The following is a 72,089-nucleotide window of genomic DNA, read 5'->3' on the forward strand; positions in this document are numbered from 1 at the left end:
AGTTAGGGGAAGCAGACTCCATTGTGATCAAAAGGGGTAAGAAGAAAGTTAGAATGCAAATGGATGCCAGAAAGGTAATCCCACCAAGTTTCAGGGCATTACATGCAGAAGGATTGAACATGGTAGAAGAAATTGGAGAAGATGTTGAAGAAGAATTTCTTAGAACCAATTCATCAGTGGTACCTATCTTTGAAGTAGATGTGCAAAAGATAGTCACTCAATATATTTTGCAGCATCAGGATGATGGGCTAAAGTCATTGACTCAAGAAGCTCTGATTACTCAGGGTAAGCAGTCAACAACAAAAATGGGTAATGAGTTGTTGAAAAATTTGCAAATTCAAAATAAATAAGAATTGGAAGCCATTGAAGCAGTAAAGCAGACAGAAAGAGCATTTGAACACCAAATAGAAAGGACTGCAAGAGTTACTCAGGATGAATTGCAGGAACTGAACCTGAATACTGAGGAGGAACCTCAAACAATAAAGGTTTCAGCAAAAATGGATGAGGAGTTTAAGCAAAAACTGAAGCAGTTATTGCTAGAATTCAAAGATGTTTTTGCATGGAAATATAATGATATGAAGGGAGTAGATGCTAGTTTTTGCCAACATAGAATTAACTTGAAGGCAGATGAGTTCCAGTTGTACAATAAAGGTACAAGATGAATCCTTACTATGCCAAAGAGATGAAAGAGGAAATTGACAAATTGTTAGGTGTGGATTTCATTTATCCATTGGATGAGGTTACTTGGTTGTCGCCAATTGTTCTTGTTCCAAAGAAGAATGGAAAGATCAGGGTTTGTGTAGACTATAAGAAACTGAATGCTGCTACAGTAGCTGATCCATTTCCTTTACCTTTTTGTGATACATTATTGGATGCAGTAGCACGACATGAGATTTATAGTTTCCTGGATGGTTTTAGTGGATATAACCAAATTTTAATGGCACTTGAAGATAGAGAAAAAAGAGCCTTTGTGACTGAATGGGGAGTTTATGCCAGTAATGTTATGACATTTGGTTTGAAGAATGCTCCACCAACATTTCAGAAAGCAGTTCAGCGTGTATTTGAAGAATATTTTACAACATTTATGAGGGTTTTCTTGGATGATTTTAGTGTCTTTGGAAAGAAACAGGATCATTTGGAGCACTTGAAGTTATGTTTTCAAAAACGCAGGGAGTTTAGATTGTCACTAAACCCAACCAAGTGTGCTTTTGCAGTTAAGAGAGAAATTCTCTTGGGACATGTGATTAATTGACCCAAATAAGGTGGAAGCAATTAATGAAGCACCAGAACCAAAGATATCAAGCGATTGGGTAGATTTTTGGGTCAAGTGAAGTGGCATAATAGATTTTTGAGATATTTAGCACATGTTTGTACACCACTAACCAAACTTACAAGGAAAGATGCCTTTGAATGGGCAGAAGAGAAGGGTAGAGCATTCAGGATACTGAAGAAGATGCTGACTGTAGCACCTATTTTGATTGTTCCTGATTGGAATTTACCATTTCATATCTTTGTAGATGCATCTCATGTGGCAGTGGGTGCAGCATTGATGCAAGAAACAAGAAGAGGTTGGTTTAGACCAATTTACTATGCCAGCAGGGTATTGACACCTACATAGAAGAATTATTCAATGACTGAGAGAGAATGTTTGGGGACGATCTATGCATTGCAAAAATTTAGACATTACCTTTTAGCCAATAGGGTAATTTTCCATGTGGATCATCAGGCTCTTATTTATTTGGTGAACAAATCACATTTGTCAGGAAGGTTGGCAAGATGGATACTGCTATTACAGGACTTTGATTATGTGGTTATCCATACTCCTGGAAGACTTCATGTTTTGGCTGATTATATCAGTAGATTGGAAACAGGTGAAGATGATTCTTTAGGAGTACTTGATCAATTACTTGATGCAAATTTATTTTTAGTACAGGTGACTGAAGAGTCAGGGGATTGGTATGAAGATATGCTTCATTTTTTTAATGAAGAAGTATTACCTGAAACAATGACCAAAGATCACAGGAAGAGGATAACATTGAGAAGTAAACCATTTACAGTTATTGCAGAACTTTTATATAAGAGAGGCATTGATCAGGTGATAAGGAGGTGTGTGCCACAGTTTGAGCAAAAAACAGTTTTGGCAGAAGCTCATGCAGGGAATGCAGGAGGTCACTTCTCAGGAGAGGTTACTACAAGGAAAGTTTTTCAAGCAGGACTTTGGTGGCCAACAGTGATCAGAGATGCTCAGGAATTCAGCAAAAATTGTTTGGTATGTCAAAGAGACGGTAGGCCATTGAATGTGAAAAGAATGCCATTGCAACCTATTTTGCCTCTGGAGCCATTTCAAAAATGGGGATTGGATTTTGTTGGTCCAATCAAACCACCTGCAAGATTTACACAAAACAGATATATTTTGGTTGCAACAGATTATTGTACAAAATGGATGGAAGCAGTGGCTTTGAGAGACAATAAAGCCAAAAGTGTAGCTAAGTTTTTGTACAGGAACATTATGACCAAGTTTGGTTGTCCCATAGAGCTAGTTTCTGATGAGGGAGGACATTTTATTAACAAAGTGATCAGTAAACTGACTGAACTGCATATGATTTTGCATAAGAAGTCAACAGTGTACTATCCCCAGGCCAATGGACAAGCTGAAAGTACCAACAAGATTTTGGTAAGGATTATCAAGAAGTTGGTCAATCAACAAAGGACAAATTGGGATAAAAAATTAGATTCTACACTGTGGGATTTTAGAACAGCTTACAAAGTAACTACTGGGATGACACCATTCAAGTTGGTGTATGGGTTGGAAGCAGTAGTACCCATGGAATTTTATAGTGCCAAGCCTCAGGGTTGCAGTTTAGGAAAAGTTATCTCCTAAAGACTCACTCAATTACAGGAGGGAGGCTCTACTGAAGTTGGAAGAGGATAGAATCCATAGCCAGTACATTGCTGACATTATCCAACAAAGGAGGCAAGCTTGGATTAATAGAAATATCAAATTTAAATTTTTTTCTCCAGGTGATTGGGTATTGGTCTACAATAGTAAATTGGGCTTGAGGCCAGGCAAATTGAAACTTAGGTATGTGGGGCCATTCCAAATTGAAAAAACAGTGGGACCCAATACTTTCTTACTGAGTGATGAGGAGGGTATAATTATTCCCAAACCCATCAACGGATTCCAACTTAAACCATTTTTTGGGCAAAAGGTCGGGAATCAAGAAGGATGTCCTATAAATTATGATCTTTTGACATTGACTAGTTACGCGTGTGAAAGAATAGCCCGTAATCACTTTGTGAGGTACAACCCACTCCTGCGTTTTACGAAAGGGCTAAGCATGTCTACAGTACGCAACTCCTCTGTGAGTTTTGGCTAGGAAGCAAGAGCCGATAATAAAATTCTCTCAGCTCTGAGAAGTTCTGCAAGAAGGACTCATTTTCAAGGCATCATGGTGCAAGACCCAAGCTCTGAGGATGAACCAGAGATGGTAACCCCTACCCGGTTGGTACAGCCCAAGGAGGAAGCTTTGTCAGACTATACGTTTTTGGATTTCAGGTACGACTTGAAAAACAATGAAGCAAACAATGCATGGCTAAAAAAAATAGGTCTTCTTGATTTTTCAAGACTTCCATGGGTAAGTTGGAGAAATAGCTAGATGGCAACAATTTACTTGAGGCAGTTGCAGTTGAATGATGGACAGGTTTTCAAGGATGATTATTTGACTGAAGAGATGGTAGGCAAAGTCTTTGATCTCTCTACTGCAAAGGATAATGAATTTAGCAAGGCAAGTGAGAAGGATATGACAAGGGCTTTTGGTCCACGTCAGGGTGAAAGGCACTTTTACCAACTTTCAGGAATGAAGAATGCGGTAAGACTGCACCAAATCAGGTGGTTCATTGAAAGGGTTTTTCTATTGGTAAAGTCTGAATACCTAAGCAGGGAAAATTATGGTATTCTATTAGCTGCAAAAAGTGGTAGACAAGTGGGGTGGGCTAATATTTTGTTTAACAAGATGAAGTTTGAAATTTACACGAAGCAAAGGAGGAAAGATAAAACTACTAAAGTTGGACCTTACCTTGCAACTGTTTTTCAATATGTCAACAACAAAACCATTTTGCAGGGGAAGCAGATGCAAACCTCACCACAGATCACTGAAGATTTGGGGTCTTCAGTAAGAAGAGAGAAAAGACAGAAATTGTTTTTGAATCATAAATCAGTGCAAATGGATAAAGAGATCCAAGATCTTGTCTCTGCAGATTACTCTCAACAAGAATCCTTGGATGCAGTGAAGAATAGAATGGACAAGGAGTTTGGAAATTTATTTTCTGACACTCCAACAGGTATAGCTGAAAAGCCTATAATACCTTCAACTGCCAAGACAGGTTTTAAGATCAAAAGACTGTGTAAGTTGTCAGAGAAGGAGCCTATAACTACAATTGAAGATCCTCTTGTGGAGAGGCCTGTAGTTTCCTGAAGTACAAACTGCACTCACCTTGGTGAAAGATTATGTAGAGCAACAGTCTCTAGACCTCACCTTTTTGACTAGGGAAAATGAAAGCCTTGAGACTGAACTAAAACAGGTCAAGGAAGGGGCTTTGAGAGACAAGAAAGTGAAGAATGACACAGAGCTTTTGGAGAAAAAATTACAGGACCTAAACAAAGCTCAAGAACTGATGAAGGAAGAGTTAGATGCTTATAAGCAGGTATTTTTGGTCAGAGAAAGAACTTCAACCAAAATTTCTGAGTGGAAAGAAGAATGGTTCCAGGTACTACAAGATCAGTTGACTGAAATGGCAAATGTTAATGCATCTTTGGAAAGCAGCAACAGAGTACTGTTAAGCAGGGTTGCAGCTTGTAGAAAAGTGGAAGAAAAGATTAGACAGATGTCAGAGGAAGAACTGGATGTGGAAGGCTGGTATGTCAGTTCAGGAGATATTGAGAAAATGAAAAATGAGGTCATGGACTATATGAAGGGAGTCTGGGAGAAAATTAAAAATAAGATGTATGATGTGGTGAGTAAACCCTACCAGGATTTTACAGAGGAGGAGTCCAAGCAAGAAATTTTCCTGTTACAGAAACAATTAGATGAGTTGAAGGAGCAAAATGCTCAATTGCAACAGAAGGTGCAAGCCGAGGTTGAGGTGAAAACTGCAGAAGCTGAGCCAGTGCAAGAAACAGTTGAAGTGAAGGATCAGGATACAGTTCAGTTGCCAGTTCAAGAAGTAGTTTAGGCATCAGTTTAGGAGGCAGGGTAGACTGCAGTTTCAGTTCCAGATAAACAAGTTGATGATACAGAAGATCAGGAGAACTTTGAAGAACTTTTGTTGAAAACTGTTGAGGCAATGTCTAAAGAACCAGGTATTGATGTGACATTGCTTGAAGCTACTCAGGACATGGAGGAACAGTCAAGAAATCCCGTTGGTACTGAGGATTCAGATCTTCAGGATTAGTTATCAGAAGAACTTCATTTTAGCTTGTTTTGTCAAGGGATGTTGTGGGTTCTTACAATGTTTTGTAAACATTGCTCATTGGATGTGCCAGGTGTTAGGACCTGAAGGCTCAGTCGTAGTTTAATTTTTACTTTTGCTTATAGTCAAGGTTAAAACCTTGGAACTCTAAGGGTGTTGTTTACACCTATGATGGTTGGGGATGTTTTGATTATGTTCTTGGCGCTGCATGGCACTTAAAAGGAGTTAGTTGTTGGTTGTTTCCAGAGTATGTGTGTATGTAGAGATGTTGAACTGTATTCAGCAGGGGCTGTAGCATGTTTTCCGGTGATGAATACTATGCAATAATACAGTTTTTAGTATCTTTTGTGTCGATGGCGATCTGTAGTTTTCAATTGTGAAGTAAACCTATGTGATAATGCATTTTACTGTGTATTTTATCTTAAATTACTGTTAGGGCAGTAAGCCCCTAAAAAAATCTCCAGGTAATCTTTCAAGTTTTGAGAGAGAATAAACTTTTCATTAATAAAAGGAAAAGTGAATTTTTCTTACAAGAGATTCAATACTTAGGTCACATTATCTCTCAAGATGGCATCCAAATGCATCCCACAAAGCTAGAGGTAATAAAAGGATGGCCTAATCCAAGGAATCTACACGAGCTACTACGAAGCTTTATTGGTATGTGTGCATACTATAGACGCTTCATAGAGAAATTTTCGCTAATAGCAGGACCATTACATGACTTAACAAAAACGGACATTAGATATTCATGGACTGCAAAAGAGCAAGATGTTTTTGACAAGCTCAAGGAGAAGCTTATCTCTCAACCTGTGCTTATATTGCCGGATCTCTCAACGCCATTTGAGATCCAATGTGATGCTTGTGGTGATTGCCTTGGAGCACTTTTGCTTCAAGAAGGGCATGCCATAGCATACGAGAGTCGAAGACTTAACTCCAATGAGCGAGTATTGGGTATATATGAAAAGGAACTACTAGTTGTTCTACATGCGGTAGACTCATGGAAGCACTATCTTCTAGGGACTCCATTCATCCTACACACGGATCACCAAAGCCTCAAGTATTTCATAACGCAAACCAAGCTCTCCAACAAACAAATGAGGTGGGCAAGTTTTCTTTTGTAATTTAATTTTCATATTGCTCACATTGTTGGCAAGCACAATCAAATGGCCGATGGCCAAGAGCAAATGTGGTATCTATAGCATCTCACAATGATCTATCTTTTATGATATATGAGTATGATACTGATCCCAATTTCAAGGATGTCATTTCAGCCCTTGCCTTAGGGAAGAAAGAGGAACCATTAACCTTGCAGGATGGTTATCTCCTCTATGGAATTAGGCTATGTGTTAGATGCTAGATGAATGCAAGGAACACAACTTAAGGATAATACGAACCTTGTCAATGCTTACAATGCTACAGTAAAGTAAGAAAACGTAAATAAATTTCAAATGAAAAATGTTTTGTCTTATAAGACTCTCTCTTTTTCTTTTATTGTGCACAAATTTAACAAGTATGCATGCTTAGGATCATGTTTGTGGTGATGACTCTCCCAAACACCAAGTAAAATTTGTCACTCTAGTTTGGAATTGTGATATGGACTAAAGAGCAGATATGCTTGCGGCAGCTAAGTCCTCAAGCACCAAATGGATTAGTAATCCATTCTGGAATAACGTCATAGGGTTTAAGAGATCCTTTACCCCCACTAGGAAACCATGGACTAATGACTAGGCTTTACCTTCTCTACCTCATAGTCAAGGACGACTATGATTTCAAGAGAGAGGTAATGTCATAAAATCTAATATCCACCTATCCCAAATGATTTTCTCATATTGAATTGATCATTTAATATGGGGAGATAAATGGGAACAAGTGTTAGGATACATAAATTTGTTGCTAGACCCATTCTCAATAGGGGACCAAGAGGAGAGATAAGCTCATCTCAATAAGGGTCCAAATGGAGAGAGGTCTCCCAAGGAGCAAAGTATAGCTAATGGAGCTTTAAGAGACCCGAGGTTAAGCTTCATTAAAGCCTCCAAAGGTGAGTGATAAAAAGTCCTTAGGCCTAGAAATTTTCGGTAAAACTTTGACCAACTTGAGGTGCTTGAGCCCAAAAGTCAACAACTAGTCCTACAAAGGAGGTGGCGAGCCCTACATGTAGGAGCATGAGAGAGAACACCCCCCCCCCCCCCCCCCCCCCCCCCCCCCCCAAGAGTTACCCTTCCACAAGAGGCATAAAGGATGCATGTCAGGCCCCTTTCCAAGTTACCCCTAATTAATATTCAATGCTATTGGATGGCATATGGAAAGGACCGATCAGAATTAAGCTTAAACTTTATGGAAAAGCCCTTAAAAGGGACCAATAAGAATACAAATCCCTTTAATTCCTATTGGGCAGTCTACCAAGAGGTCCAATGAGAATTGAGCAAACCGTGTGCAAGCTTAATTCCTATTGGCTAGTTGACCTAGAGAGCCATTAAGAATTTAGCTTCAATTATTTAATAAATCAAGCTCTCTCTCAAAAGGGGAAAGGAGGACACTTGTCTAAATGATACACCCCTTGCTTGATATGACCAAGGCCTTTCATTGGCTAACCCTAGGCTTGGGCCATAAGCTTGCAGCTAGTGCATTCTAGCTAGGTCGACCCATCTTGTTACCGTGTGGTAGTGATGTGTGTGAACACACTTAGGACCACAGGGCATTTTTCCTCTCACTAGGAGGTTTTTTTCCCCGTGCATTGTTTATACGCCGATCATTTCTAGGGTTATCTATCTTTCCATTGCACACTAAGTAATACACTCTCTGTTGTGTGCCTTGAGCTTCCTTCATCTTCTCCAAGTTGTGTGTGTTTTCCTACAACCCTAATTCTAACAATTGGTATCAAAGCAGGATGCGTTCTCTCGGGCTTAGTCGCCAGTAGCTTCAACACACGCCTGCTCACTTTCTTCGATTTCTGAGAGCTTTGGTGAGCAGACAAAAATTTTGGGTGGGCTCAAAGAGCTCAGTTTGCTCGTATTTTTTATTCGGGCTCATTTCGGCCTCCATTTCCACTACAAGCAATACTATGCAGGCTATTTCGTTTCAATGCCTTTTTTTGCATAACAGGTTTCTTACGGTCTTCTATGGTTTGTGCTATATAGCATGTGTTGTTTCCACTTTCCTACTCCTCTTTTTGGGCAGTTTTCACATCAGGCGCAGCATTTGCCATGGCTGACAACAACACATATGTGTTCAAGATGTTTATTGCCGAGGACATATTGGATTGGGACAATTACGCTATGTGGGCCTATATGATGCAACATGTTCTTGTGTCGAAGGGCGTTTGGAACATTTTGTAGGGCATTAATGTACGTCCTCGTTCTGAGGATACATGCGATGTTGAGGATGTTGTAGGTCTTTCTGCAAGGATTGCTGCTGTTATAGTTGTTTTTCCTACGACAAAACAAGCTCGTTGGGATGTAAAAGATGCGTAGGCTCATGCATTGATCGTGTTTTCTGTGAAGTGCACTATTACTCCTCACATTTGTTCATCAAAATCTACAAAACATGCTTGGGATATTCTCGCTGGTCTTTATGCAAGTCTCAATGAGGCCAAAATTACATTGTTGCGTAAAGAGCTGGAGTCGAAGATTATGCATGAGGAAATGACATGGACACTTTCCTTGCTAGTGTCAAGGATATCAATGAGCACCTTATTTATGCAGGTGAATTCATTTCAGATAGTTTCCTTGTGCAGACCGTTCTTAATGCCTTGCCAGATTCTTACCAGGCTTTTGCTAGTACTTGTAGACTTATGACCCAAGGAAATCGCACAGTTGTCAAGTTTGATGCATTGTGCACATTGTTGTTGCAAGAGTCACTTTCCAAAAAAATTAGGACTAGACAGCATGCAGTTGAACATGTCTTTATTGTTGCTCAAAGAAAAGGTGATAACAGCATTGTAGCCACTTCTCATGGCTCTTCTGCGAGTGGTAAATCACATGCTCCTAATGTTTCCGTTGGCAGCAATTCATTTGGGATTTTTGGTGATAAGGGCAAAAATAAGATGAGTTGCCATTATTGTAAATCTAATGATCACTTGCAGTTTCCTAAGTTGAAGGCCAAAGAGGCTAAGAAAGAAAGAGGGTGATTCCACTACAAATGCAGCCATTTTTGAGTCTTCTGTGAAAGGATATTGTGATGCTGATGTTGAATGTAGAGTGTACATATAATCCTGTTGTCCATGATGCATGCATGTCAGTTGCTGCAGATTCAAATGTGTGGTATTTTGACAGTGGTGCTACAAAGCACATTACCTCACATCGTGATTTGTTCACCTCTCTTGAGTCTATCCCTCATGGGAATTCAGTTACTTGTGCCAACAATGCCTCTTATCCGGTTCAGGGAGTTGGAAAGATTGTGCTTTCTACTGCAAATCGTAGTTCTTTCACACTTGTTGATGCACTTTATGTACCTGGGATCAAGAAGAATCTTTTGTCTGTATCTGCACTTGCTAGACTTGGTCTTGTAGTCAAATTTGTGGATGATAGATGTACAATTCATGATCTCACTTTCGGTGATAAAATTGTTGTATCTGGCATTTTATGCCATGGGCTGTATAAGCTCACTTTGAATGACAAGTATGGGTAGAATTTTGCAAATGCAGTTGTGGATTCTAAGGCTATTTCAGATGCAAAACTTTGGCATGCACGTTTTGGTCATCTGAATTTTGTCAGTTTACTGCGTTTGCAGAAATCTAATATGGTTACTTCTTTGCCGCCTCTTGAAGCACCTGTCAAACATGTTTTTGAATGTTGTATTCTGGGCAAGATGCAGCGTTTTAAGTTTCCAAAGAATGGTTCAGTTTAGGGCCACATGCAGGTTGCAGCTTGTGCATAGTGATGTTTGTGGACCCATACAAACTTTGTCCTTGGGTAATTACCTTTACTTCGTGACTTTCATTGATGATTTCTCCAGGCATGCATGGGTATTTCTACTTATGTGCTTCAAACAATTTCTGGCTATGGCTGAAAATGTCTCGAAATGTATTATGGGCACCCTCCGTTCTAATCAAGGGCGGGAGTATATGTCTCATGAATTTAATGCATTTTTGGCTAGTCGTGGGATAAAACACCAATGTACAGTGCCTTATACGCCTCAACAAAATGGTGTTGCTGAGAAAAAAAACAGGTCACTTACGAAAATGGCACGATGTATGGTCAAAGGCCAAGCTTTTCCGCGTTTGTTTTGGCTTGAGGCCATCATGTTTTCCACTTATGTACTTAACACGTGTCCTACGAAAGCTTTGCAGTCTATTACTCCATATGAAGCATGGCATGATAGAAAGCCTTCTATTGAGCACATGCGTGTTTTTGGCTGTTTGACATATGCTTTGGTGCCACAAACATAACATAGAAAATTGGATGATAAAGCTGTCAAATGTTTTTTTTTTGGTTATAGCACTGAAAGCAAAGGTTACAGGTTGTATCATCCGCAGCCAAAGCGTATCTTAGTCTCATGTGATGTTGTGTTTGTGGAAGACTCTGTTCAACCCTTGCTGTCATGTACTAGAGACAGTAATGTCAGCTCAAAGGACATTTATGACACTTTGTTGCCTCTTTTCAGTGGTGGAAGTTCAAATGTAAATTCCAATGAGGAAAATGCACAGCCTATGGGGGTTTCTGAAAATGTTACAGATCAACCTATTCTTGATGCAGATATACATGATGTACTTGATGAGAAAAGGGCTGAAAGTGAGTAGGCTAGAGGTATGCCTAAATGACTAATGCATACTTAGCGTGACACTAAATTGGATGCACCTTTGTCTAGTCATACTCGTTCACGTTCTCGCCATGCATCTTATGGATCAAATTGTTTTGCTTTGGTTGTGTCTAGATTACATGATAAGGAACCTCTATCTTTGATGAAGCACAAAATTCAAAAAATTGCATGGCTGCCAAGCAATCAAAATATGATCCCCTTGTAGAAAATGACACATGGACTTTATGTGATTTGCCTCCTGGAAAAAAGGCCATTGGTACAAAGTGGGTTTACAAGCTGAAACGCAAGCCAGATGGTGAGATTGATCACTATAAGGCTCGACTTGTTGCAAAGGGTTATGCACATAAAAAAAGTATAGATTATGAAGAGACTTTGTCTCTTTTGCTCCCACTTGTCGTATGACTACTGTGCGTTTTCTATATGCATTGGCAGCTCATTTTGGTTGGGATGTACATCAATCCGACATTGTTACTGCTTTCTTGAATGGTGACATATTTGAGGAAGTTTATGTAACACAGCCTCGCGGTTTTGTCAAGAAAGGACAAGAAGATAAAGCGTGCACATGTAAGAAATCTTTGTATGGGTTGAAGCAATCTCCTCGTGCATGGTATGAGAAGGCTGACACTCATTTGGTCAAACAAGGCTTTCGTAACAGTCCAATAGAAAGCACATTGTATGCAAAGTGTGAGGGTGATGAGAAATCACATTGTATGTAAAGCGTGAGGGTGATGTAGTTCTCACTATGGTTCTTTATGTAGATGATTTGCTGATCATTGGAACCAATGAGAGACATATTGTTGAATTTAAGGCTGATTTGAATGCTATTTTCAAGATGAAATATTTGGGGCTGTTGCTCATTACTTGGGTATTCAGTTTAAGCGGTGTGATGGTGGTATTACCTTGTGTCAGAAAAGTTACATAGAGACATTTCTATGTAAGTTTGGACTTGAGGATTGCAAACCTATTGCCACTCCCATGAAAACATGTTTGAAATTGAGTCTTCATGATGCTGGTGATCCTGGAGATGTCACTCTTTACCAAGCTGACGTTGGATGCCTCGTTTATGTATACAACACGAGGCCAAATATTCAGTTTTCAATCTCACAGGTCAGCATATTTATGCATAGCTCAAGGTGTAAGCATTGGCAGGATCTCAAGAGGATTTTTTGCTACTCGAGTGACACTTTACATCTTGGCTTGTTTTATCCCAAGGGGGGATCATCCCCGCCAGACTTACATGCTTTTTCAGACTCGGATTGGGCTAGTTGTTTTGACACGCGAGTGTCCACACGTGGTTTTTGTTTCATGCTTGACAGTTCATGTATATCATGGTTGAGAAAGAAGCAACCTACTGTGGCCACTTCTAGTTGTGAGGCTGAGTACAGGGCAGTCTTCACAGCTACGGTTGAGTGTGTATGGCTCAGACACCTTATGGATGATTTGGGTGTTGGACAGGACACTGCCAACACTATCTACACTAACACTCAGAGTGCATTGGCAATTGCGAGGAACCCAACTTTTCATGCTTGCACAAAGCACATTGAGGTGCATTACCACTATGTCAGGGAGAGGCTCTCAACAGGAGAGATCAGCTTGGCTTATGTGCCAACATAGGACAACCTTGCAGATCTTTTCACAAAAGCATTGTCTCGTGAGAAGTTCAAAGCTTTCCACAAAGCTTTGGGCTTACTCCCCTTTGTGGGCTGATCATGTCCTTAGGGCATGGAACTTCCCTTTACTCTATGTGCCAACTCTCGTTCAGCGCATCACTCCAGGGGGGATTTGTTACCATATACATGTGGTAGTGATGTGTGTGAACACACTTAGGATCGTCGGGGCATTTTTTCCCTTACTAGAAGGTTTTTTCCCTCGTGCATTGTATGTACGCCCATTATTTTTAGAGCTATCTATCTTTCCATTGCACACTGATTAATACACTCTCTGTTGTGTACCTTGAGCTTCCTTCTTCTTCTCCAAGCTGTGTGTGTTTTCTACAACCCTAATTCCAACACATCTCTCTCTATCTATCTCATTCTTGCAACCCACGAGCCCAGACACACATTCTCTCATTGTGTGCTAAGCAAGAAGTGATCTCCTTCTCCAAGCTTGAGAAGTAGAGAGGCTACACCAACACCTCTTGGCTATGGAACGCAAATCCAAGCAAGAGTCAAGCTTCCAAGCATGCTCATCATCTACTCAAATCTCCATTACTATGCTAAGCTATGCTCTAAGAGTGATGATATGTGAGGAATATACTTCTTTCTCGTATGTTACATCTTCTTCCTCTTCACTTTCCTCACTCCCTACCAGCTCTCTTCACCTTTGAAGGTGTTTAAGGTCTTGGGATTGAGACCAAGGACAAGTTTATGTTTATTGCAAGTGAATTTAGTTGTTGTTTTGGGCATAATCTTGGTGCATGAAGCTTTCCATCTTCTTGGCATCAACAAGGTCTCAAGGAACACAAAGAATGTATTGTACCAAGTCTCTCTTTATAGGAGAACATATAATACAAAAGCCTTTTGGAGGGGGGACCGGCTCCAAGAAAATCCGGTCCTCAACTGTTGAGTATTGTTCATGCCAAGCTAACTAGGTGTAATGTTTATATTCCTATCTTTAATCAAGCACTTCCTCTCTACCTTCATTAGGTTCTCTTTATAAAATGCTCACTACTGTCATTTTAATTCCAATACAATCAATGTTATTAGCCTAATTCCGTTACATACAACACGAGCCCAATCTTCTACATACAAAAGTTTTTGTCTTGACAATTTCAATTGCAAATAGCGTTGTCCCAAGCTTGAAGTTGGAGAGAGGAGATATCATCTTTGATTCTCTGTCACCTCTTGAGATTCATTACACCTCTAGCATCATGTGCTTTAAGAATCGAAAGTGAGATAATAATTGTCCCAGCCAAGTGCTTTACCATTAAAGAGTACATCTTCTCATCAAAGAAGAAGAATGTCTTTGATGTGTAATGTAATGGATCCAAGGAATCTCCCGATTCCTCAACATCCTTAAAAATATTTGCCTCAGCATCATCTTCAAAAAAGTCAAGATGAGGTCATCATCAATTGATCGACCCTCAGTTGTTGTATCAAAATTCAAATATTCATTCAATGAGATACTCATTGCATTGTGTGCTTGATGTACCTACAAAACATGATAGTGCATGGTTATTAATCATAAGTCCATGCCTACATCCATGCTTGCTCAGGTTTTTTATTTTCCCATCATAGGCTTGCTAATGTACCTACAAAACAGGATAGTGCAAGGTTATTAATCATAAGTCCATGCCTACATCCATGCTTGCTTAGTTTTTTTATTTTCCCATCATAGGCTTGCTAATGTTGATCACACACAACAAGATGGATAAATTAATAGCTGGAGACTTCAAGGAAACAATTGATGTGAGGGTGTCGAGTATAACCCCATGCCTATATGCAAGCTTGATGATTCTAAGAACACTCACAGGATGGATAAATTGATAGCCGACGCCATCAGGAAAACAATTGATGCAAAGGTTTGTTGGTATGAATCACACAAAAAAGAGAGGGACATTGATAGCTAGAGGTACCAAGAAAACCACATGTTGCAAGGGTGTTGAGTACATCACTATGCATATGTGCAGGCCTGCTAATAAGACACAAATTGTCGAGCATCACCACAATATGCCTACATTCAATGGCCACATTAATAGCAAGAGGCAACCAGAAACTACTTCTAACCAGAGGCATGACCAAATCAAGGGGGTAATAACTCGAGGACATTGAATGAAAAATCCCAATATCAGCAGTTGAAGCGGACAAAAAACAGAGCAGAGTGAAGGCACTCCAACCTGGCTCCGATGGGCATCCAACTCCATTGTTTGTAGGCTTGCCTTGTGGTGTGTGGATTAGCCCTCAGGAGACCCCTCCTTTCTTAGATTTCTCAAATGCCCCCTTCCTCAAACAACCTTGCATGTCCTTCTTCCCCCGCTTTGAAAATGCATGGCTCCCCCTCCCCCTAACCTCCACCTCAGTCCCACATTGCCCCGTCATCCCCCCCATTGCCCCATTAGCACCGACATCCGAGTTTATAATTTTGGATCGAGTTTACTTTTTTAGGGTGATGTGGACGGTCCAAATCATCTCCCTACTCGCGCCTCACTTCCTAGGTGTGGATCCCACCACTTGGCCTTCATTGAAGACCCCATGGTATATAGTGATGAGGTCGGTCCTTTTCGTTTGGGAATGATTTCTTAGGCTGTTTACTCACCGGGTTGCCCAAAGATGGGCAACAATTTCGAGAGCCAACGTGGCAGGTGCGTGGCAAAAGGTTAGAAGGTCTGTAAATTTCGCACAAGGCAAGTGTTGGGCTGCTGAGATCGCTCGTCCAAAGATGGGCGGGGGTTGAATCACAGACCCCATCGTTGAAAAGTGAGAGCTAAACCAATCATCTAGCTAGATATCGTTGAATGATGGCCCCGAATTTAAAAATATAAAAATGATTTGATTGCTCGGTGTGTAAACCAGTCCCATTGTGAGATGGGCGGGCTCGTTTTCGGTGTGTAAGCAGCCTTGAATTTGGCCTTTTGGGTGAGCTCAAGTCCACCCTCGTTATCTCTTGTTCAAATAAATGAGACGTGTGAAGCTTTGAAGCGTAGAGGGGCGCGATGGCAGCTCAGGCAGCTCTTCACGCCACCTGTTTTCCTGCGACTACTAAGGTGGTTAGCATCTCTGCTCTGTGTAATTATATTTTGCAAAGAATGCTTACTTGTCTACAATGAGCTTTGCATTAGATTTGTGCCCAGTTGGGGAGCTCCTTGCAATCAGTTTAGAAAGATTTAGTAGTCCTGTAGCAGCTTAAACTCTTTGAAACAGCATTAAACAGTAAACAGAGATATCGGATGTGTGCAATCATACGCTATAGAGTTTCTTTTGAGGATGATGTTTTTAACTTAGTTTTACGAATAACTTTGAATCAAGGAATATGTTTAAGTGATAATTCCGAGCACTGTATTTGAGCCTGACAGGAAACCCCCCATTTCAATGTAGTACATGACCACCTTTTTGTAGAAATGAAAACTATGGTCTTCGAGATAAAGAGATAATAATTCGAATGATATAGTGACAATACTAAAATGTACCTGGAATTAGGTCCCCCCAATCTCGGGAAAATGTAAACGTTTCAAAACATCTTAAGTGCATAACTGAAGGGTGAGTTTAGGAAATGAAATTAAAATCCATGAAAAATGGAAAGTCAAAAGACTTGTTGTGTGCATATAAAGAGATGGTTGAGTGCACATTGATACATATGTGTCTTTCTTTTTCTTATTTTCCCTTTAGCGTTTTCTTCTCTTTAGAGTGTGTCCTTGAACTATATAGGTTGTGAACATATATGTTTTGAAGCCATTAGGAGAGCTATATATTGGAAGTTGCGCCACATCTCCAGTATTCAACGGCTGCCTCCCCTCACTCGATAAAGTGCTTGCCGGAGTTTGTGGACATTTAGTAGCCAGTAACAAGTGCCGAAAAAAATCCGTTTGATTTGGAGGGTTACCCTCATCCAGCCTTGTAAAGTGCTGGCTTTCCTCTTAAGACAATTCCAGCCTCCACAGCTCCGTGCTGGTGGGTTCTTCTTTTAGAAACAAGAAGATCCTTTCATTAGTTATGATGAGAAAAAAACTGCCCTGTGAGCTACCAACATTCTCGTATCAGGAGAATACAACTGGGGCTGGCGGAGACTCTCTAGAGTCTATTGCACAGACTATGTACAACAGGCTATCTCATACAAAGGCTACCTCATACAATGGGAGGGAGCAAAAGCCACACAAGTGGCCTGTAGTGCACTCCTTGCTGGAAGGACTATAAGGATTCCGCCTGCCAGGTGCTGTGGAAGCTTGGCATCTACGCTCTGCTTGATCAGAGAAGCCTTGCATGCGATCATGCTGTCCACGAAGAATGTGGATCAGCTCCAAACAGAGCGGTCGAACATTCTTCGCGGGGGGGTCTAGTTGCCCCTCAAAAACTTCGAAGCAAGTAGAGAGTCATACTGCTCAAGAGCTTCTACCTCATGTCTCTCTTTTAGTTGGCGCCATCATGAAGTCTAGGCACCCCTTTCAATATTTCTTTATTCAATTGCATAGACAATCCGGACACGTAGATCAAAGTCTCACAAAGCTGTCCAAACCTGGCGAGGACTGAAATTGCAGCTTTTTGACCCAATTTCGGCATCATTACGATGCCAAAACCCCTTTAGAGGCTTTTTGGTGAACTGTAACAGAATTTCAGCGTGCTGTAATTCTGTGTTTTTCCATTGTCAGGTGCCCAAAGCCTTGTCTAAGCATCCCAAGGCCTTCCCGAGGCTCCCCTGGCGTTCTCTTGCAGTTTAGGTGCGAAACCCTAAACCTACAAAAAAACAGAGTAGACTGTAATTCTCTATTTTAAGATCGTTTTTAGTGGAGCGAACACGTCTACGGTGTCCCAAGGGCTCCTGCACGCAATGGGATAGTCCCCTTGTGATTTGGACGAGTTTTTTGTTCAGAAGGCTCTTGCCTTGGCAAACGTGCATAAAACCCCCTGAACTATACATAGTCAATTGAGAAGCCCAACTAGTGGGGCATTACCATATGTGCAAAGGGGAGAGAGATGCACGAGAGCAAATCATCGCGCTACATGAGACAAAGGAAAAGGCAAGCTTTTCATTATCTTCCCTAAGAAAAAGGAACCTCGAGCACAGTTCGGAGCACTCAACTTGAGCAAAGTTCAACATTCAATTCCGTTGCACCTTACATCAACACACTATTTGGGACCTGAAGATGGGCTGGTCCCCCTCCTTAAAGAGAATCTTTATTAGGGAGAATCTTTTTTACGCTGGTCAATTCCTTCTCGTGCAGGAAATTCGCGAGGGACGAGCTCTCAATTCTGTTTCCGTCTGTACCTAGAGTGTGAAGCCCTACAGACGGTTCCTGATTCTGTTCTCAAAATCCCCAAGGATAGGTCGAGGCCTCTTTGCTCCTTCTCCATAATGGAGTACCTGCAAAAGCACAAACACGAAACAACTTGTATCACGAATTCACAATCGGTACCTGTCGCTCCGAGTACGGGAAAGCAAACTCCGTGTTCTGGCTTCTCTCGTTCACTTGCAGATTCTCCACCGGAAGGGCTCCTTGCTACTAGCGCCGGCAAATCTGAGAAGCTGAGAGAGAGTGTATTGCTTTTATAGGCACCTGCACCCGATAGGAATAACTGGTGCGGTGCCGGCAAGAATAGAGGCAAGAGGTAGCGTTAGAGAGGGGGAGGGGTTGGCGGCAAAATTGGCGAGAGGAGAGAGACTCGAGAGGGAGAAATTGCACATTAAATCAGCCAGCCAGCCAGCCAGCCAGCGTTGATCCTTTAAAAAAAAAAAAGCCTTGCTATATTTTAAGTGGGTTGTCGGTCACTTTTTTCTTTAAAAAAAAGTGTGAACCTGGACAAAACTCAATAAAACTGAGTGAGTTGAAAATTGATGCTACACAGTCATATTCCAAGTGTCCCCGGATGCAGTTTTGAGGCATAGATGCAATGCAAATACAAATTCCTCTCCCCGGAAAACACTTAAAAATATTTCGCTTTTTAGAAAAAGCTTATGAGAACCCATCTTTATTCTTGTGCTTGCGTCTTTAGACTCTTTACGCGTATTCCTTTTTCCAGTTCGGGTTTCCTGCCAAACCATCGGAATATTCCCTTTCCGATGCTTCCGCCACCCATCATGTGACGCATTGGACATGTTTTATCGACTTCCAGAGCCCAATTTTCTCCTTCTTTCTAGATAGGGGTGTCTAGAAGCCTCGAAGAATTAGTACCGGCAATTTTTTGAGCATGTTCGCATGACCTGCATGTTCGAACGATTCCATTAGATTAGGTTTTCCAGTCTTGGAATGCTCTTGCATAAATGGTTTGTACACGCATTTTGATAGATACTATTACACTACGGTGGACATGTGGCATGACGAGCTTGTAGTTTTAGGTTAGAGGAATCCAACGAGCTATTTCTCGCGTCGATCCGATTCCCGGGTGAACAGATATGCGACGGTTTCACCCAAAACTGACCCCCACGGCCAAACTTATTAATAACTGTCATTCCTAAGACTCCCATATCGCTCAATAATAAGTATCTTGTTGAACCAGCTTGTGCATAATCCCATTATAGCATTAGCGGTGCCTACCTGGATGTCATTTGATGCAACAAAGAAAAAACAATTCCACAGTATTCCATTGGTCCAACCTAGATATACTACCATCACACCGATAGTGATGCACCTTGTTCATCATCTCATGCCACAACAACTACCACCCTGATTCTCCCATCCCACGCACAATGATAGTGATGCACCTTGGACAAATGTCACCATTATATCAATGCTAATAGATAATGAGAGATTCTAAGAGAAACAATACCAAAAGGCTTGGCAAACATTCTTTCAGGAAGTTCATAAGCCCAATTCCTAGCCTATAAAGGGAGCCAAGCAGCTAGTGTTTTCATCAGATTAAGGTAGCACTAGCAAAGAGAGCAGAATGTTTTTCAGCCGTTTTTCAGCCTTTAGGCCTCCGAGATGCAGTCCGGTATGTCAGCATCGAGCCTCCCCTTTGCCATTCCCTGGCCGGCATTGAGTGCTCCATTGCTGCCCATCATTGCCATCACCGAGATCTGCGTTTTTAGCTTTGCTTTACACGAGAGATCTGTTGCGTTTTACGTTGCACATCTGCGTTTTTGCAGCCAGCTTTCAGCCCTTCATTCCTCACATTGGGAGCGCAATTCAGCCCGAGATCTTCCCCTTGGTGGCCATGAGTAATCCCACTTAGAGAAGGATCCAAAGGTGCATCAAAACAGCCCCGCAGGTGCCTTGTCTTCTTGAGGAGTTATTGCGGCAACGGTCATCATTTGAGTCTGTAGAGTTTGCAGTGAGGTATTGCATCGTGTGTGTACATTCCATTTATGCAATTTAAAGCAAATACCACATTGGTAACGTTGTGGGGTGCCCTTGAGAGGGTTGGTTGGGACCCCATCGGGTGTCATTCTGCTCCTCTCTCTCTTTCTCTCTCCCTTTACACATCTCTACCACACTCTCATTCCCTCTCTTCAGCGAAAGGTAAAAGGAACCATCATTCAAGCTAAAAGGAATCACTAACATAAAGAAAGAAAGAAATGGATTTGTGGAAGTGTAAAACCTAGATCTTCACCATTTCAATTTTGCTGCACCTAAAACTCTTCGAGCTATCTGAAGGTGAAGATAAAGGGGTCATCTGCAAAGCGTACACGCTTCTTGGATCTGCTAACGGCCCCGAACGTAGATTTCTGACCTAGGTAGCCAGAATAATCTGCTGCACGATCTTTCCTTGGAGAATTATTCAAAGCCTTCATCACTTTATTGACCAACTGCATAAAAGCCCTCAATTGTTTGAGGCGTTTAAGGAAAAAACATCTTGTGGTAGATCGTCCTTTAAGTCCGGTTCATACCTCTCAAGCTATTTATGTTATTTATAGTGTTCATGATAGTTCTATGATGTATGTTGGCCAAACCTTTCGAACAAAAGTTTCGAACAACATTTTTTTCGTTTTCAGGAACAGGTAAGAGAAGCGAGAAAAGTTCAAAGTAAGAGCAGTGTACGTGAAAGTGTGAAACTCTTGTATGCGGCAATAGCAAAACATGGCTTTGAGTCTTTCCGTTGTTTTCCCAACTCAAAGGACAAAGAGAAGGCCAATGTGGCTTCTAGTGTTGTGATTGAGGAGCTGTCAGATGTAGAGGACATCTTGTGTGCCACTTTGTCAAATGATGATGCTTATGACCTTGATGCCTCTCTTAATGTTCATTCACAGGACATGCAAATCACCAAGAGTGATCTTATTGATGCTTTGTTGACTGTCAATGATGCATTATCCAAGACTTGGATAGTTGATTCCGGTGTTCATTTCATGTGACTCCTATCAAGGAGTGTTTCTCTACTTTTGATGTAGGCAAGCATGGCCATGTATACCTTGGAAACAATCATGTATGTTCCATTGAGGGTATCGTGTCACAAAGTGATGACGTGGCTACCAAACCCTAATTTCAGGCTGAAACCCTAAAATCCCTGCAAACCCTAAAAATTGCCAGAAACCCTAATTTGCAGCAAACCCTAAATTCTGGCTGAAACCCTAATTCAAAAAACCCTAATTTCTGTCAGCAAACCCTAATTTCTGCCGGGGGTGCCACGTGGCAGCAGCAGTACGGATTTCCGCGTTTTCCGGCGGAATTTGCAATGGTAGCTTTTCTTGCTTTTTCTACGCAAATAGCAAGAGAAAGAGAGAAAAAGTCTTTTGCTTTCTTTTGGGACTCTCAGATAGAGAGAAAGAGCAGATGCTTTTGCTCTCAGGGCTTTTGATTTTGAAGCTTTTGGGGCTTTGCTTTTGGGCATCCCTTGTAACCTTTAAATAAGTGGTGAGGGCTTCACTTCTCAGAGCATCTGGACGTAGAGTTTGAGAGTGAAACCCTAGCCACTCTCTTGTACTTTGATCTGATTAATATAAAAAGAAATACCGAAAGGGGCGCCAGTCTTTGGGGCCAATATCTCTAGGCACGGAACTCCGCCGGGCCAGTGCAAATCTATTGTGATCTGTGAATTGTTTTGAAGTGGTTATTTGGTGTTGTCGCGGTTGATTCTTGACTTGGAGTGTCCCAAGTCTGTTATAGTGGTATCAGAGCACGGCCGATTTCTCTTCTACGAGAAATCCGATCCCCAAATTTTTTTCCGCGGCACCTATGGCTTCACGCAAGGATCAATCGATTCCCTCTGTATCTAGAGATGCGGGCAGGGATCACAACGAAGATTCTGGCAGAGAGTATGGCCCGCCTCGGCCTACCCAGGCGGAGCGGCGAGAGATGGAGCGTCGCCAGCTGATCGGTGATGCAACGAAGATGATGTTCAATTTTGCGAAGGACCCAAAATTTGCAAAATATATGAGCAAGACTTCTTTTCAAGAAGTGCATGAGTAGTGGTAGAAAACCACTACACCCACTCCCGAGAAACCTTCTGCTCACAAGAAATATTCAGAGAAGGAATTAGAAGAGGTGGTTGATGCACGGATTGCTTAGCTTTTTGACGCGCAAAAGAAAGCCAAAAAGCAGAAGAAAAGCACCGACTTCCAGGATATTTGGGTCGTCAGTCGACTTTTGACAAGGCAAAGAAACGGAAGAAGCATGTTCGATTTGAAGGAGTACCCAGTTCTTCTTCTTCTTCTTCTTCATTTGACACTTCTTCTAGCTCTTCAGATTCGAGCGAAGAAGACAGAAAAAGTAAAAAGCGAAGCAAGAAACAAAGCGTGGGCAAGGGCAAGAAAAAGGCAAAGAAGGCTACATCTCGCCCAGAGACTGACAGTTCTATTGAGGACTCGTCTACAGACAGCTCAGATTCCGATGACGGAAACTTTTATGCGAACAAGAAGAATTTTTACAAAGCTAACCAGAATGACTTTCTCGAAGATAAAAGCAAGAAAGTTCGAGAGTTTAAGGAAGGTGGACACTCGATCAAATTTGATACTTTTTTAGGATACTCAGATGCTTTGAAGGCTTTGTCTTTTATACAGCAGTTTGACATTGCTTTCGCGGGAGGACGCTACTCAGAGCACTCCAAGATTCGGAGAGCTGCCTCTTACCTTAAGGGGAATGCTCGTACTTGGTGGTCCACGCTTCTTTTAAACAAGACTGCGCCAATTAAATGACTGAAATTTAAGAAGCTTTTTATTTCTTCTTGGTTGACGCAAGAATATGAACGAGATATACGAGCTGCTTGAAACCATCTTCGGATGACCAAGAAAGATACAATCAATGCTTACTGTGGAAGATTCTGGGGCTCTTCTACCCGCCTCTTCATTCAAGAAGATCTCGTTTCGAGGACAGATTGAGCGGTTCACGTTGGGTCTATCTACAGAGATCCGAGATCACTGCTTGGAGCAGAAGTCAGCTTCTATTTAGGAGTTGATGAGTCATGCGAAGCGGGGCTTTTCCATTCACTCTGGCAGTCTGACCTACCCTATAGATGAGGCCATGACACAACGAGCCGAACAGACTTCTGGGAATGAAAGTAGAAAGAAAAAGAGCAACCTAGAGAAAAAGGATGCATGACCCAAGCTTACTCCTGAGGAGAGACCTCGCTTCATCAGAGAGGGGAAGTGCTTTGGATGCGGGGAACATGGACATATCTCCGCGAAGTGCCCTAAAAAGGCACAGAAAGAACAAAATGATAAAGACGATGACAGGCCTGAGAGTTCGAGAGCAGCTGAGGAACGTGGTAGAAAAGGCAGATAGAAAAGCAGAACTGGTACCACATAGTGTGGGACCTGCACCGAATCTAATGAATGAAAGTACAAACTTTGCCGCTTTTGGGGCAAAGTGAAGGATCAGGAAGCTCTTTTGAAGGAGCCAAGGCCAACTTCTTTTCACTTGGAATTGGCGGCTCGATTTGGAATTACGCCCGACAGACTGACGCCACAGGCGGAGGTAGTTCGACTGGTACCCGGATGGGATGTTGCCATTACACCGAGCATTGGCAAACTTCGTTTGCAATGACAGGGGTGTTCAGGGCACGCGAGTGACGTTCTACTTAGGATCCCTTGGTACCACAAGAACTACTCCGTGGTTGACTACCGGGCCGAGAAAGCGACTTTGATAAATGAAGGGCTTAGAGATTGTTCTTGATGAACTTCAGTTTCTTACTCATTCTTTTGGGAGAGAACCGAACGATGGATAAAGGTTGAATATGTTTTGACATGATCAAAAGAACGCCAAGATTTTTCTCCACACTCATACCGATTGCTTTTCAGAGGGCCTGAAGATCAAACCATTGATCTGATACTTGGAAGCACGTCACCGAACCGGCCACCTTTCCGTGTGAGCCGAGTAACAGAAAGAAAAGATTATGAACCAAGTGAAAGACCTCTTGGAAAAGGGTCTTGTCCAGCCTAGTACTTCACCGTATTGCTCTCCAGTATTGTTGGTTTTGAAGAAAGATGGATCTTGGAGAATGTGCATCGATTATAGAGCTCTCAACAAAATCACCATCAAGAACAGATTACGGATTCCTAAAATCGATGATATACTCGATAGGTTACAGGGATCCTCGTGCTTTAGCAAGATTGACCTGAAGAGTGGATATCATCAGATCCGAATTGCGTCGGAAGACGACTAGAAGACAGCCTTTCGGACTACTTTTGGGTTATTTGAGTTTTTTGTGATGCCTTTTGGCTTTACCAATGCTCTTGCGACATTAAACCGGATGATGGACGGGATTTTTCGAGAGTACAGGCTATTTGTTGGCACTTTCGTTGATGATATCATTGTTTTCTCCAAGAATGAGGCAGAACACAGAGATCATCTGCTTCAGAGATACACTTTTTGGACACTTTGTCTCAGCAGCAGGAGTGCAAATGGATTCGGCCAAGATAGAGACTATCTGTGATTGGCCCGATTTGAAGAATGTCCATGAAGTTGGAAGCTTCTTGGGTCTGTGCTCGTACTACAGACGGTTGATTCGAAGGTTTGCAAAGGTTGCTTCCCCTTTGCATATCTTGATACAGAAAGGAATCCCTTTCTTGTGGGGATCCACAGAGGTGACTGCCTTTCAGACATTGAAAGAGAAATTGACTACAGGACCAGATTTGACTTCGCCGGACTTGCAGAAGTCATTTGAAGTATTTTGTGATGCTTGTGGTCGTAGTCTGGGTGCAGTCTTGATGCAAGAGGCCATGTCATTGCTTACGAGAGCCGATTGTTCTCTAGGCCGGAGATGATAGCACAGATATAAGAGAAAGAGCTTTTGGCGGTTATCCATGCTCTTACTCAGTGGCGGCATTACCTACTCGGAGCGGATTTTACTGTTTTTACAGACCAGCAGAGTTTGCGCTACTTCTTGTCATAGAAGCAGCTTTCGGAAAAGCAGATGCGGTGGGCGAACATCTTGTCACAGTTTCAGTTCCAGGTTGTCCACGTGCAGGGACAGAAAAATGTGGTGGCAGATGCTTTGTCTCAGAAGCCATTGGTTCTGGCTATTTCCACGATACATCATAGGAGCTTCGAGGATATGGTCGATCAGTATGCCACAGATATAGATTTTGCAGATATTTTCACACGGACACGGGATGGGGAGACAGTAGCTGGATACTCCCTTTGGGAAGGCTACTTGATGAGAAAGACTATGTTGTGCGTTACACAGCCGTTGAGGGAAAAGGTTATGACTGAATGCCACTGTCCACCTTTTATGGGTCACCGCGGCATTGCTACCACCATGAAAGGGGTAGAGAGATACTTCTTTTGGCTGAGACTCAAAAAGGATGTGAAAGAGTTTGTGCGCAGTAGAAGGTCAAGTTTGACAGGCGTAAGGCATAGGAATTGTTACAGCCTTTACCCATACCCACCTGCCCTTGGGAAAATATTGAAATGGATTTCATTTTTGATCTCCCGAGAACACAGAATGATCACGATGATTTTCCGATTACATGGCACGTCTGAGACGATTGTCTCCGACAGAGACCCCAGATTTATGAGTTTGTTTTGGAAGGCAATTTGGGAGAACATTGGCATGCGGTTGCAGTTCTCGTCATCGTTCCACTTGCGGACTGACGGGCAATCTGAGATTGCCAATTCAGTGGTTCTAGATTTATTGAAGTCTTATATCTCAGATCAGAAGACTCAATGGGAAAGATATTTACCTTTGGTGGAATTTGCCTACAATAACACGATACACTCTTCGATGGGGAAGGCGCCATTTGAGATTGTTGAAGGTGCTGCGAAGGTTCCACCCTTCCTGAGCTCGAAAGATAAGATCTTTGAAGCGGATGAATATACGCGAGATCTGGATACGGCTTTTGCCAAGGTTCGCGAGACTTTGCAGAAGTCTCAAGAACGACAGAAAAAGGCAGCGGATCGCCATCGACGCGACATGAAATTGAAGGAGGATGATTGGGTGCTCTTACCTTTTGAGAAGGCACGCCTACGAAAGAAAAAGGGAAAGGAGAGGCTTTTTCCAAAGCTTAGTATGCGATACTATGGCCCTTTCCAGATTACTGAAAAGATAAATGATGTCTCCTTCCGATTGAAACTGCCAGATACTTGGAGGATTCACAATGCATTTCATGTGAGTCTCTTGAAACCTTTTAAAGCTGATGTGCCTGATGATGGGGAGCCCGATGAGCAACCCGAAGTGGAAGAAAACGAGGAGATCCTTGTTCCTGAACAGATTTTGGCACATAAAGATACGAAGACTAAAGGTAAAGTCCGAAGGCGGTTCTTGGTTAAGTTCAAGAATTATCCTGCACTAGATGCAAAGTGGATGGAGGAGGAGGACCTAGCAGATACTCCTCGGATTGTGAAACTTTACCTCGATGTTTTGGCTTAGCATAGTCTACTCCAAATGGAAATTCAGCTTGGCTGAAGATCTGGTGCAGTGGGATGCACAAGAGGGGAGTTACTCCGCTCCTTTGTCAACAGATGCCTTGATTTTGATACTAAAGTCATTGATGTCTCTTTGAGCTTCAGCGATACTGAGAGCTGACAGTATTCTGCTCGATGACTTTATGAAATGGAATTCCTGATACTGATACTGATTTGTTCTTGACTTCTTTTAAGTGTAGAAACTGATAGACGAAATGATTGCAGCATTTTGGTCTACTTGAAAATAGACATGGTTGCAATAGGGGTTAGTCAATCGGACATCGATGAGGTCTCGATTGGACCTAGATGTGATTGCTAGCTACATTGTCGATAAATCATGGTCTAAGATCCGAATGAATGTTAAATGTCATGTGATGTCCTGTGATGTCGTGTGATGTGACTGTCGATTTGGTACATGTGCTAGATGTGTGTTCCTAGTACGTAGGTACTAACAGTCAGCGTCTGCTGAGACGGTTTATGGCTTTTGTCGGTTTTGCAGGCGTAATCGCGGTCGATTACAATGCTTTCAAGAGGGGGGTATGTCACAAAGTGATGACGTGGCTACAGACAAACCCTAATTTCAGGTTGAAACCCTAAAATCCCTGCAAACCCTAAAAACTGCCAAAAACCCTAATTTGCAGCAAACCCTAATTTCTGTCAGCAAACCCTAATTTCTGCTGGGGGTGCCACGTGGCAGCAGCAGTACCGATTTCCGCGTTTTTCGACGGAATTTGCGTTGGCAGCTTTTCTTGCTTTTTCTACACAAATAGCAAGAGAAAGAGAGAGAGAAAAAGTCTTTTGCTTTCTTTTGGGACTCTCAGAGAGAGAGAAAGAGCAGATGCTTTTGCTTTCAGGGCTTTTGATTTTGAAGCTTTTGGGGCTCTGCTTTTGGGCATCCCTTGTAACCTTTAAATAAGTGGTGAGGGCTTCACTTCTTAGAGCATCTGGACGCAGAGTCTGAGAGTGAAACCCTAGCCACTCTCTTTTACTTTGATCTGATTAATATAAAAAGAAATACCGAAAGAGGCGCCAATGCAAATCTATTGTGATCTATGAATTGTTTTGAAGTGGTTATTTGGTGCTGTCGCGGTTGATTCTTGACTTGGAGTGTCCAAGTCTGTTATATATTGGCACTGTGCATCTCTCCATAGATGGCACAAATGAGCTTGTCTTGCATGATGTTAGATATGTGCCGGGAATCAAGAAGAGTCTGCTTTCTGTTGGTCACATGGATATGCATGGTTACAGCATCTTGTTTGAGAGAGGATCATGGAAAATGACTAAAGGCTCAAGGTTGATTGTAAAGGGCACAAAGAAAGGGACACTTTACTGCATGCATGGAAAGGCCATGTTGGGCAAGTTTATTGCGTTGGTTGAAATTAACTCTCACATGGAGTTATGGCACAAGAGGCTTGGCCATATGAGCCAAAAGGGCCTTTCTAAGCTTTGTACTTTGAACAAGCTTGATGCTAAAGGCACAAAGCTTGACTTTTGTAATGAATGTCAATATGGCAAGCAAGTAAAGTGTTCTTATTACTCTGGTGTCTCTCGTAAATCTTGTGTGCTTGATCTTGTACATTTTGATGTATGTAGCATGCCTACTAAGTCTATGGGAGGTGCATGCTATTTTGTCTCCTTTGTTGATGATCATTCTAGGAAAATTTGGGTTTATTTGCTTAAATCTAAGGATGAAGCCTTTGCTATGTTTAAGAAATTTCATACATTTGTGACCACCCAAATAGGTAGAAAGCTGAAATGCTTGCTTACGGACAATGTGAGGGAGTTCACAAGTGCTGAATTTAACAAATTTTGTGAAAATTTGGGCATTAAGAGGCCAACTTACTGTGCCATACAACCCCTCTTCTAATGGTGTGGCTGAAAGATTCAATAGGACACTTTGTGAGAGGGTGAGATGCATGCTGTCCACAACTAATCTCTCTCATGGATTTTGGGGAGAAGCTTTGAAAACTGTAGTGCATATATGCAATCGATCCCCTCATATGTCTTTGAAAGGTGACATCCTTGAAGAGGTTTGGTCTGGCAAGCCTGCTTCATATGATCACTTACGCATTTTTGGTTGCGAAGCTTTTGTGCATATTAGACCTGAGTTGAGGAGCAAACTAGATGCCAAGTCCATTAAAGGCCTTTTCATGGGATATGTTGAAGAAGGCGAAATGGGTTACAGGATTTGGTTACCTCAGCTCAAAAGGATTGTGCGCAGCCGAGATGTTGTTTTTAATGAGGCAAGGCTGCTTCAAAACAATTGTGCCTCAAACCATGACCATAAAATGGTCAAATTTCAGCATGACTAGCCACCTGTTAGGCCTATTCTTGACCCTCAGGATGCACCACATATGGCTGAAAATGTAGATGATCTAGTGGTGTTTGAGCCAGAAGATGTTGGGCAGCAAATTGAGGCTCCTAAAGGGCATTTGCAGCCATGAAACAATTCTGAAAATGGTGCTGAAAATGATGTACAGCAGCCCATTGTTGATGATTTTATCATGCCACCTGATGTAGACCCATTACCGGATAATGTGGATCATTGGGTGAGGTGGTCTACTTGTCCAAGACGGATTGTGAGTAGATATGATCCCTCTTTGCATTACATGACAGATGAGGGAGAGCCTCTTACGTATAAAGAGGCAAAGACATGTGAGCACAACGACAAGTGGGAGCTTGCTATGCAGGAAGAGATTAAAGCTTTGCATGCTAATCATACTTGGGATTTGGTGGAATTGCCCAAAAGAAGGAAGGCTATTCCTAACAAATGGGTGTATAAAATCAAGACAGTTGATGCAAAACCCAAGTATAAGGCAAGGCTGGTTGCAAAGGGATATGTTCAAACCAAGGGCATAGACTTTCAAGAAGTGCTCTCTCCTGTAGTGCAGATGACCACTTTGCGTGCATTGTTTGCCATAGTGGCTGCCCTTGATTTGGAATTGGACCAAATGGATGTACATACCGCTTTCTTGCATCGTGATGTGGAGGAAGAGCTTTACATGAAGCAACCCGAGGGTTTTGTTATTCCTGGCAAGGAACATTTGGTATGTATGCTCAATAGAAGCTTGTATGGGGTGAAACAATCATGTAGACAATGGTACAAGAAGTTTGACCGCTTCATGCTCAAACATGGTTACAAAAGAAGCCATGCAGACCATTGTTTGTATATCAAACGTGTGAGGATGGTAGCCCTATCATTCTTGTGCTCTATGGGGGATGATATGTTGATAGCTGCAAAGAAAAGAAGCACTGTCGATGCTCTTAAAGAGCAACTAAATCTGCATTTTCAATGAAAGACCTTGGGGCAGCTCAACATATACTTGGAGTGAGGGTTAAAAGGCAAAGGGAACAATGCATATTGTATTTGTCGCAAGAAAAGTACATTGAAAAGGTGCTGGACAGATTTAACATGGCTGAAGCAAAGCCTCTTAGCGTGCCATTCCAGCCATATGTCAAAATCTCCAAGGATGATTGCCCCAAGTCAAAGGAAGAAGCCAATGACATGCAAAGTGTGCCTTACGCTTCAGCTTGTGGTTCACTTATGTATGCTATGGTTGCTACTAGGCCTGACATAGCCCATGCAGTGGGAGTTGTGAGCCGGCTTATGGCTAATCCAGACAGGTTGCATTAAGATGCAGTGAAGTCCATTATGAAGTACTCGAAAGGGACTAAAAACAAATGCCTCTGCTATGGTAAAGGACCATTGGAGTTGAAGGGATTTTGTGACTTTGACATGGTCGGTGATGTGGATACACGGATATCCACAAGTGGTTATGTGTTCACTCTTGCAGGAGGTGCTGTTTCATGGTGTTCTAGATTGCAAAAGATCGTTGCATTGTCTACTACAGAGGCTGAATATATTTCAGCCTTTGAGGCTTCCAAAGAAGCCATTTGGTTAGCACGTCTATGCAGTGATTTTGGTTTGCCTAATAAGGCACCTATGCTTGGTTGTGATAGCCAGAGTGCCATATGTCTGGCAAAGAATGCCATGTTTCATGCACGCACAAAGCATATTGATGTGTGGTATCACTTCATTCGAGAAGTGCTTGAGGATGGCCTTATTACATTGGTTAAGGTCCATACATCACAAAATCCAGCAGATGCTCTCACTAAATGCTTACCCAAAGCACAACATCAGCTATGCATACAGATGGTGGGAGTCACGTAGCTTAAAGACGCCATTTATGCCTTTAAGTGGGAGGTTGTTGGGTTAAAGGCCCAAATGACCCCTTTTATGTACATTTTTAAAGGTTACTAACCTTTGTGAACTTGGCCACTAACTTAAAAATGGTCCTATACTTTAATAAAGGGAATGAGAGCCAAAAATTAACACTCTCAACTTATTCCCCTTACAAAATCGTGCAGCCTCTCTCTCTCTCTCTCTTCTACTTCGGTTTCTCACGCCCCCATCTTTGCATATCAACGCCTCCTCTCCAAGGCCCAAGTCTTGCACATCTCCTCGTGCTCTATCACTTGCACACGTTGCTGTGCACTCATCACAGTTCGGAGCACTCATCTTGAGCAAAGTTCAACATTCACATCTGCAGCCCGCTGCACCTTACACAATGATATTCTTGACAGATTACAGGGATCCTCTTGTTTCAGCACGATCTATTTGAAAAGCGGGTATCATCAGATCCGAATTGCGCCGAGAGATGTCTACAAGACACCTTTTCGGATGAGCTTCGGTTTATATGAATTTTTGGTGATGCCCTTTGGCCTTATCAATGCTCCAACAACTTTTAACAGAATGAATTGAATGATGGATATGATTTTTAAAGAGTACAGATCTTTTGTTGGAACTTTCTTTGATGACATTATAGTCTTCTCCAAGGATGAGGCAGAACACAGACAACATCTGCTACAGGTCTTTCAGGCATTGCGAGATCACAAGTTGGTGATCAATGCCAAGAAGAGTGAATTTTTCTTATCAGAGAGACACTTTTTGGGACACATCGTCTATGCAGCAGGAGTGCAGATGGACTCCGCCAAGATTGAGACTATACGTGAGTGGCCCGATTTGAAGAATATCCATGAAGTTAGAAGCTTCTTGGGCTTATGTTCTTACTACCGGCGGTTCATTAGAAAGTTTGCAGAGGTTGCTTCCCCTTTGCATAGCTTGACATAGAAAGGAGTCCCTTTCTCGTGGGGACCCACAGAGGTGACTGCCTTTTAGACTTTGAAAGAGAAATTGACTACAGGACCAGTTTTGACTTTGCCGGATTTGTAGAAGTCATTCGAAGTATATTGTGATGCTTGTGGTCATAGTCTGGGTGCGGTCTTGATGCAAGAAGGCCATGTCTTTGCTTATAAGAGCTGATTGTTTTCAAGGCCGGAATTGATAGCATAGATTTATGAGAGAGAGCTTTTGGCGGTTATCCACGCTCTTACTGAGTGGCGACATTACCTACTCGGAGCCGATTTTACGGTCTTCATTGATCATCAGATTTTACGCTACTTGTTGTCATAGAAGCAGCTATCGGAAAAGCAGATGCGGTGGGCTAACATCTTGTCACAGTTTCACTTCTAGATTGTCCATATGCAGGGACAGAAGAACTTGGTGGCAGATGCTTTGTCTCGGAAGCTGTTGGTCTTGGCTATTTCCGCAATTAATCATAGAAGCTTTGAGGACATGGTCGATCAGTACGCCACAGATCCAGATTTTTCAGATATATTCAATTGAATACAGAATAGGGAGGTGGTAGCGGGATATTCCGTTCGGGATAGCTACTTGATGAAGAAAACGATGTTGTGCGTTACATAGCCGTTGAGGGAAAAGGTTCTAACCGAATGCCACTGTCTACCATTTACGGGTCACCGCGGCATTGATACCACCTTGAAAGGTGTGGAGCGATACTTCTTTTGGCTGAGACTCAAGAAGAACGTGGACGATTTTGTATGCAATTTCTTGGTATGCCAGAAGGTCAAGTTTGACAGGCATAAAGCACATGGATTGTCACAGCCTTTGAACATTCCCACCCGCCCCTGGGAAAGTATTTCTATTGATTTCATTTTTGATCTCCCGAAGACACAGAGTGAGTACGATGGTATCTGGACTGTTATTGACAGATTTAGCAAGCAAGCTCATTTCATTCCAGTGAAGAAAATAGTCAAGCCGGATGATTTAGCGAGACTGTTCATTGCCCAGATATTTAGATTACATGGCATGCCTGAGACTATAGTCTCTGACAGAGATCCCCGATTCACGAATTTGTTTTGGAAGGCTATTTTGGAAGGCTATGCATGATGGAGCTGATGGTTATATTGTCTTGTGGGTGACTACCATGGGTCTATACCTTGCACTTTCTTCTAGGGTGAATTTAGGCTTATCTTGGATTCATCTAGGAATATGGCTATTTGGAAGAACATTGGCACCCGGTTGCAGTTCTCGTCATCTTTCCACCCACAGACAGATGGGCAATCTGAGATTGCAAATTCAGTCATACTGGATTTATTGAAGTCTTACATTTTGGATTAGAAGACTCAATGAGAAAAGTTTTTGCCCTTGGTGGAATTTGCCTACAATAACACGATTCACTCTTCAACGGGGAAGGCGCCATTTGAGATTATTGAAGGTGCTCCGAAGGTTCGACCCTTCCTAAGTATGAAAGATAAGATTTTTGAAGCCGACCAGTACACGAGGGACTTGGACACTGCTTTTGCCAAGGTCTAGGAGGCTTTAGAGAAATCTCAAGAAAGACACAGGAAGGCTGCAAATCGACACCGTTGCGATTTGAAATTGAAAAAAGACGATTGAGTGCTCTTACGTTTTGAGAAGGGACGCCTGAGAAAGAAAAAGGGAGAGGAGCGGCTTTTTCCAAAGCTTAGCATGAGATACTATGGACCTTTCTAGATAAAAGAAAAGATAAATGATGTCTTCTTTAGATTGAAGCTGCCCAATACTTGGAGAATTTACAATGCTTTTCATGTGAGTCTCTTGAAGCCTTTTAAAGGCGATGTGCCCGATGATGGGGAGCCAGATGAGCAACCCGAAGTGGAGGAAAGCGAGGAGATACTCGTTCCAGAACAGATACTGATACATAAAGATAGAAAGATTAAAGGTAAAGTGATTAGGCGGTTCTTGGTTAAATTCAAGAACTATCCTGCATTGGGTGTGAAGTGGATGGAGGAGGAGGACCTAGCAGATACTCCTTAGATTGTGAACCTTTATCTTGAAGCATTCGGTTTAGCATATTCTACTCTGATAGAACGCCGATTTCAGCATGGGTGAATCTAGTGCAACGGGTTTGCACAAGAGGGGAGTCACTCCGCTCCTTTGTCAACAGATTGCCCCGATTTTTTATATAGAGTCATTGATGTCCCTTTGGGTTTGAGGATACTGTTGGGCTGGCAGTATTCTGCTGAATGACTTTATGAACTGGAATTCCCGATAATGAATATGATACCGATTGATTTGTACTTGACTTGTTTGAGTGCAGGAACTGATAGACGAGATTACTGCAGCATTTCGGTCTCATAAATCTCTATAGACATGATTGCAATATGGATTACTTAATGGGGCATCTGTGAGGTCCTGACTGGATCTAGATGCGATTGCTAAATACGTTGCCGATTAATCATGGTGTGAGATTTGGAATGATTTTGAATGTGATTTGTCCTGTGATGTCCTGTGATGTCAAGTGATGTCCTGTGATGTGACTGTCGATTGGTACATGTGCTAGATGTGGTGCCTAGTGCGTCGGTACTAATAGTGAGTTTCTGCTAATTCAGTTTATGGCCTCTGTCTGTTTTGCGAGGGTGATTACAATGCTTTCAAGAGGGGGGTATGTCACAAATGGGATGACGTGGCAGCAGACACGGACACACACAGATTGGCCGGACATGACATGGCAGACTGTACGGAAAACCAGCCGTAAAATCTGCTGACAGGCTGACGTGGGAGGCTGTACGGACTGCCGTACGGAATCTCCGCAAATCGCGCCGCAAAAAGCGGGCTGTACGGATTTGCGCTGGCTGAAATTTTACTGGCAGCTTTTGGGGCTTATTGCTTTATTTGGAGAAGCTTTTAGATTATTGCTTTTGGGGCTTTGCTTTTGGGCATCCTTTGTACCAATAAATAAGTGGGCTAGGGTCTCACTTCTCAGAGTATCTGGATGTAGAGTCTGAGGGTGAGCACCTACCCACTCTCTTGTACTTTGAACACAGATTAATACAAAAAGAAATACCGAAAGGGGCGCCAGTCTCTGGGGCCAATATCTCTAGGCACGGAACTACGCCGGGCCGTGTCAACTTAACTGTGAAGTGTGAACAGTTTTGAAGTGAATCTTTGCTGTGTCGCGGTAGAATCTTGACTTGGGGTGTCCAAGTTTGTTACACTTTTCACTAGGGTTTAGGCACCTGGGCCGGTTATGTCACGTCATCACTTTGTGACACAAGTGGGATAGAATCGCCCTTTAATTTTACATCAATAGTGATTTCTTTGCCTTTTTAATTCTTCAATGTGGCCTTTCTTGCTCAGTAGTTGACCACGACGTGGCTCTTGTGGTACCAAGGGATCCCCAATTGGAGGTCACATGTCACGTGAAGCGGAATTGAAATGGTGACAAGATTTAGATTTTACACTTCCACAAATCTTTACTTCTTTCCTTGCTTGAATGTGTGCCTTTTGAGCAGTTGGACCAGCGGTCTGAAGTGTCAATGACTGCACAACTAGAGGTATATACATATAGACTGGTCGCAGACTGTCCCCATGTGTCAGCTGAACTAATTGGAGCATAGATGTTCTGCCCCTGGAAGAGTCTCCATGCCCCTTTCGAGTATCCTTGTTCGCATGGCGGTGCGTGCAAGTGTGATGCTGCTCGCTGCTTCCCTTTGCAAGTATGTCCCACAACCCCACACCACCTCCCCCCCCCCCCCCACCCTCTCCCCGTTACCCCAACCCCTACCCACCCAAAAAAAGGAAACCCCAAAAACCCAACACGGCTGTGTTGCTACTGCCTGTTTGGAGCCTCTGACGGTGGTATCCTCCTCTGGTGATCCCTCTTTCACTTGAACGCGTTAATTGAGTACAAGCCTTGTTACAGTGCAATCATGGAAGCTTGATCTCTGGCTGAACTATGTCATTTTGGGCTTGTAGTACTAGTGCAAAATGTGGCTTGAGAGAAGCATTTTTAGAAGCAAAAGGTGTGGCTCTCCCTCCAGCTATGCACTCTGGATTTTCTGACATTGTTAGTTTATTGCCTGTTCAAAGAAACCAGTTGCCAGAAATGAGGACTGCACATTAATTAAAGTAAGAGCATTGGAACTTGGTCGATGAGATTTGAACTTGCAATCCTGCCTATGAAGAGCTTGCACATCATTTCTTCTAGACCACTATGCCAACATGTGTGTTTGCCTGACTGTACTTGGATGTTCTGCACTTGCCTTATTTGCTGTTTAAAGATATACTACAGGTAGTACAAATTGTATTGATGGACATCTGTTTTATGGTTTGGCAATCAGCTCAGGGCAGCCTCAAAAGCCAGCATTCCTTCAGAATCTATGTCCTTTTTGCAATTCTGGAGAGCTTCAAAATTTTTGAAGGAATCCAGGTACAAAAACATCTATAGACAATCAATGTTAACCTGATGAGTCAATGGGTCGTTGAGAGTGTCAAATTTTACATGCAGATTAACTTGTTCTCCTCCAAATACATCAGTAACCAAAGTCACTGGTGTTGCTTTTGCGACATCGTCAGGTCTGCAACTTCAGAAGTTTTGAGTAGATTGGATGAAACAGTGTGTCAAAGCTGCATCATATCTGCTTGACATTTTCTGGCTATACCGTATCATTTTCTTGTGTCATTTTTCTGGCTCTCAGGCCAGATGGAACGTTCTGTTAGTATTCGTTTTAAAGATGAGGCAACAGTCACTTCTGAGCCTTTTGACGAGAAGCAGTTGAAAGTGAGAAGAAGTGGGCACTTTTAATGTCAAATTTTCTGTGTGTTTTTTGCTTTGATTTCTCTGCTTTGTTTCATATTTGACTGTTTACAGGTTATTGTTAGCTTGACTTCTGTCGGAACGCGGAAGGCCTTCGAGGTTGTGTTAGAGAACTTGCGAAGGTCGGCACCAGCTGTTCCAGGTTTTCGCATGGCAAAAGGAGGTAGGATTTTGCAACGTGCCTTGTTTTATGCACAGCTTAGATGCAGGATGTTTACAACAGCTCAAATTCATGTATATCATGCTGCAAAAGATGTAGAGAAAGAACAAAAAGGGTCTTCTTCTATCCATCTCATGTTTATTTGAGTTGGGTTTCTTTTGTACTGGGTGGGCATCAAGATTGATAGTACCTTGTTAGTGTTTGCACGGTTTTGGCTCCTACGAAGATTTTTTGCAGCTCTCTGATTCATTTGGTGTTTCGGAAATCACATGTCTATATTGCTGCTTGATGATTGGAGAAAATGTCAGGGAAGTCTGTGGTGAGTGGTTTTTTTGGGCAGTTTTGTGTGGTGTTCCAGTGCCGTGCAAATGCTTATCAACCCTTTTGTCCTGCACTTGTACATGTCACAGATACCAAGAGATGTCCTTTACCAGATGCTTGGTCCAAGTAGAGTGGATTCATTTGTTGTCAAAGAGATTGTCTCCTCATCTGTGCTTGAGTATGTAGAGAAGGTAGCCATTTTGGACATTGGCAACACGCGGATCTGTAACGGAGTAAGGTCTAAATTGTTCATTTTTTGCAGGAAGGTTTCAAGGTGAAAAAGGACTTTAAGACAGTTCAGTCAGACAAGGAGCTGGTTGCTCAATTCAAGGCAGGGAAAGAATTCGTGTTTGAGGCAATTCTGAGCTTGGAAGATGTAGAGGCAGAGATTGCCAGTGTGGAGGAAAGCTAAGTTCATACATTGTATGCACCTTGCCTTTGCCATGCACGGGCCTTTGTAACACTTCCCTGCTCTAGCATTTGAGCGCGGTCATTTCCGAAAGAAAAAGAAGGTTCTCTTGATATTTATTGACTTGAAAGGAAAGTCTTTGAAGTTATATGGGACTAGACTAAAGTCCTTGCGTTTCCCTTTGCATGTATGTGGGACTAGACTAAATTCCTTTCATCCCCCTTCTATAGACTGATTAGCTGGAGGTTTCAATCTTGCCTACCTTGGCACGCAGGAACGCTCGGGTGATTGCGAAAGCCGTGCTCATCATGTGGTAATTGTAAATTTTTCAATTGTTGTGTCAAATGCGTCTAAATGAATGAGAAAAAAAGGCTCATAACTTTTAAGTATGCCTGATATTAAGGTCTGGTTGGGGTGGAAAAGCTGCTCTGCTGTCCAATACACCAATGTTGGTCTCTCCGTAAATTTTTCAATATAAATAAGGGTGACTTGGCCTAAGCTAGTCTGGAGAGCAACTTCTAGGCCATAACGAGTGGTGATAGACAATAATTACTAGTTTGCTCATATGTGAAGATCAGGATAAAGTTGTCTTTTCCTTTCCATGGGGTAATTTTTTAGTCCAACATGTCAAAGTCGACGATGTGGAAGCGTAGAGACCAAGGGGAGAAAGCACGAGAGAGAGAGAGAGAGAGAGAGAGAGAGAGAGAGAGAGAGAGTCTCTGCACACCAATCAACCTTAGCAATGAATAATTGATGTGATTACAATTGGGGTTGAGGGTTGCTTAAATACTAACCTCAGTAAATTACCCTACCCAGTTTTTGACAAATAAGTAAAATAAATACTTAAAAGCCAAACTAAATAATGGGATGCTATTGGACAGTTCACTTGAGATGCCAAAATTCTAACGATATGTCGTCCCTAGATACTTGGGCAGCTCTGTCTTCAATATATTGCTCTGTGACATACAAATGCTTGATCATGTCCTAGCTTTTGTGTAGAACCCATGTAGCTTGGAGGTTGCAAAACACATGAAAGGATTGTGGGTGTTTCGATTTGAGGGAATAGGTGTTATAAATTTAAAGGACATGGATAGCTGTAGTTGGCCACATTCGTAGGAGCTTCATGTGGAGGAATATTTCTTGGTAGGGATTAGGCTTGGTGCTCTCCCAACTTTGAAAAAATTATACTTAGATAGCCTAGAGTACTACTGGAGAGAGACAAGTGTCATGACAGCTAGACAATTGTTATTGGAGGGAGGGCAAAGACTTATTAATGATGGGATACCTAGCCTTGCAAGATGTGGGTGTGACAAGTGACCTTTTTAAAAACGTCGAACTAATGTAGCCAACTTGGAGGGGCTTATGGGTGCTAAGGCTGAGTTTGTCATCTTGCATCCTCAGCACGCTCTTTCGAGCATCTACAGATTTGGTGTTGTGACAAGATTGAGAGAGTGGATGTCTTTGTTGGGCAGCTTTCGAGCTTCATGTCTCTCACAATTGGTCATTGTCCGTTGCAAGCCCTTCCGAGCTTGACAAGCCTGAAAATTTTTGATGTGTTCGAGATGTGTGTTCCGAGTCTCACAATATCATCATTGCCCATATTGGAGTCTTGCGTAGGGCCACATGCCTTCAAGATGCAAGCGTATGTGATTACATTTGGAGAAATGCCCTCGTTTCACATCGCTAAAAACAACCCAGAGCTTCTTGGCCCTGTCCTTGTTGGGAATATCCCGCAATCAATGCGTTCCAAGAGACAACATTCTGGACAGGAAGCTCGTATAGAACTTTTTTGAGCTTTCAGGAGTATTTGGTATACTTGTCAACCAAGGCATTTCCAAGCACGACGTCTTTTTTTAATAGCCCTTGTCATAAAATATCATCGTTCGTGAATTCCTTTTCCCATATCAACATCTTGCGTAATGGCACATGTCTTAGAATGCAAGTGTAGGCGATTGCAATTGGAGAAATGCCATCTCTTTGCATCTGTTGAAAATAGCCTACAATTTCTTGGAGCTTCCTGGCCCTATCCCCGTTGGGCATATCCCGCAATCAATGCACTCCAAGAGATGACATTCTAGATAGAAAGCTCCTGAAGCAAGTTTTGTGCTTTCTGAAGTACACCACATTTGGCATACACATTAACCAAGGCAATGCCAAGCACGATATCTTTTTTGAATGCCTGCTGTCTAACAATATCATCATAAATATTTTGGTCCATATCAGCATCTTGCATAATGCCACATGCCTTCAGAATGCAAGCCGCATATGGAGAGATGCCATCTCTTTGCATCCGTTGAAAACAACCCAGAGCTTGCTGGCCTTGTCCTTGTTGGGCATATCCCACAATCAGTGTGTTCCAAGGAACGTCATTCCAGACACGAAGCTCATCAAGCACTTTTCTGAGCCATCTGAAATATTTGGCATACATGTCAATTCAGCAATAGCCCTTGACTAAAAATATTATTGTGGATTCCTTGGCCCATATGAGCATCTTGTATAATGCCACATGCCTTTAGATGCAAGTGTACATAGGTGATTGCATCTGGAGAGATTCGATCTCTTTGCATCTTCTGAAAACATCCCACAGCTTCCTCGCACTGTCTTTGTTGGGCAAATCCTGCAATCAATGCACTCCAAAAGACGACATTCCGAACAAGGAAGCAAGTTTTCTGCTTTCCCATACATGTTGACTAGTCGACCAAGGCAACGTCAAGCACACAAGCGTAGATGATTGCATCTCAAGAGAGCCTTGAAAACAACCTAAAGCAAACCAAAGCTTCCTTGCCCTGCTGGCTTGTGTTGGGCATATCCTGCATGGAAAAGCACTTGAGAGCATGAAAAGCTACGATCATGGCAACAATCAGGCGGTGCGATCAACATGTAATAATTGAACCTCAAACACTTATCAATTGAAGAAAGTGTTCACTCTGGCAAGAAGATGTTGCTGGGAGTTTCAAATGAGGTAAGCAAAATCCTTAAAAGTATCCTGGTAACCTTGCTACAGACCTAAAGAGCCCTCAATCTTCAACACCTCTCAAATGAGTTAGCTAGAAAATGGATTATAAGGGCCTCTTTCCTCCTCTAATTTTTGGGCTGTTTTGATAAAAAAAATTAATCAGTTCTATCTGAAAGGTTATAGAGCCTGGTCTGGTCTGATACTGCAAAAGAAGTTTTAGTTTCGAGAGCTAGCTTCACCCCTAGAGGGTCTGATCTTGTGTGCAGATTTTGAAATCCATGAAGAATACTTGGTCTCCCTCCAAAGACTGAAAATTTTCCAGTGGATTCATGATTCCATTTGGTTTGGATGGTTTGGACATGCAGAAGGCTGGCAACTGTCCAAGAGGGCTCACAAGTACTTCAAATTAGGTATCAGAAGTTGGAAAGATGTTAATAAAGATGGTATTTGGCTCACTAAATATGAGCTCATTTCGCAATACCATATCACCCAAGGATATGCAATTGTGATTTTAGAAAGGTGTCAAAGGTTTTAGAGCTGGTTGCAAAGGTGTTCCAAAGTTCTCTCTCTCTTCAAGATTTGCAAAAGCATTTACCTTTCTAAAGAAGATGGCACTAGCATGGATCGAAACTCAGTAAGAAAGCTCAATAACGAATGGGACTTATCCTAGAATGCTAAGTAATGGGAATACACCTCTACATGTATTTGGGCCTACCCTCTAGCCATCAAGCATACTTGTCGCATGTGGCTCATCCTCGACCAAGGTGTTTAAACATGCACACAAAAGCCAAAAAAGTTGGGGCTTCAGATGGAATTTGTTGCAAGTGCAAGGCTCATGAAGAATCTCTAGTCTACCTTTTAGTTCATTGCAAATGTAACCTACTGTTTAAATGAGAGCTTCAAAAAGCTTGGAGTGTAGATGCCTCCTTGCTCACTTGGAGATCTTTGTTTTTTGAGAAATGTAGAGGTTTGGACGATTGATAACTTGTATGTGCACTTTGGAATCAATTTCCAACACAAAATGTAGGTATACTACAACCCTTCCATAGGAGCATATTCGATGGTGATTAAGTGCATGAATGTTACTTGGATTTAATCGTTCCCCACGTGGCCTACGAGGGATAAAACCGACCTGCTACACCCATTATCAACTACCTGATTCATCCTTGGCCCTTGCAAAATCTCTACATGTATAACCTTACACCCTTTGACCGGCCTCATTCATGTCAAACAATTTTAAAGTTTAAACATGGATTAATCTTGTTTATCCAAAACCATATGGCCATCGATGCTTACAAACCCATGCAACCAAAGTCTCCCCTGATTCTTGCTAAAAAAAATAGCTTCAAAATCGTAACTACATACTCCTAACATATGGTATACCAATATGTTATTATCTTAGGTTCTAGAAATCACTCGCAATCCCTTGTTTTTTCATAATAGACTTGTAGATCTTTGGAATGTTAAATTTCAAAATTTATGAAAAGAATGCTTTAGTGAAAGGTTTTTGTGATATTTCCCAATTGTTTTGCTCTTCAAGTCCCCCCCCCCCCCCCCCCCCCCCCCCGCCCCTTCCTTCTCTAACACGATCATTTGTCCATTGCCTACAATCAAACAGAGAGATAATCTCCCCCTCTCTTCCTTTCTCTCTCGTCCTTGTGCCACTCCCCTCTTTTAGAAGTCCCTTTTTCACTTCCAAGCAAATTGAGCATCTCCACAGATTCTCTTTAATAAAACACCTCAAAAAAAGATTTGGACCATCTATTCTGGGTACTCATGCCATACCTAGCATTTGTCACAAAAGAGTATCAAGAATATCTTATTTCCTTTATGGGCAAGATTGATAGAAAGCATAGATATTTCAAAATGAGTTATTTTCAATAATGTTCTGCAAAAATGTGTGGTTTGTGCTAGAACCTAAAGCTAGCAAATGCAAAGTGGGTGCAAGACGAGGTGAATAGGAGAGTTTTTTAAAGCCAATTATGGTGTTTTTTTGTGCTTACCAATGTGGGTGGCTGCAAAGCTCCATACGTAGTATCGGATACGCCCTTCAAGGTGTGCTTTATCGCTTGTCAATTGATTGAGCCACTAGAAATTTACTGCACTTTGAAGTTGGGATGCAAAACAAGATTTTTTAAGGAGCTTAACTTGATGTTTTTTTTCCCTCTTTGAATTTATGAAGCATCGCAAAGCCACTATTGCAGGTATTGTGCTCATGAAGGTGATCTCCAAAGTATGCTTTCCAGGTTTAAGGAAGGATATGCTGCAAGCAAAGAGTTATGGCTTTGTGAGTTTTTTTTTTTTTTTGGGGGGGGGGGGGGGGGGGCGCGCACACACACACACACACACACACACACACACACACACATGTGCGCGTGCACATACACACAAGTGCGTGCATGCATATCTATATATCTATGTACATACATACACTCACGCACATACATGTGAGCGCACATGTGTGCATACATGCATATAGAGACCAACATCGAAATATGAAATCTTTTGGTGCACATTTTTTGGCAAGCGTCTTTTGAAATCCAACAAAAAGATTTTTTATTTTTGCAAAACTCACAATTTGTGAGTGAATTGTATTAATCATAGCAAAAAAATTACAAAACAATCTCAAGCTCAAGCCGAGCCTTGAGGTGCTGAAGATTACAAATTAGATGTCTCCAGCCGCTCACTGAGGCTAATCATAACCGGCTTTACAAAGTAGGTGAACTATAGTTCAACGTTTTACTTAACGCAGGTAGACAACACGGCATAGGTAGCCCTATACCAATCTCCCTAGTCTTGCTTGCTTCCGAGTGTATAGATCATCACTCTACTATCTTGTATAATCTCTGAAAAGCTTGCCACATCAAGATCGTTTTCAAACACACGGCGGTTACTCGCCCGTCAAATATGATCAAAGAAGAAGTACTCGACAATTTGAGTGGAGATAAGAAGAGTAGTACTTCCCATCTTTTTGTCACTAAGGAAGAACTTGTTTGTCCATGTCCTTTGGACCCACTTGCAGATTTTCCCAGCCAGGCCTGTGATTGCCTGGCATTCCATAAATAGATTGGCTAGACCTTCACTAGCAATCCTACACCTCAAGCATCGATTGGACCCGATTACTCTTTCCTGGATCTTTATGCCCATTGGTAGAGCACCCCACATCACTTGCCACAAAAATATCTTCATAAACTGCAACCACTTTGGCTTCCAGATGTTCTCCATGACTTCCTCCCACCGTTCTTTCGGCCATTGTTTCTTCATAATTTGTTGAGGAGGCTAGGCCAATTATTCTAGTGCATCAATGCATGATATATGCCTTTAGAATGGGTTTCCAGAAAGGACTACTTCCAGGCCATCTCCACGCATTCCACTCAGTCCTAGATTCATAGATTGGCATTATCACCTTGTCAAGCTCTTTCATCACTTTGTTGACTAACAATATCTCATAGCCATTTAGTTGGTACTGGGTTGCCAAAAAGTCACTGGTTTTCCAGTTCTTACAGTCACCATCCCAAAAGTGAACAAGCCAATTCAGACCCTAATTATTCAATTTCTTGGCAATTTCTATCCAAAAGGGGCTTTGTGGTGGTCCTAAAACTTTGAATAGCCAAGGGGACCGGTGAAAGATATAGTTCTTGAAGTACCTGGTTTCTTCCCCCCACCCCAATACCCCAGCTGCTCTTTTGCAGTTCCTCACCAGTTTCCCTGAGATGCCACTCAGGCTTAGGCTAGACCACCCCGGGGCTAAAAGTTTTTCGTGAAACTCTACCTCCTTCCACTTACCACCTTTCAAACCAAGTTTACCTGGATCTAACATATCCTTGGTCATGATAACCCCTAAGCCTACTCCTGTTTAGCCAATGAGACCATAAATTTGGCGCACATGGCCTCAACATGGGCAACTGGGTTAAGAATTCCGAGACCTCCTTGGTCCACTGGTCGAGCGACTCCCATTTGGCCCATTGCCATGGCCTGGAGGTTTTCGTGTTGTTTTTCAATTTAAATATTTTTATTGGTTTTAAGAACTCTTTCCAGTGACACCGTAGCCATCTTGAGAATTGGGCTGTGGTGAAGGAAATATAAGGGAGCATAAAGGAATTTATCACTTTAATCTTGCTCAGGAATGGGAGAAGAGCATACTCCCACCTTCTCATTTTCGTTCTGACATTAGGAGAAAGTTGGACTCACTTTTGGGCCCTGTAAGAAGTGCCACGTCGGCTTAGAGAGAGAAAATGAAAATGTTAAATTGTGCATTTTATGCGATACTTTTTTGCGCAACAAAAAGCCAAAATGACATTCTTTGGTAGGTAGCCGCCATCTTTATCATTCTTATCCTTCGTTTTCTTGTCAGGAATCCAACTAACCGTATGACTAATGATTTGAAATGCCAACTTACAAGCGTTCCCTCCAGAAACATAAGCCACACGAACTCTATCAACTCTAAACTTGAGAATATGGCCTTCCTTCCCAAAACCTGAGATATTTCATGAGTTTCGAGTCTCCATCTTTTTCTCTATCAACTCTAGGAATGGAGAACGCTTCTCTTCCCGATGAAAACACTAATTTGAACTTGCAATCCTCAGCCCCTTCATCTTTAACACTTACCCAAAGAAAGAACACACATCATCTTCATGTTGATGTATTGCAAGAGTACGCACCGTTGCAGAAACGTAGGAGGGAGTATTTCTTATCTCAACGAGAAAAAGAACTTAGAAGGACAAACAAGGAACATCATTTGGATTTGTGGACCGATGGGTCTATTTATCCAAAGGATCCTACGACAAATGCGCCACCTCCCTTTGCTAATATCACTAACCTCTTACATTTCACAGGCGATGGCAAGGATGGGCTATTGGGATACACCGAACATTTGGAAATGAGAGGATTGAATGCGGAAAGGCAAAGAAACTTCCTGGCGATGGATAACATACAGCTGAAGAAACTTAATGAAGCATGCTCTCAAAAGATTTCATCAAACAGAGAGACAATCCAAGGCCTTGAGAAGAAGATCACAAGTTTGCGAGAGAAAGACACCGTGCTTGGTAGTCGAAAAAGAAAACGAGATCTGTGCAACATTGAGAACATGAAGGTTGGTAGTGGTGGCCTGAAAAAACAAATACAAGCTTTAAGGTAACTTGAAGTTTGTTTCTTCAATGTGCTTCATTAAGAAATGGATACACTTTCCTATACATGATCATAACGCATGGTGCTTTTTTGACAGGTCTTTACTGTATCCAAACTCGAACGCTGCAGGCTTCAATGCCGGAGTGCATTACAGACGTCTAGTTCTAAAAGAAGTAGTTCAAGAGATGATAACTCAGAAAAAATTTCGTAAGTTGAAAGGGAGGCTCCTTACCTCCTTCATGAACAAGAATCAGCTGGAACCAATGGAAGTGCAAGCAATACTTGATGAGAGTGGTATCTCGCAGATGGGATACAGGGCACTCTTCAAAGCATTAGCTAAAAAGTCTCAAAATAAACTACAGAGAGGATCATTGCTCCCAAAGCCATCACATGTAAAGGCTGCTCGTCGGCACGTAAACAATGAGGTCTTTGAGAAACTTGGGTCACCATTCCATATTGAAGCAACATTCTTAGGCAAGGGCGGCAGAGAGGTACAGTTTAACGAGCACAACAACCTCTTCGTTGATCTTGAAGCATTGCAAAGGTATGCAGTTCACTTCTTTGACATCAGTCGAGAGGAGTGCGGTGGGGTTCTCAAGTTTGTTTTGAAGCTTGACGAGTGCGAGGTCTTGAAGAACAAGAAGCTAGAGAGAGTCACCATTACCCTCACGAACAGAGCTCTGGATCCATCAATAACGAAAGAGGATCCACAATACTTCAACGTGCAATCCGAAAACAACATTCTAACTCTAGGATCATTTCAGGTATACTTCGTTCACGCTATGATAACAAAAATATTGATTATTTGGTTGTTGATTTTGTGTTTTCATTTTTCACTGAAGGTTGATAAGGAAAATTTTGAAATCCTCGATTGGGTTTTTAGTCAAACCCAAATTCCTTCTATCATCAATGAACAAAGAAACGGAGCCGTTCTTTCAGTGGAAGGATTTGGTGACTACACAGTGGAATGGCACATGGCAGGTGACTTAAAGACTCTTAAGTGTATGTACAACATAACACACGGAGCAGCTCTGGCAAATCCATGCTTATATTGCATGGCTGATGCACAATCTCTTGAGAGTGTGCAATGGAATAGAGCTCCCAACAAACATCTTCAAGATAAGACTTTGAAACCAGTGCTTGATATTCCTCTGAGTAGAGTTCACGTCTGTACACTTCATGCACTCTGTCGAATAATTGAAAAGGCGATTAATTTGTACATATGTTTTGCATGGACATTAAAGCCAGAGAGTGAGTCAAAAAGAGTGATCAAAGCATTAGAGGGAGTGCTCTCAAACATTGGTTTGCATGGAGGCAATGCCAAAATCAAAGAGGACACTAAGATGTCTCAAAGTCGATACAAGGTACCGAGGAAAGCATCCATAGGCGGAGTGAAGGCAAGAAGGTTTCTTGGGTTTAGCCTCAAAGATTCAGATAGAGAAGAAAGGAGAAACCTGTTCAACAAATGGAAACAGTTACATAAAGTGGTTAAAGACAATGCTGGTGGTGGGGCAATCCAGAATCACAAGGCGAACGTGTGGAAATCACTAGATAAAACTTTCCACTACGTTGAGCAGCATTCTTGGGACTAAAGTAAGCTCACATCATTTCAAACAGCCTTGCTGGATTGGAAAAAGGCTTACCTTACAGGGTGGGGTGGGCAACATATCACACATTACATGGTGGGTTAGCATTCTACCTATACAAAACAAAATTTGAAATTGTACTCTACTGACCATTTTGTTTTATTTCAATGCAGCACATATTGTTCAACCATGGTCCATATTTTGCCAAGAAGTACGGCTCACTATCAATATGGTCCACACAAGGCATGGAAAAAACCCACTACATGGCAAGAACAGGTTATTTTAAGCACACTAGACATGGGGGAGGAAAAGATAAGGCCAATAGCCTATTAGAGTTACACCAATGGACTTATAGACAACTAATTCATAGAGCAAGGCAGAAGGAACTTCTTAAGAGTTCAGAAATTACACGGTCTTTACAACACATCCGCAAAGAGAAGAAACAGATGGTGTTGGGAGCTTCAAATGCGATAGAGCACCATGCGAGGTGGCAACGGTCACGAGTCAGGAGCGGGAGAAGATGGACTTGAGCCCGTCGTTTTTATCCTCTTCGATGCACCTCCTTCTTCCTCACTTTGTACATTCGATGTGCAGGCTCTGTAGACGAGCTCGTTCCTCTATTGATGGCAGCATCCCCACGGGCATCAGGCGTCTTCTTTCCCTCAGAAACAGTCGCTTGTTGTATGGATCTAAGCTTTCCGGATCTTCAACCCTTGTAGCCAGAGCTTGAGCTGTGTAGGACATGAAATAGGGGGATCTGAGTGCTTGGCACCCATACCCAATGCCAAATACGTGTAGAGAAAACTGTTTCTCAATCAGAATTAGTATTTCTGCGTTTAGTGGGAGGGGGTGCCCACCACACAATCTTGTAATAAACTTCATTGCAAACAGTGGGAACTTTGCATTGTCATCGGAGTATTCCTTGTGGTATATTATGATCTACATAAAAATTGTAATGAATTTATGGGCCGTAAGTGAGATGAGTACAATTGCCAAGTACTTGAATTGTTTCTACAAACCTTTTTTGTGGTTGAAACGCCCGATGTAGTGAGACAACGCCGCATCCTTGCCTTGAACTCCGTTGACAAGCCCTTGCCGTGAGCCTCCCGCTCTTCTAAGGAAACTATCGTCATACACTAGCACCTATCAAAAAAAAAATTCATGATATTTTATCACTGGGCCATCGCCAATACCATCTAAATGCACGACAAAAGTTACCATCTGATTCTCGTCCATTTCCAGCATCGACCTCCCCCACAAGTGAATAGACTGATTATTCATTACCTGATCTCTGGGTGCCACGGGCCTATCCATGTTTTCCAAGCCGAGTTGTTTTGTTGTCAATTCAAATAGCTCATCTGTTGGCAAATTGGACTCTCCGGACTTCGCTTCATTGAATGTATCTTTGATTAGTTGCCACCCTGAAGTGAACTGTGACTCGCGGACAGCTGTGTCAGCAATAAGATGTTGGTCCACTCCATCATCATCCACAAATCCCATGTCTGTCTCACAAAAAATTGCAATTGAAGCTAGGCAGTAGTCCTCCCGTATATTGAGCTCATGCATGATATCTGTAAGCAGAACATAGTGGGTGTCGCCCGCCATAGCAAAGCTAGGAGCACAATTCAGAGGCAAAGTCACTTCCTTACTTGGACTTTCTTGCTTGCACCCTATTGCTGCATCCGCAAGAGAAGCAAGAGTTAAGCCTGCATGAAATTTTTTCTTTAGTACCTCTACCCGCTCTTCTTCTGGGTCGAACGGCACCTCCACATCCTCTACCTCTTCCTCCGGCGCCAATGGACAACTACCGAAAGTTGTTGACTGGGAAGTCTCTGACTCACCATCCGTCTGCAAGTATAAGTAACAGACAAACCATGGTAGAATTCCACTAAGCGACACTTTTTGAAGTGCTTCATACACCTGTCTTGTACAAGCAATGCATTGGAGGGACACTTTTCTAGACAGCGATTCAGTCTCCTTGAAGCACTCTTGTCAGGGTCAAGGTCGGCTGGGTGCACATATCTCATGCCATCAACTGTCATGGAATTGTCACAAGTGACTGCCTCATATTGTTGCAAATGGGTTTGTAGGTACTCAAATGAGCAATCTATAATCCTCTATATAGAAAACTCTGCATTAAACATTCCTGATAGTTCTGGTGCACGGTGATGAGCACGGGCGTTGTATAATAACGTGAATAGTTTTTCTTCACATGTATCCTCGCTCACATCTGTCTCCAGGACTATGATCCCCATGATTGAAAGAAAAAGCAAGCCAAAACTATTTGGTGTCATAACCAAGCAAATATTGAGCCTCGAGTATCCCTCAAGGTCTCTATTTGCTTGGTTCTGTCCCGTGCACTAATGTCATAAGAGGTGACGTCACTTGAGTCAGAACCAAGCGAGTAGGGGCCCCAAGAATCTCCGAAGGGCCCTATTCGCTTGGTTCTGTCCCGTGCGCTAATGTCATAAAAGGTTACCTCACTTGAGTAAGAACCAAGCGAATAGGGCCCCAAGAATCTCCGAAGGGCCCTATTCTCTTGGTTCTGTCTTTTGCGCTAATGTCATAAAAGGTGACATCACTTGAGTCAGAACCAAGCAAATAAGGGCCCAAGAATCTCCGAAGGGCCCTATTCTCTTGGTTCTCTCCCGTGCGCTAATGTCATAAAAGGTGACATCACTTGAGTTAGAACCAAGCGAATAGGGGCCCAAGAATCTCCGAAGGGCCCTTTTCGCTTGGTTCTGTCCCGTGCGCTAATGTCATAAAAGGTGACGTCACTTGAGTAAGAACTAAGCGAATAGGGAACCAAGAATCTCCAAAGGTCCCTATTGGCTTGGTTCTGTCCTGACCCAAGCATTCAAAACAGGTGGATAAGAACAGAGCATTTAATGCTATCAGTGATAGATTTATAGGCCTACTCACTCACTATGCCCAAACTCAGGCACGGTCACATAAGGAGTAATTTTTCCAACCATGCGGTTTGAGACTTTTAATTTTACCCTAATGCAGTGGCTTCGGTGCGCACACAGTTAACAACACACAGGAAGGGGAGAGAGGCAAGGAAAAAGAACCTGTCTCTGCAATATCCTATGGCGTCGAGTTGGATGGTGATGTCGCAGGCCGCCGACAACAAGAACCAGAAGGTGGCGATGGCGATGGCGAGAGGGCAGCAAAGGACTCGACTCAGTGGAGGTCGCTCAACGCAGGATCACGAGAGGTGGCCAAGGGGAAGAGCACAGAAAATGCAAAGGCAACGGCGATCTGTTTGTTCTACTTGAACATGGAGATGGCGACTGCAAGGGCGATCGGCGTCTGACTCTCAACACAGGATCATGAGAGGTGGCCAAGGGGAAGAGTGTAGAAAAGGCAAAGGCAATGGCGATCTGTTTGTTCTACTTGGAGATGGAGATGGCGACTACAAGGGCAATCGGCGTCTGACTCGAAATGCAGGATCACGAGAGCTGGCCAAGGGAAAGAGCGTAGGAAAGGCAAAGGCAGCGACGATTTGTTTGTTCCACTTGGAGATAGAGATGGCGACTGCAAGGGCGATTGGCGTCTGTATGATCCTAAATGGTCACTCAAAAAGGCACGTGGGATGCGCTCACAAGGAAAACCAGTAATAAATGGTCTCAAATTCCCATGTAGTACGATTTACCAACCACAATCTCACGCATAAGTGAAGCTATCACTACTACATACAGAAACATGGTTGCCCTACAAAATACCCAAGATAACACAATATCTAGCATAAACCGACAAATCTGCATATCTGGCAATCATCCTTGCACATAATCAAGCTGCACACAGGCATAGAGAGACAGAGAGGGAGATAGAGCGAGAGAGCATGTACATGCGCACCTCCTAGAGCGGAGTGCTACGCCAGCACGGCGAGAGAGAACAGAGGAGAGAAGAGAAGAACAAGACGACGCTGGGTGCAATCTCCCCCCGTGCAAGAGTGACCATTTCCCTCTTGCACGTATTTGTTATATAGATTTCTTGAATGGTCAAATTGGTTACAAATTGGCCGGCCGGTCATAAATGGCCAAAGCTCATAAAAGAGCACTTGAATAATAAAATGTACATGATATACATATCCATTCACATAGGCCAAGCTGGGTCTAGTCTTTTCCACCTGTCAGCTGCAATAAATAATGAAATATCAATTCTATAACATACCTCTCCGTTGGAAAGCAACTGTCCTCAGTTGCGAAGGTAAAAATCTGCAAACAATACTTGTAAAAAAACAATGATTAGTATGTTGTGTCAAAAACATCACATAATAAAAGAAAAATTTAGGAAACTAAGGAACATGAGCTTATGCCTGTCGTCATCCACATACTACCTATTCTAGTGTCCCATACCACTAGAATAAGCAGTATATGTCATACCCTGATGAATCAGGATATCATTGGTCACACTCATCATTCAATAATCATTTCTCATCAATCTCAGATCCAATTTCATAAATACTATCATGACAGAAAAGCATCGACATATACCAATTCCCAATCCAAATCCAAATCCAAATCCAAAATATCTTTCATTTTCTATACCCGGGTAACAAAATCATACCAGTTACAGTGGTGGCCAGCCACTGCAGCATGATTTTGTGATTGGTGTTGCCTCATCCGGCGAGTCTACACCAATAAAACGTGTTGCCTAAATCGGCGAATCTGCACTAATGCTGCCTAAATCGGCGAATCTGCATTTGGTATAAGTTTAAAAATCATGAATCTATATTTTGTCAATGTGCTGCCTAAATCGGCGGATCTGCACCAGGATGAGTATCTAGACACTGCCTAAATTGGCGAATCTGTGTGTCCGTGACCAATGGACTAGGCATGGCATAAAAAAGTGAAAAAATAAATGACCTCTTTGATATGAAATTGCAATAGATTGGAATGTGGAAGCATATATCAAACCTTAGCGATCATTGTACACCAACTGAGCTCATGTAAGTAGTGGTATGACAAGTCATCTCAATAAGAGTTCAATCAAAGAAAGTAGAACCCATGACATTAAAACAATGGATTTTACAGCATAATGGAAACAAGTAAGGGAGCATCTAAAAAATTTATTGTTGTTGCAATAACAGCGTTTGGGTATCTATAAAGGTGTGAGAATATCTGCAAAAAGACTCACTTAAAAGAAATCAAATAAAATTAATTTATTAAACCACTATTAAACTGGAGGATTCGGGCATAAGAAGATGTGGTGAAGGATGCGAGAATTTGAAAGGGCCAAGATAAGAGAAGAGATTATATAAGCACTTGTGGTAATCATGAATTAGGGAATGTCAGTTTTAGGTCTAAAAATACATAGAGAGATTTTACTTATTAGGGATAATTGTAATGATGTTTCAAGAGGGGTATTATCAGAATGCATTACGCAATTTCATACCTGGGGCTTGATATGAGAACATTGTATGTAGATCTATCTGCAAAATTTTACTAAAAAAGAAAGCACTAAAATTAACTTTGTGTGAAATTCAACAACAATCTAATCATACACTGAATTTACGTGGCCAAAAGTCCAAATATCTAGAGTCTATTGATTTTAAAACTGATAATTCGGGAGAGAATTTGTACAAAATGGGAAAAATCATAGTGATAGACAGACAAGGGACATGCCACGTTAACAGTGGGAAGTCGACATGAATGTGTGGTGGCAAAAAAATATAACATGAGTGATGTCAATTACCAAACATAACAATAGGGGGGTGGCGGAGGGTTGTGAAGAGAGTGAAATGATATGAAATGTTATAGTAATCTTCTTGAAAATGCCTAAATTACCTATGAAAGTAAAATGAGAAAATCCTTCTGGATCTAATCAAATACCTGGCTACAAAATAAAATGAATTATAATGAAAGACTAAAACTAAAAGTCTGAAATCATCAAAGGAAATGCAGCCACATCATCGTGAATGCATGAGGATGGTTGACATCGTGCATTGTTAGAGAAAGTAATGTATTGGAGTCGTAGTGGGACGGGCAAGAGAGAGAGAAAAGAAATGAAATGTGATATCAACCGTCTCCTAGTGCGTATGGGACCAAACCCATACAAGCTTTATGGATCTAATACAATGTCTGGGTACCAATTAAAAGAGAGTACAATATTTAAAAGACTGGAATTAAATAATAATAATTAAAAAAAAATCGTCATCATCAGCATCGTGAATCGGGGTATCGCTTGAGAAAGTATTGCAGAGGTTGTTGCAGAGCGTCGTCAATGTCTGCTTCTGTAAGCAGTCGGACTGGGAGGGGGAAGGTAGAGAGAGTAGGAACAATACCATAGTTAAACTGAAACAATAGATTGAACTTGGTGGAACACCCAAGTCAAGACATAAAGGGGCGGAATCTCCTTTTGAGAAGCACTGGCCCGTCCATAGGCAATTGTAACTAAGGGTAAGTACGAAGACCAAATACTGCTGCATAGCAAGGGTGAAGGTAAACTCTGCATGAGATTCCTAGTTCGTGGGAGACAACCCAAAAAATAAAAATAAAAATTGTTAGCTTATCAAAAATAGGGGCATCAAAGAGCAGGGATTTGAGAAGAGCGTGCATGTTGATAATGCCACATCGATTTTGTGTACAAAAATGAATTGCCACCATGGATTTTATCAATGTTGTACTAGCACCAAGAGAAAAGTGTTCACAGTACAGAGGGTATAGAAGACATTGTGACTGCTCCTTGAAATCACACGATTCTCAGTATTATGATTTCTCAGGTTTAGATGCCGCAAGGCAAGTGCAACATAAAGAAGAGCATGACAACAAAATGATAAGGAAGTCCAATGCCTGTATCGACGAGTCAACTTGGATACAAAGAAGACTTCCCGATTTAAACATGAGATGCCAATTAGGTGACCTTTTTAGCAAAGATAGATGTGTCTATGACACACCCAAAATATTAGAAAATATCATGACAAAAAAATGTTGCGATGACTAATGAGGTCGAGTAACCACCTCAGTAGAAATTTATGCCAGGAAAAGCGTGTTGGGGGCATCCAATCTGTCGACAACTCAGTCCTCCTTATTACAGGAGTTACTCGTCTCGTTGGAAGCACCCCCGAAGAGTGAAGGAAGCTGCAGCTTTGATTACGAAGCATGATGATTCCTCATGTAGAGCGGGCAGACACTTGGCGGCAGTGCCGCACGGCCACCTTCAACGAATTGAGGTGAGATGGGGAGGAGCTCCATCGGGAGATTGATGAGGTCATTGAGCAAAGGTGGCATCAGATGTAGCAAAATCTTGATGGCCATGGATACAAGGACCTACTCAGGCCTGAGAAAGTATTGCGTCGATCGTTGAAGAGCTTCGCCAAGGTTCGCCGCTCAAGAGTTTTTGGCAATGTCTGCCGCTGCAGGGGTTTGTGAGTGTCTGCCGCTGCAGGTGAGAGAGAGAGAGAGAGAGAGAGAGAGAGAGAGAGAGAGAGAGAGAGAGAGAGAGAGAGAGAGAGAGAGAGAGAGAGAGAGAGAGAGAGAGAGAGAGAGAGAGAGAGAGAGAGAGAGAGAGAGAGAGAGAGAGAGAGAGAGAGAGAGTTGGCGGAGGCTCTGAGAGAGAGAAGGTTGTTTGCATGACAGTGCCAGGCGGATGGCAGCACAACTGAGAGAAAGAGAGAGTGAGACGTTCGACAGCTGTGGCTGGCATCAAAATAATAATAATAATAAGACTGAGAGGGAGACAGTTGTGGTTGGCGCCGCTCTGCATGGTTGAAAGTGGCGGACAAGGAAGCTTGTGTGCTGCATGGTGGGCTAGTCAGGTGAGAGAGGGATGACGGCAGCAGCCAATGCATGTGCGCATGCTGGGAATCAAGGGAGTGGGCGAGAGTGAGCCATAACTGCAGAGCAAAAAGACCGACAATTGTGTGTGTGAGAGAGAGGGAATTCTGCATGGCATCCCTGCTGAATAATGAGACGAGAGAAAAAAGACAATTTTCAGGGTGAGAGAGAGTGTCACTGCGAGTGGTTATGGGACCACAGCCGCAATGTGCTGAGTTACTGCATGGAGGTTGGGTGGTGTGCAGCCAGTTGTTGGAATCCGTCAACGACTGACGAGTGGGAGAGAGAGAGAAAATACATGTAGATTACTCCATGCAAAGTTTCTGGGTGTGTGAGAGACTAGGAAAATAAAATAAAATGGTGTTGCTTAATGGTTGAGTACTAGCTCCTGTGCTGAATTGATGTTGCATGAGAGAAGTGTTGGTTTTCAAAGAGGGTAGAGTAACGCAATCGGCTACATGCAGATAAAGTGGACCTCTACTGAAGCTGCTTTCCGCCACATGCAGTGGCACCTTCTATGGTGGTTGGAAACGAACGCCACAAGCCGCGGCTATCTTCACGAATGGCATAAAAGTAAAATATAAGAAAAACCAGTTCCACAAGTTGAGGGTGCCATGCAACGGTGGGAGAGCAGAGACCAGCGTTTGGTGAAAAGGGTCGGTTTTTTTTTCCCCTAGCTGTAATTGTTGTTGACCCTCAACAAATCGTCTTTGCTATTGGGGCGCATGACGCCATGCATAGAGCAGTAATTCCATGCATAGAGAAGTTGCAGGCTGGCGAGGGAGAGTGGACGGTAATGGTCCTTGTTGTGGCCAGTTGCTAGCTAGTACTGTAGTGGGTTACACAGCTACGGGTACATGAGCTCATGCATGTGGAAGGCATTCAAGTTGAATACAACGCTTGGATGATGTCGCTTTCGAGAATCTCGATTTGAAAATTGTACTCTCGAGTCAGCCAAGAAAATAAAAAGAGCCTTTTGGATTTCACTGTCTGTGAGCCGCATTAGAGAGTTATTATGAATATTTTGTGGTCTTCTAGTATATTGTGAAGCCCCACCCGGGTATTACTGCCACATTTTTTAAAAAAAATGCTTCTTCATTGAAAGTTAAGGTCCCCTTCTCCTATCTAACCTTCTTTCCTTTTTCTCGAGATGATCCCTTATTCTATATCGATAATCATCCAATCGCTTCCTATGGCTTGCACCTACTAAGTCCGAACATCCCTGAATATCTCTTATATATGCATATTCATATCACCAATGAGATTTTTCTATAGCTATATGGAGCGAAACTTCTCATTTCCTCATGCATAATTAGCTACATAATTAGCTTCATATCATTAATTATAATCAATGAATACATTTTTATTTACTCATGAAAATTCACAATTCTAAAAGAATCAAAACAAACTTGAAATTTCATGAGAGTAATAATAATCTTCTATGTATTTTTTTTCTTCAAGCAAGATAAGTTAAGTTCCTATAAGCATGACTTATCTTTACTCCTGCTAATCTCCATAAACGTGATTATCGTAGACTCGGGAACGTAGCACCTCGCTCTGATACCACTGCTACATACAGAAACATGGCTGCCCTGCAAAATACCCAAGATAACACAATATCTAGCATAAACCGACAAATCTGCATACCTGGCAATCATCCTTGCACATAATCAAGCTGCACAGGAGCACAGAGAGACAGAGAGGGAGATAGAGCGAGAGAGCATGTACATGCGCACCTCCTAGAGCGGAGTGCTACGCCAGCACGGCGAGAGAGAACAGAGGAGAGAAGAGAAGAACAAGACGACGTTGGGTGCAATCTCCCCCCGTGCAAGAGTGACCATTTCCCTCTTGCACGTATTTGTTATATAGATTTCTTGAATGGTCAAATTGGTTACAAACTGGCCGGCCGGTCATAAATGGCCAAAGCTCATAAAAGAGCACTTGAATAATAAAATGTACATGATACACATATCCATTCACATAGGCCAAGCTGGGTCTAGACTTTTCCACCTGTCAGCTGCAATAAATAATGAAATATCAATTCTATAACAGTCACCCTCGCTGAGGTAAGCATTCTAAGTTTAGAGGCAGTACCCTCGCCAAACATTTCAACTATTCTGCCTCTTTTCGCGTCCTCTACTATGCATCATTCTAATTAACTCTACCCCCATCGATGCTACGCGGTAAGCAAACAATCCCAACTCTTTTTGTGCATCACCTCTTACTCTCGCGCATCCTTCTCTTACTCCTGTTCTGCAGTGCTTTAGTGACGTAGAACTCTACACACAATGAAGAGGTATGCTACTTACTACCCTTTTGTGCACTTGTATTTTGTGTAGTCAGTACTAAGCGAATAAGGGAAGGTAAACCCTGTTTGTTGCACCTGTTCGCTTGGTACTAACCATCGTCTTTACCATAGGATGTTTGCTTTTACACTTTTACCAAGCAAATAAGGGAAGGCCACTTAGTTCGATGCCCCTGTTCGCTTGGTACTGACCTCGGAAAATATAAGTGATGTCTGCTAGTATAGAGGTCAATACTAAGAAAATAAGGGGAAGGTAAACCCTATTTGTTGCGGGTTTAGGGTTTTTTTTACCGAATACGTGTTTTGAATTTATAAGAAAGAAGCAAAATTACAACTTAACACCCATGTAGGGGGTTTTGAGTTAGAAAACACTAGGGACAGGCGTAAGAATTTTTCTTTGGGATCTCCCAAGCTCCTCCCAAGTATGAGAATAGGGTTTTGAGCGTTTGGGCTTTAGAAACGATTAGCGATTCTAATCCCCAATCTCTATCTAGAGATTGTCCTTCCAACTCCATGGATGATTGGTCTAGTCAACCTTCCTTGATTGGAGTTGATTCTAGTGTCACACCTCCTTTGTTCACCTCTGTAACTTTTTCCCACAAGTGATCAAGCCAATCTTCCTACACTAAGGGGATTCCTTCTAGCCCATCTTCACTATCTTGTACTATGATTTCCATTGGTTCTGTTTTCTTTTTTTTCTTTTGATGGAGTCCCAATTGTTTCCAATTTTTATTTTTGTGCTTCGAGCATCACTTGCATGACTTTCATTAAGTTTTTTATCTTTTTTGCTTCCATATTAGGAGTTCGATAGTTTTTCCATTTTGTTTCCATTGTCTGACTTACTTTTAATCCCGCTTGAAATGCTTCCAAGGATGCATTGATATGTTTAGAAATTTTATCCACCAATACTAAGCGTCCTGATTTTGGCTTTGGTTCCTTGAATTTAGTAGACATTAATTTGTTCTTTCCTTGAAAAATCTCTGAGATTTCTTTCAATTTCTCTTAGTTGTTTGTGCTTTTCTTCTTCTTTGATCGTGCCCTTGTCACTACTTTGATTGAACTATCGGTTTGCTATCTGAGGAGCTAGTTGGCAGCATGACGTTTACTATGTAATTGCCATTTTTTCTCTATTTGGTGGATCCTAGTAAAATGATCAGGATAATATCCTCCTTTTCTACCACATTGCATGCAATAACCCCAATTGGTTTAGTATCATTATGAGGCTTTGGGCAATTATTTTTCCAATGATCATCGGATCCACCATCGTTATGGAAATTTCCCATTTGTGGTTTAGACATTGTTTTCATCATGGGTGGCCTAGCCCCTTAATTTGTAATGAAATGTACAAGTGATGTCTCTGGAGGTGCCTGATAAATTGGTTCCACCATGGTAGATTGCAATTGACTATACCATGTTCTTCCTCGGCTACCAAAATTGATGAATTAGCTTGATTGTAGGGTGCAACCAATACTATGGCATGCTCCTCCACTTCTCCTTTAGGATGCATGTACTTGACTGGTATTGCAATGTTTCTTGGTAGTGGTGGTTGTTGGCCTAACACAGGATGTGACCTTTCCATATCCATGGGTGGATTTTGTATCGGTCCCATGCTAGGTGGATACCTATACATAAGTTGTCCTTTGTCAGGACACCGGCAAGGCCTGACTAGACAAGGGCAGGGCCGGGCTAGGCGGTGTGGAACGGGGAGTCCAACTAGGGCAAAGGGCCAGGGGCTTGCCTATATAATGGGTGGTTGGGTGGTGGACTCTCAGGCTCTAGCTTTGCTTGTCTTACACTGGTATCAAAGCTTGTGTCTATTTTGGGAAAGGGGAAGGGCGTCGTGCTTTCTAGCCACTCAAGGCTTGCATGTCGGGGTCTAACACAGTGGGGATCACCCCTTGCTAAGGAGGTCGACGAAGACGCAGCCCGTGGGCACGCGAGCTTAGCAAGGGAGAGTCGCCGGGTGCAGGAGCACCAAATGGCCGGCGCGTGGGCTTGTTAGTGGTGCAAGGGCCTGCTTGGCGTTTTTCAACACAGGACCGAAGCCCCGTGGGCCTTGCATCGTCCGCCCCAAACGCTGCAACCCCCTACATGCTACCTTCTCACGGCCATAGCCGACTGTGCGTTCAATTTCCCATTTGAGGGCGCCCAACCCCCTTAGGGACCCTGGCCATACACAAAAAATTTAAAGCATAAAGGGTGGTACCGGCCCATAGTGGGTACCCCACCCCCCCCCTACTCCACTACCTGCGAGTATGGCAAGGCCGGAAAGGACGGCATCGACGAATCCGGCACACATTTCGACAAAAAAATTATGCGTATTACGCAGAAGCTCAGAGATTTTAAGACAACCAATTTGACAGAGTCACAAAACAAGTTTTTGGTGAAATCAATTACCGCTTTCAAGCCTAATTGTTTCGGCTATCAAGACCTTGTGGAATTCCATATACGGCGGACAATTCGAATCACTTTCCACTGGACTACTCTCGATTTTGACGGAGTTAGCAAGGCTCATTATACTTTGCGAGTGCTCTCACTATCAGGTATTTTTCTTGTTTCAGACTTTACAAAGAGTGGCCTACTAATTTCCGGGGGTTTAGGGTTCGCAATAACCATGTAGTCCTTTTCCTTCACAGTCAGACTATCTCTTCTTGAAGCTTGTTGGCAAAGTTAATGGCTTCCTCATATTTACTGGCTAGCTCAAGCACTTCATCCTTCATCTCCTGTAGCCAATTATAGATATCCTCTACAGAGCCATTCTCGGCGAGCAAACGCTGCAGGTCTTCAGACCTTCTTGCTTCCAGAGAGTCTTTGAGGATTGAGACTCTGTGCCTGATGATCAGCATTTGTTCCAGCTTCAGGCTAGCATCCTGCACAGAGCATTTAGCAAATAAGCTCTTCAAACTAGGAGCTTGGAAATTGGGAGCAGAAAGCAAAGAATTACCAGCGGCTTACCTCAAGAATTGACTCCCATGTTGACAGCGGCCACTCCCGGGCTGTGTCGATCGAGAACATTAAGGGTAACATCGGGGGAGGGACAAGGGGGGACCTCCTGAGGAGGGCCCGCCGGATGCGGTCCTGCTCGCGCTACGGCAGTATACCTTGGAAAGGCATCACCACTATCCTAAGATTCTTGTAGTTGTTCTGCGAAACCCTGAGGGAGGTTCTGAAAAAACTGCTGGTTAAATAGACTAGATGGATATGCCTGAAAAGCAGAGCCTGGGTTCTGGCTTATGAGTGGTTTGTGAGGGGTGGTACCGCCATGCGGTTTCATGAGAGGTAAACGTGGGAGAGAGAAGCAATGGTACCACCCCTCTAGATTAGGGGAGGTGATGGGAGGGAACGACATGACAGTTAGGACCGCATGGATTTAAACGTCTCCTTCACATTGGTATTTTGTTGCAGGGGATGCAAACTTGTTCGCTTGCTATTACACTTTCTGAGGTCACTACCAAGCGAATAAGGTATTTTGTTGCAGGGGATGCAAACCTGTTCGCTTGGTACCGACCTCAGAAAATATAAGTGATGTTTGCTATTATTATTTTTTGAGGTCACTACCGAGCGAATAAGGGAAGGCAAACTCTTTCCGATGCACCTGACCTCAAAAAATATAAGTGATGTCTGCTATTACTATTTTCTGAGGTCACTACCGAGCAAATAAGGGAAGGCAAACTCTTTCCGATGCACCTGTTCGCTCAGTACTGACCTCAAACAATATAAGTGATGTTCGCTATTACTATTTTTTGAGGTCACTACTGAGCGAAGAAGGGAAGGCAAACTCTTTCCGATACACCTATTCGCTCGGTACTGACCTCAGAAAATATAAGTGATGTCTGCTATTACTATTTTCTGAGGTCACTATCGAGCGAATAAGGGAAGGCAAACTCTTTCCGACACACCTGTTTGCTTGGTACTGACCTTTTCTAAAACCTGAAGTCCCTTGTGCTGACAAATGAATTGTCTTTTTGTGTTATGCTATTTGTAGAGATGCCTCGTGTAAAGGCCACGGCTAGGAGGGCAACAGGTGAATCTTTGAATGCTCAAGCAAGAAGACGCCGATATGAAGCGCATAGAGGTATACTGCAAGAGCTGCGCAGGATAGAACGACACGTTCAACCTGCTATTCCACGTCTCCCTTTCCAGCCGAGTAGTGCGGGAGATTTGCAAGCAGTGGAGAGTCGGCATGCGATGGGCCAACAGTGCACTACTCTGCCTTCAAGAAATTGTAGAAGACTACCTTGTTGAATTCTTCAGCGATGGATATATCTTGGCTGCCCATGCACACCGCGTTATTATCATGTCGCGGGATTTTGATACTCTTCAGAGGTTGCGTTTCCGCTACGATGGGCTGCTTTAGCCAGTGCCTATCCGGGATAGTAGAACCATGGATATTCTCAACATCCCCCCTCTCCATCCTCGTGCACGACAAACAGAGCCGTCTAGGGCTGAACAAACAACAGAAGGACCCGATCACGGGTCAAGAGAAACGACACAGATGGGCAGGCTGAGATAGCTACAGAGGGGCATGAGCAAGCCAGAGTGGACCCTGAGGCAGTCATGGAAGAAACGGAGACAGTTATCGAGGAGCCAGCTAGACACCAAAATGAGCAAGTCATGGAGGATCCGTAGCTAGTAAGGGATGATGAGGGGCAAGAGCAGGCCAGGGTGGATCTTGAGGCATTTATGGAGGAACCAATATTGAAGGAAAATGATTCGGAGCCTGTGCCTCTTAGGAAGGACCCTACGGCTGTTAGCGAGGAGCCTGAGGCAGCCAGGAAGCCAACTCAAGAAAGGCAAGGAACAAGGCTCTGCATCACAAGGGCCATCCAACGTATCAGATGAGTCAATTATTTTAGAGCAAATCAACGAAGAGAATGAAGAGGAGTTGAGAGTTCTGTTCAGCTCAGCGCCTCTGCATGCACAGATACTACTGCCTGGAAGGTCAGAGGAGGCCTGCATTTTCAACCTCGATCATCAAGACTTCCTGTGCATGCGCAGTTTCACCAACTCCAACGAAGTTCAGCTCAACATCTCTGCATGCACAGATACTGCTGCCTGGAAGGTCAGAGGAGGCCTGCATTTTCAACCTCGATCATCAAGACTTCCTGTGCATGCGCATTTTCACCAACTCCAACGCAATGAATGAGGTCGTCAACGTTGCTTTGTGGTAATTCTCATGCTCTTTAAAAGTCACGTTTGGTTCATTAAATGGGTCTCTACTGAGACATGGGTCAATACCAAGCGAGACAGTGGCTTATGGAACTGGATAGTGGTACTACTCGCTTGGTCTTGACCCATGTCTTTGCGGCAGTCGTCAAGTTTTTCTTTATAAGTCACGCTTGATTCATTAAATGGCTCACTACCGTTAAGACATGGGTCAATATCAAGCGAGTCAGTGGCGGATGGAATTTGATAGCTGGCCCACTCGCTCGATATTGACTCATGGGTTTGTGGCAGTGTGACAGCCCGCTGAAATACCTCAAGTCTAATCTCTACCATTGATTCATGTTAGCAACACTGTCTCGCTTCTGCCCCCTGAGGTTCAAGACAAAGTATATGTGATAGATTCGTTGATATCTCCTTATCTGCAGAACAACTCAGTTTCCTTTTTGAGTCTGATGAATTGGTTTAGCAGAGTCAACTTTGATCTAGCATGCTTTCTGGTCACTACATACAATCAATCGCTGAGTTTTTTCTTGCCTTGTAAAAACCATGTTGCATTTAGAATCTTTCTCATCTTTGATGGTGTCTTTGTAGTGATCATTAGAGTTTGATGTTATTTGACATGGAAGCTAAGATTGTTTACTACTCAAACTCCGGGCAAAGCAGGGCGTTTTTCACGGTCGTGTAAAAACGTAAGGCCCATTTGGGTACATTTGGAAGCAGTTTCTCTTTTCTCAAGTGGTTATGTATGTAGTGCCACGAAAAAACTTATATGCTATGTAGAGCATGTTTTTGTTAGAACATGATCTAGGAAATACCGTCCGGCACGAACGAGTAATCGTGCCCACGCAGACTGATGATTATAGCTGTGGCTGGCGAACCTGTTTGAATGCCCTGTTGCTCCTCAGTCAAATTATGGATGTACTGAACGTAAGTAATCGTGCTGTTTCATTGTTTGCTGCAACGTTTGTATGAAGCAACAAATGTTTGTATCACGCTTCTACAGAAACTTCAATTACATAACTACACCCCCAATGATGTGCAACATTTTTCTATAATGGGCATCCAGCATATTATAATCTCGGTAAACAGACGCATAAGAGAGGAAGCGGCAAGAGCTGAGGAGTTCGAAGAGGCTCGCATTAATGAAATGACTCAACGCCACAATCAGACTCAAGAAGAAGTTCGAAATATTCAAGAAGCAATAAATCAATATTATGCGGACGCCACAGAAGTAGAGGAATGGGCTACACGTCGACAGCAAGAGCAAGAACAGAGGGAAGCTTCACAGGTGCAAGACGCATGGGAAGCCATGGAAGAGGCCCATCATTTCGAGCGACGCGAAAGGATGCCCGAGACCAACGTTCCCAGAGGCAGAAGTAGCAGCAATCGGAGCAAAGGGTAGGGGAGCAATGTCATAATAATCAATATCTAATTCTCCTAAATGATTTTCTCATATTAAACTGATCATTTAATGTGGGGAAGTGCCAAGGGAGAAAAAGCTAGAATATTGGTTAAGTTAGCAGACCGGCCACAGTAGGGATCCAAAGGAGGGAAAATAGGGATCCAAAGGGGGGGCCATCTGCAAAAGAGCCATGTGAAACAACGGGCTAAAAAGACCCTAAGGTTCAGCCCATTAAGACTTCCAAAATGCTAAGGTTCCAAAATTCAAAGGTTGTGTCCAAAGGTCAACCTTAGGGAAAATTGGATGCTTAGTGTGTGCCCAAAAAGTCTTTCTACATCCCTACATGGGAGGGGGCGAGCCCCAAAGCTAGGGGATGAGAGAGAAAGCCACACACACACACACAGGCTCCCTTTACACAAAGGGAATGAGGGACACATGTCAGCTCCCTAGGCCAGATGCCCACAAGGTATGCCCAATTCCTATTGGAAGACCCTTGAAGTGGACCAATGAGAATTAGGCTAGAGTAAATCTAGTTTAATTAATTTAAAAACATTTAATAAAAGAAACCAATAAGAATTAAGTGTCCTAGAAGACTATTGGGCAGTCTCCCAAGGGATCCAATGAGCATTCAGGAGCCCCATGGCTTGCCTGATTCCTATTGGCCAGGAGGCAAAGGGGTCCAATGAGAGTTTAGTTTAATTATTTAATTATCTAAAGCTCTCACAAAAGGGGAAAGGGGGACACATGTCAGAAGGCTATCACTTATGCTGCTTAATCCCTATTGGCTTGACCTGGGGAGGTCCAATGAGGCAAAAGCCAGACTAACTTAGCAGCTAGGGCTCGCCCAAGAGAGAGAGGGGGCTGATTTTTGCTTGGCATTGGCACTCACACTCTCACACTTGACCATGTGTGAAGGGAAAATACTCTATCTCCTCCCAAGCTTTAATGGAGAGCTCATCACCTACTCCAAGCTTGTGAGATAGAAGCCTACATCAACACTCTCTTGGCATGTGGATGCAAATCCAACCAAGAGCCAAGCTTCAATGCATGCTCATCTTCTCTACCAAGCTAATTACTAAGCTAAGCTATGCTAATATGAGTGATTATGTGAGGAGATGTACTTCTTTCTCGTAAGATACTTCTTTTTCCTCTCAATCTACTCTCATACCCTGCTAGCTCTCACCATCTTCGAAGGTGTGTGAGGTCTTGGGTCTGAGAACGGGGATAATTCAAGTTGTGTTTGATTAAGTGTTTTGCTTGGTGTATGAAGCTTCCATCTTCATTGCACTAGCTAGTCTTGAAGGAACACAAAGAATTGTATTGTACAATGTCTCTCTTGATGGGAGAAACCATAATACAAAGCCTTTTGGAGGGGGGACCGGCTCCATGCAAATCCGGTCCTCAACTGTTGTCAATAGCTTAATTGCTCTCTCTTTTGAAAGTATTGTCGATGCTATCTAACTAGGTGTTATGCTTTTTGTTGCTCTCTCCACCCAAGCACTCTTGTAATTCTCATTAGGAATCTATTCTAATGAAATGCCCACTATGTTCATGCTAATTTCCGCTACAAATAAGATTTTAGGCCATTAAATGTTACAAGCAACCAGAGCAAAGGGCAAGGGACAAGTGGCACAAACCGGGGGAGAGGACAGGGGACGAGTGGCACAAACCGGGGGAGAGGACAGTAGCAGGGAAAGGGAGAAATTTACTTGTATAAATCTTGACAGAAACAACACAATATGTAAAGTTTTGAGACAATAAAAATGTACATTTTTGAAACATTGTTTGACCACCACAAAATGTCTCTGCATTAGTCATTTTGAAGAGTACATCATGGTTTTCATGGCATCAAAGCTCTTTGCGTGCACAAGGTATGTGACCTAGCTTCCGGTGGAAGAAATTAAGTGAAGTGTATTTGTTAGTGACTCCTTGCACAATGTTCTTTTCTCCTTGCGTCTTGGAATCTAAAAAGAAGAAAAAGTTAGATTCTGTCTTAATGTATTAAAGACAGTCTAAATTCATCGATTTAGTAAGCACCTTTCTATTGTTGAGACTGAATGCATACAATTCCGGCAAAAGAAGAAGTTCTTCACATATAAGATCTACCCTGAGCTGTGCAAGAGTTGTGCTTGACATTGTCTCCATCACAGTAAGTAGGTTGTCTCGAAAGTAGAGCTCCATTGATAAAGGTTTGTCCTCGAGGCTATTGTTTGTATCTTGGTCGAGTGGAATAAGCTGAACTTGCAAATTATGGACTTCTTTTGCAAAATACAGATTTTGTTCTGTGATTGTTTCCTATCCCAATTATCATCTAAAAAGTCCAAACAACTCTCAGACTTGCAAATGAACATTGTTGCGGTAGTTCTTATTTGCTCATCGAAGAAAAAATCTACAAACACTTCATGAGGCATAAATAGTGCGAGCTGAACTATTTTTGTGGCAATTGAATACTTGAGGGACTTTTGTATATCCTGAAACAACTTATTCCTAAGCTTTCACTAGTTTGCGAAGCTGGCAAGGACCAATCCTTGCTGTCAAAGGATGGAAGTGACAAAGGAGCTACACGATCCCAACCAATGGAAGTTCTCGGTTCCACATATGACATATCATAAAATAAAATTCCATTATCTGCAAGTTCCTTGTGTTTTCCTCGGTACATTTGCTCACCAATAAATGCATGGAAAGCATAAAAATCCCAACTATGCTCTCAACCGGTTGCCAATTTGTCCTATTTGATGGATAAATATTTGAAACATACCAAAGATGATATCCATCACTTAACCTTCGAATATAATCATGCACTAAGCAAGATGCTCAAAATAACTTACAGTTGGGTCGATGCCTTGGAAAACTTGGAGGAGATGTTTGCAACCTTAAGTCTGCATGCTGGAAAGCATGTTGTATGAGGACCTCTTTCACCTGCTTGCTTTGTGCACACACTTTAACTCTTTAACTTGTCCCTTGAAAGCCTCCACAAAATCATTGCGTTGCCTCCTCTTCCTCCTCCTAGTTTGCAGTAGAACCCAACTTCCGATAGTTATTCGAGATGGTATCCATGCTTGATCGTCTGTAGTATAACTGTTAAAAATGCTAACAGAGTCAATGGTAGTGCTAGGCCTTCGAGAAGTAGTTATGGTGTGTACTAGAATACGTAGAAAGGTTAGCGCAAATATGAAAAAGGGAAGAAGTTTTGAGAGGGAAGTAGAGCTACTCAAAGTCATATTTGGGCGGGAACAAAGATGCTAGATAGAGTCTTCAATGAAAGTTCTGAAATTCCTCAGTACAAAGTTAGTATGACTTATGGCATTTATGCTTTGAAAGCGTGAAATTGTGCAATTTGATGAACAAAAATAATATTTCCTTCCTTTTTTAAAAAGATCTTGACTCCAAAATGTCGATTTTCAACGTAACGTTAGCCTCTTCCTCATTGGTCGAGCGCCACTCTCTCTCTAGAATTGAAAGGCCCAAAAGTGAGTCCAACTTTCTCCTAATGCTTGTTTGAGAACCCAATGAAATATTTGTTTGTGAGTTACATCCACCCCTAAGGGGGACTCCTAGGTGCTTGGACATATTTCCTTTTGAGATAATCCCCCTTGTCCAGTCAAAAGGGTCAAAGGAGTCGTTTTCTGAAAGGAAGATTAACCTCGACTCCTTTATACTACACTTGGAACTCGAGACTATGGAAAACATTTGCAGAATCTCTAGAGCTCTTCTCACAACTTGGGGACATGCCTTCAAGAACATGAGAAAATCATCTACAAACAGTTTTGCCAAGAGCTGGTCATTACATGATAAAGTCAAGCCTTGTAGCTCCACTCATGCAGCACTAGCTTCGAGCATCGTGATGAGAGTATGAAATACGATGGTAAAAAGCAAGGGAGCCACGTGACATCCCTGCTTAATAGACCTTTTGATCTCAAAGGAGCCCACAATTCTATCATTAAACAAGAGCTCTGAGCGGCTGCAAGGGCCCAGTGTGCGAAGGAGGTGACATCGGCGAGGCCCAAATCCCAGAGCTTCCATGAAAACTTCTAACTATGGCCATGTTATTCTTTCATAAGCCTTGTCAAGGTCAAGCTATAGCAGAATGCACTCTTGTTTGGTGAAGACTACGTATTCAATGCCCACCATTACTGCCAAGATGTTGTCATAAATGGATCTTGCTTTAATGAACCCATGCTGATGGGGAGAGATGATCCTATTGAGTAGGGGGGCTAGTCTGAGGGCGATTGCCTTGGTAATAATTTTGTAAGCTACTAAAATCATAGTAATAGCAATGCTTTAGTTGAGAGCAGTAGACCTATTTGGGAATGCGTTTAATAAGTCCTTTCTTCACACTTGTATCCAACGACCCTTTGATAATGGTTTGGTTAGCCAACCGTGTGACTGGTACCTTGAGATCATCCAAAAATTATTTGAAGAATTTGGCCGTCAGCCCATCCAAACCGGGCGGCTTTTCCTTGCCAAGAGCTTTCAATACTAGTGAACATTTGTCTTTGGAGAATGCCACTTCCAAGCGGTTGGCTTCCAATTGGGGAACCTTCTTCTCGACACTCCCAATCAAAGTCATTGTGGCTTCATCCACTTCTTGAGACTAGGTCTCTGCCTGCATTCCCATTCTCATCATAGAGCGAGTGGACGTGGCCCCATCTCTTCTTGACTTTTAAAGCCCTTTAAAAATGTCCTTGATTAGAGGTTTCTAGTTGTAGGAAGGTTTCCCTGGAGAGCAATCTCACTTTCTTGATTTCCTCAAGCTGTTCATAGCCAAGTTAGTTTTAGCTTCGAGCCACCGCTTGTGCTCATCCTCAATAGCTAGTCCAGCAGCCTTTCTTGAGGTTAGCCGAGCCACCTCCATTGTGAGATGCTTGAGGTGAGCCTCACTAGATTTTTTAACCCCGGGGCCTGAGCTTTTGAACTTTTTTTGAATGCTTCGAGCAGTCTCACCTACTGAAATATGAAAACGACATTGCTTTTCACTTTTACAACACCGCCAAATAAGCATTCTGAAGTAAAATTTCACGAAGTGGATATTGGACTCTATTCTTCTTATTTTTAAAGAGACCCAAAAATTGGGGATCTTACACCACAAATGTATTTCTTTTTTCTAGAATTCACAAATTGTGAGTGTAAAATATATTAAAACAAAAAACTTACATTGCAAGCCATGTCCAAACTGAGCCATGGCATCCAAACCATCCACAACAACCTTAGTCCATACGCAAGCTTTTTGCAGGGAAGCTTGAAACCCATACAACCATTGACTCTACAGTCAAAAAGACCAGATAATATTCTACTAATACATAATCAAGAGCCACCACAACATCCCTTCTATCACAAAAGCATGCCATGCCCAGACCATGCAATAAAAAGAGTATCAAAAAAGAGAAAGACACCAGCAGAAGCACGTAAAGACATACCATCGAAGGAGCACTACACCATAAAAGAGCATCAAAATGTCCCACCACATGTTGCCACTAGCAAGTAAGGCCTTGCCACCAACACCCCCCCCCCCGCCCCCGCCCCCGCCCCCAAACCCTACTCAGCTGGCGTGTCTTCCTCCAAAGTAACTTTTCCCTTTTCATCCCCCACAGTATTCAACAAAGGTTTGCTTCAAAAAACGCTTGCAAAATCGTACAACACATACTCTTGTAAATGAATGTACAACAAGCCTCAAGCATTGTCTATGCCTTGAGGAGCCAAAAATACAAAAGGGAGTAAAGTCTTGCCTTTTTTTTGTGTGTGGCAAAACTCACAATGGTGAGTAGATTATATGAAAAACTTAAAAAATTATAGATTCTACCATGCTCGTGATGAGCCATGACATCTTCAACCATAGATACATCCGTTGAAGGGGAAGCCACCCTACGTTAATGGATGAGCCCATACTTTCACCTATGCGAGTCCGTCATTGCGGTGCTCATGGTCAAGTTCCACTCCTCAGAGTTCCTTTGTTTTCTAATGGCAATGATCATAACCTTGCTTCCTTGGACTATCTCTGTGAACTTAGCTACTTCCATGTAGTTCTCAAAGATCTGACAGTTCCTTGTTTTCCAATTGTGTTTGAAGTAGAAATACCTCACGTTTTGTGCTACAATGAGTAGTGTATGGCTCTTGAACACCTTCCCTCCCAATAAGAGATCATTCTTGAAGAATCCTATTTTCCAGGTCTTTTGGACCCATTTGCAAATCTTGCTAGCAAGATCACATATCGTCGAGCACTAAGCTTTTATGCATTGCAAGCATCTATCATGATCAATTCCCTTGGCAAGAACCTTCACTCCAGTGAACATGGCTCTCCATAGCACCTTCCATAAGAAAACCTTCATCCTATGCTCCATATGTTCTTCACAACCGTCTCCCATCTTGACTCTGGCCAGGTTTTGCCCCACTGCTTGCTAAGACGGGAGAACCAATCCTTTAAAGCCATAAGGGTGAGGTACACATCCTTAGTTTTCAGTTTCAAGAAAGGCCTATCCACGGGCCACTACCAAGCTTTCCACTTGAACTTGGATTCATAGTTTGATAGATACGACATTTTCCTTTTCTTAGTGACTAACAAAATTCTGATTCAAGATGTGTTTTGAATCGTAGTTGGTAGCCTTGTAGTTAACTTTTAGAGCATAAGAGTGTTTTCTTCCATTTTTTAGAGTTCTTGTTTTTTCCAATAGAGAAAATATAGTCCGTGCGATTTCTTCAATTCAAGCTATCACGGGGTTTCTTTTGAATACTCAAATCTTCAAGTTTGTATGAGATAGCAGACCCATACAATTTGTGTGCAAACCAAAACGGCTCGATTTTTGAAAACCTTTCCTTCCATAGTCAGATTATTCTTGAAAAAGTGGATCATCCATGTCTTTTGCAACCATTTGCACCTTTTCCCCTCAAGACCTCTCATGGGCGAGCAGTCTCTGAATAGATGAAGGGGGTCTTTAGTTATTGTTTTAGATATCGGGTATAGGTATGTGCCTATTCCTCTAGTTTTTACCTTGATCCCAAGTATTGGGCCCCATAACACCTTCCAAAGGAAGAAATTTATAGCCTTATGCCATGGAGGATCCCAAATGTTGCCTACAGCTACCACCTGGTTTGACTAAGGCAACATCAGCCTCTACTGTTTGTTAAGTGAAGAGAACCCATATTATTTGTAAATAAACTTGATGTATGTTCTCCTCAATATCATGCTACCTTACTTTGGAATGATTTTTTGAGAAGAAATGTTTCACAGGTTCTAGGAACTTTTCCAATAGCATTTGGTTATTTTCAAGATTGGAGAGAAGAAGGATTGTTTGCAGGTCTCCGCGACAGACGTCCATAGCATAGCTCTCACGCATCAACATAAAATATCAATACAAGGGAAGCGACCAGGATGAGGCATGGAAACTCACTAGGGTGTCATTCCTAATGAACTGAACTCGATGAGATGCAACTACTAACTCTGCAAGCAAATCATACGCACTAAAGTCAAGTAATCTGCCTATGTCCTTCGACACAGATCTACAGTCATCACGTCCATTTACCATGCACATCATGTCGGAATCGCATGAAACGTGAAGGGGAGCTACAGGGGACTATTTAGAATCTATCCTATCACTCTCACAGCATTCTGGAGAGGTACAAAGATCGCAATCGTTCATCCCAAAGTCAATAAAAACAGTGGAACAGGTGATCCCAAAGGGTCGTTTTAGGGTCCTTGAAGCCTCTCTTAGGGTCAAAACAACATAAAATATGCGTTTAAACACTCAAAACAGTGATTTAAGGTCTCAAACTCGTAGTTGAACACCTACACCGAATCTTGAATGATTACACTTGAATGGAAGAGCAAAGTAAGAGGAACACAATGCAATAAACGAATCTGAAATGAGATTACCATAGCCACAGTAGCGAAGATTACAAGTTGGAGCAAGATAGAGCTCTCAAACGTACGCTGTCTTCTTCACATAAAAGAGGATTCTGTTAAAACTTACAAAGCTGACCTTTATAGTTTAGGTCTTTACAAATGGCTTGTCCGGCCAAAAAGTCCTAAACTTCTAACTGGATCTCCACTATACAAATTCTCTCGGAAAAATAATCAAAAATTTCTTTACAAGTTCTCGGCTTAGAGAAGCTCTTTTACAAAAGGATGAGATTTTCACAAAAATGTAGATTCCCTGAAAAATGTGACTCTTTCTTTGGAGACCCTTGCTTCGTTGCTTTGTTTGCCAAACACTCCCCCCTTCCTTATCCTTGCACGTCCTCATGCATGTTCAGAGCTTTGGTCGTTGATGGGGCTCCAAGGAGGAAACTTT

At 42.4% G+C, this 72,089-nt stretch overlaps 1 protein-coding gene across 1 annotated transcript; it reads left to right on the forward strand.

Annotated features, from left to right (window-relative positions):
* Window positions 1–15,770: 15,770 nt before the first annotated feature.
* On the forward strand, window positions 15,771–37,870 carry LOC147465886 (bacterial trigger factor). Its single transcript, XM_086522545.1, has 8 exons — window positions 15,771–15,928; window positions 36,116–36,204; window positions 36,283–36,350; window positions 36,473–36,555; window positions 36,646–36,754; window positions 37,060–37,070; window positions 37,162–37,263; window positions 37,335–37,870. The coding sequence occupies exons 1-8, from the start codon at window positions 15,878–15,880 to the stop codon at window positions 37,482–37,484; spliced, it is 663 nt and encodes a 220-aa protein (XP_086378671.1). The 5' UTR covers window positions 15,771–15,877; the 3' UTR covers window positions 37,485–37,870.
* The last annotated feature ends 34,219 nt before the right edge of the window (window positions 37,871–72,089 follow it).

This window comes from Adiantum capillus-veneris, chromosome 1 (genome assembly GCF_014529385.1).
Source record: "Adiantum capillus-veneris isolate H3 chromosome 1, ASM1452938v2, whole genome shotgun sequence".
Lineage (NCBI taxonomy): Eukaryota > Viridiplantae > Streptophyta > Polypodiopsida > Polypodiales > Pteridaceae > Adiantum > Adiantum capillus-veneris.

Coding starts and splice junctions, on each gene's coding strand:
- LOC147465886 (XM_086522545.1), top strand. CDS start 15,878: ATGGCAGCTCAGGCAGCTCTTCACGCCACCTGTTTTCCTGCGACTACT. Junction 15,929..36,115: donor GTTTTCCTGCGACTACTAAG/GTGGTTAGCATC, acceptor TTTGGCAATCAG/CTCAGGGCAGCCTCAAAAGC. Junction 36,351..36,472: donor TGCTTTTGCGACATCGTCAG/GTCTGCAACTTC, acceptor TCTGGCTCTCAG/GCCAGATGGAACGTTCTGTT.